Consider the following 72,089-nt stretch of genomic DNA (forward strand, 5'->3'; position numbering starts at 1 on the left):
TGCTTAAAGTTAGTGAGGGAGATAAGAGTCTCCAGATTCAGAGATGTTTGCAGTTAGTTCCATTCATTGGCAGCAGAGAACTGGAAGGAATGGCGGCCAAAGGAGGTGTTGGCTTTGGGGATGACCAGTGAGATATACCTGCTGGAGCGCATACTACGGGTGGGTGTTGCTATGGTGACCAATGAGCTAAGATAAGGCAGGGATTTGCCTAGCAGTGATTTATAGATGACCTGGAGCCAGTGGGTTTGGCGACGAATATGTAGTGAGGGCCAGCCAACAAGAGCGTACAGGTCACAGTGGTGGGTAGTATATGGGGCTTTGGTGACAAAACGGATGGCACTGTGATAGACTACATCCTTTCCTCCACAGAGTCTATCTTTCCTCCACATTAAACCAAATATATTAAACATAGGTCATAATAATCCATGACAAAGAAAATTACAAAACAAATGCCACTTTATTTAAGTTCAAGACTCAGACAATGTCGGTTTTCCTCTCCGTAAAAATAAATAATTACTTGCTTGTTATAGTCTACAGAGAACTGTTAAATCAAATGAATAATTTCACTACACACACACAGTGTGCCAAAAAGTATAAGCTCACTGTTGTCAAAACCACATTCAAACAGGAAAGAATGGTTCACCTGTTATGATTTTGAGAAGAGAGCACAGAGATGGACAATATAAGCACACATTGTCGTGTTCCCCTCCTCAGGCGTTGTTGATGCATGTCAATCTTGCAACGCATGGATAGGTATTTTACGTATCAGCTAACCACATCATATGTTATAGATCTCTGGTGCTAGACTGCACAATCGATGACATGGCACTTAAAGGAAAAATCCACTCAAACTATCTTTTAGTATTTTTTTCCTTAGTCCACTGTTGATACAGTCCCAAAATGTGTTGCATGTCAGCAGTCAAGTTTTCAAGATATTGGACTTTCAAGAAGCAAAGTGTGTCACTAGCCACATCATGATGAAGTGACATTTCTTGAAAGTCCAATATCTTGAAAACTTGACTGCTGACATGCAACACACTTTGGGACTGTATCAACAGTGGACTAATAATAATAATACAAATAGTTTTTGAGTGGAGTTTTCCTTTAACCCATGCAACATCTGAGCAAGGGAACTCAGCCATTTACACAGGGAGTCTTTGGCAAGGAATCATTTCTGAAGTTCTCCACCATTTGTGTTGTACTGAACACACGTATCAGACAATACTGAAACACTAGGAGAGAATTCAAATTGAAGCCAATATTTTTCACTGGTAACATATGGAGTCTGGACATTTTTCTCACATGGCCTAACTATTTCTAGAGTAATCATCATCCAACAGCTGCCTGAAGGCATGATCAATTTAGTTATAAAAAAAAAGAAATTACCTCAGATGCCATCATAATAATAATGATGATAATGGATTGGATTTATATAGCGCCTTTCTACCAACTGAGGTACTGAAAGCGCTTTACATAGTAAGTGGGAAACTCACCTCATCCACCACCAATGTTGACTCACTATATTAACACTTGTCCATTGGAAAATTGCTGCATTATTGAGTCAGAAACTGGCAACATTATCAGAGCTGTCGAGAAGATGTACATACATGTATGCTATGCCTCTAGTGGCGCTCTTCATTCCTTCCTACAGTGGGTCCTTCCTGCAGTGTTCACGACTCTGACTCATAGAGCTCAAGTGATAAGCGGTCTAAAGGTCCTCAATATTTCAGAACAAACTGGTTCAAAAACACAAATGTTTTAGATAATTTATAGTGACTTGCGAAAGTATTCACCCCCCTTGGCTTTTTTCCTATTTTGTTGCATTACAATCTGTAATTTAAATGGATTTCTATTTGGATTTCATGTAATGGACATACACAAAAAAGTCCAAATTGGTGAAGTGAAATGAAAAAAATAACTTGTTTCAAAGAATTCTAAAAAATAAATAACGGAAAAGTGGTGCGTGCATATGTATTCACCCCCTTTGCTACGAAGCCTCTAAATAAGATCCGGTGCAACCAATTACCTTCAGAAGTCACATAATTAGTTAAATAAAGTCCACCTGTGTGCAACCTAAGTGTCACATGATCTGTCACATGCTCTCAGTATATATGCACCTGTTCTGAAAGGCCCCAACACCACTAAGCAAGGGGCACCACCAAGCAAGCGGCACCATGAAGACCAAGGAGCTCTCCAAACAGGTCAGGGACAAAATTGTTGAGAAGTACAGTTCAGGGTTGGATTATAAACAAAATATCAGAAACTTTGAACATCCGACAGAGCACCATTAAACCCATTATTAAAAAAATTTAAGAATATGGCACCACAAGAAACCTGCCAAGAGAAAGCCGCCCACCAAAACTAATGGCCCAGGCAAGGAAGGCATTAATCAGAGAGGCAACAAAGAGACCAAAGATAACCCTGAAGGAGCTGCAAAGCTCCACAGCGGAGATTGGAGTATCTGTCCATAGGACCACTTTAAGCCATACACTCCACAGAGCTGGCCAGAAAAAAGCTATTGCTTAAAGAAAACAATAAGCAAACATGTTTGTTGTTCGCCAAAAGGCATGTGGGAGACTCCCCAAACACATGGAAGAAGGTACTCTGTTCAGATGAAAATTGAGCTTTTTGGCCATCAAGGAAAACGCTATGTCTGGCGCAAACCCAACACCTCTCATCACCCCGAGAACAACATCCCCACAGTGAAGCATGGTGGTGGCAGCATCATGCTGTGAGGATGTTTTTCATCGGCAGGGACTGGGAAACTGGTCAGAATTGAAGGAATTATGGATGGCGCTAAATACAAGGAAATTCTTGAGGGAAACCTGTTTCAGTCTTCCAGAAATTTGAGACTGGGACGGAGTATCACCTTCCAGCAGGACAATGACCCTAAGCATACTGCTAAAGCAACACTCGAGTGGTTTAAGGGGAAACATTTAAATGTCTTGGAATGGCCTTGTCAAAGCCCAGACCTCAATCCAATTGAGAATCTGTTGTATGTCTTAAAGATTGCTGTACACCAGCGGAACCCATCTAACTTGAAGGAGCTGGAGCAGTTTTGCCTTGAAGAATGGGCAAAAATCCCAGTGGCTAGATGTGCCAAGCTTATAGAGACATACCCCAAGAGACTTGTTGTAATTGCTGCAAAGGGTGGCTCTACAAAGTATTGACTTTGGGGGGGGTGAATAGTTATGCATGCTCAAGTTCTGTTTTTTTGTCTTATTTCTTGTTTGTTTCACATTTGCTTTCCTTGTGCTGCGTTTCAACTCTGCCAATTATCAACCAGTAAGTCAGTAAATTAAAATTATTGAGATCGAAAACAAAATCTAAAAAACACAATGATTTTAATTTATTAAAGACAAACTAAACCAGAAATAATAAATACATGGAAGCGTAGAAATACTTTTGAACCCAAATAAAGAAATAAAATAATAAAAACACTGTGACAAACAAGTAAAAAACAATGGCTTTTTGGCCAATGGATTGTAAAAGTATCCCAGCTACTTCTCGATTGACATGTCAGGGAACAAATCAAAAGATACAATTTGCAATTGATTTGTCTTGAACACATTTCTGAACTGATTAGAAACATTGTACAGTCCAACAACACATTGTTTGGTGTTAAGATTAGAAACGATTAGCTACAGGCCCCCAAATACTGAACAAAAATATAAAACGCAACATGCATCAATTTCTATTATTTTACTGAGTTACAGTTCATATAAGGAAATCAGTCAATCAAAATAAATAAATTAGGACTTAATCTATGGATTTCACATGACTGGGCAGGGGCGCAGCCATGGGTGGGCCTATAGTTTTTCCCCACAAAAAGGCTTTATTACAGACAGAAATACTCCTCAGTTTCATCAGCTGTCCGGGTGGCTGGCCTCAGACGATCCCACAGGTGAAGACGCCGGATGTGGAGGTCATGGGCTGGTGTGGTTACAAGTGGTCTGCGGCTGTGAGGCTGGTTGGACATACTGCCAACTACTCTAAAACATTGGAGGCAGCTTATGGTAGAGAAATTAACATTACATTATCTGGCAACAGCTGTGGTGGACATTCCTGCAGTCAGCATGCATATTGCACGCTCCCTCAAAACTTGAGACATCTGTGGCATTGTGTTATTGTGTTGTGTGACAAAACTGCACATTTTAGTGGCCTTTTATTATCCCCAGCACAAGGTGCACCTGTGTAATGATCATGCTGTTTAATCAGCTTCTTGTTATGGCACACCTGTCAGGTGGATGGATTATCTCGACACAAGAGAAATGCTCACTAACAAGGATGTAAACAAAATTGTGAATATGGAACATTTCTGGGATCTTTTATTTCAGCTCATGAAACATGGGACCAACACTTTACATGTTGCGTTTATTTTTGTTCAGTATAGGTTAAACAAATCTTCTGTTGAACTAATCACGAGGCATAGGGCTGTAATAAGAGCCATGTGCAGCCATTAACCGTTGAGGGTAACAATTTAAATAATGGACACCAATCACTTTCATCATAAGAACAATCTGAAATTAGGCAGAATTGATACATTCATATTGTGCATACTCCCCACCTTTCAAGAGAGGAACAAGTTAAGATAACTGACAAAAAGCTTCATAGGAAACAAAACAATGATTTTGTCATCCGATATGATGCTGTGTGACCATGTTAAAGGTAGATTCAGCTAAATGACGTTGCCACGAGCAGCACCACATATATTGAGATGAGCGAGATGCAACACTTCACGCTGTTCACAGCTTGGTAGCCAGGGCACCAAAATAGCGGAGAAGTTGAGCCTCGCGCTTCAGTGCTCTTAGTTGTTGCGGAAATTGACCCACTATGCTGTTTACTTTCTGCATCTATGTCATATCGCTGAGTCTACCTTTAATAGCCATATGGACTTAGTGTTATGATAACCATTGACCATTGTGTGTGCGTGTGTGCATGCATGTCAGTAAGCCTGTGAAAGTCTGTTGTACATAAAATATATGCACAAGCGTATGAGTACACACTTGTGCTCTATTGATTCCTCATGGGGACTCTGAAGATGGAAGGCCGCAGGGTTGCTGTATGTTCAAAACTAGCAGTCATCAAATCTAAAGCCCACTGGAGGGGTCAGTCTTACTTGGCACCTCTTTCAAATAAAAATATATTTAGAAATTCACAATTTCATCCATGAAATAAAAACAGAAGACATAAAATCTTCTCTACTGGCTCTACAATGGGTGGAGGACAGGAGCGGGGAGGAGAAGGGGAGGAGGAGGGTGGAGGAGGGGAGGAGGAGCGGAGAGGAGGAGGGTGGAGGAGAGTGGGGGAAAAGAGGCAGTAGCTTATAAGTGGCAGTTGACTTGACTCTTCTCCTCTTGATCAAAATGCCCTTTTAGTTGTAATTTTAAATTTTTTGTAATTTAGCAGACACTCTTATCCAGAGCAATTAGGGTTAAATTCCCTTCTCAAGGGCACAACAACAAATATTTCACCTAGTCGGCTCGGGGATTCTAACCAGTGACCTTTTGGTTATTGGCCAAACGTTCTTAACCGCTAGGCTACCTGCTGCCCATGGGCATAATGTATGCCAACATAACACCAGGGATCATACTCACATTCACATAGATACATACACATGACACATATACACATGCCCAATCTCAGTTAACCCAGAACTAAAGTCTTGTGCACTTGGTCAAATGTTCGATTAAGTTCTGGGTCCATACGTTGCGTTCATCCACCTCTGGCCTGCTGGCTCCCCTTCCTCTGCGGAAGCATAGTTCCCGCTCAGCCCAGTCAAAACTGTTCGCTGCTCTGGCACCCCAATGGTGGAACAAGCTCCCTCACGACGCCAGGACAGCAGAGTCACTCACCACCTTCCGGAGACATTTGAAACCCCACCTCTTTAAGGAATACCTGGGATAGGATAAAGTAATCCTTCTACCCCCCCCCCCAAAAAAAATTGTAAAGTGGTTATCCCACTGGCTATAGGGTGAACGCACCAATTGGTGAGTCGCTCTGGATAAGAGCGTCTGCTAAATGACGTAAATGTGCCCTTGAGCAAGGCACTTAACCCTAATTGCTCCTGTAAGTCGCTCTGGATAAGAGCGTCTGCTAAATGACTAAAATGTAAATGTAAATGTACGTGTTAAGAGAAGAGATAGAACGAGGATTGGACCCGGAAGGAAGAGCTCCACATTCTCTCTCTGCAAGTTACAGGCAAGTCTATGGGCCAAATGTCCCCTCCCCTTCCGAAATTTGAAAGATGCCAACACCTGCGAAATCGCGATTTGTCCAAAGTACCGGAACTAATGCTGCTCGTTATCTTACGCATCCTGTTGTACCATGACAGATCTATGGTAGCATTTATGTTTACTTTAGTCTGTATTAATCTACAGGGCTCACCTGTAAAATAGACATTGGTCTCAGCGTGACTTCCCTGTCAAAATAAAAGGTTAAATAATGCATTTACAGATGCTATTCCCTTGACCAGGCACTGTGTGCTGCCCTCCCTGACTGTTAAATAAAACATTTACAGATGCTATTCCCTTGACCAGTCACAACTTGTCAAAGGGGCAAAAGTTTCTCTCAGCTCTTCTAGTATGGCTCAGTTTGTACCAGGGTGGAATGGGGAAGGGGAGGGGGGGGATAATATACATCACAAATCATAAGGACATCGCAGTTTCAAGTGATGGGATCTCAGCAGGGAATGTCCCAGTGAGGTTCCACTCCTCCTAATCCTCCAGTAGGACTAGCATTGCTTCCAGTTGTCCCTTCTCAAACATTAACGGGCGAGCAGCGGTTTAGCTCTCACGTCCCTTCACCACATCCACAGGTCCCAAGTCCCAATCAGTGTAGATGAAGGGGAGACGACAGGTTAAAGGACTTTTAAGCCTTGAGACATGGATTGTGTATGTGTGCCATTCAGAGGGTGAATGGGCAAGACAAAATATATAAGTGCCTTTGAACAGGGTATGGTAGTAGGTGCCAGGCGCACCGGTTTGAGTATGTCAAGAACTGCAACGCTGCTGGGTTTTTCCATGCTCAACAGTTTTCCGAATAGTCCACCACCCAAAGGACATCTAGCCAACTTGATACAACTGTGGGAAGCATTGAATTCAACATGGGCCAGCATCCCTGGCAGTGAAAATAACTGCCGGTCTCACAGCAATTGACCGTCAATTAACATAAACACATTTAGCATCTCCTGGCTTCCACGCATAGCCTACAAGCCACTGATGCAGACCTTTGGAACATCTACATTTTAAAAAGTCTAATAAATCCATGATGTAATATAGCCTACACCATTACAAGAAATCCATTATTTATTTTAGGTAGGTCTAAAGAAACATGATATGAAGAATAGGTAGCCTATTTCAGAAGAACAGAATCTGGCTATGCCATATGGTTCTGGGCGCAGACAAGATTTGCTTAGAATTCTGTGGCATTATTTTATAGTATGAAGAATACAATTGAACATAGCTGAATAAAATACAAAGGATATTTTCTCCAAACGATTTCTGTGGGAGTGCGCACATGCGGCTATTCTGTGTCGAGCGGTTAACAAAGAAACAGGTACTCCTATATGCTTAATTTAGTTATTTATGCAACTTTAGTTGTGATACAATCATTGGGCTATATGTTTAGCTTTTTTATACATTCTAAGGCTGCATGATGCGACTCTAATTATGATTTGAAAATACACTGCTCAAAAAAATAAAGGGAACACTAAAATAACACATCCTAGATCTGAATGAATGAAATAATCATATTAAATACTTTTTTCTTTACATAGTTGAATGTGCTGACAACAAAATCACACAAAAATTATCAATGGAAATCAAATGTATCAACCCATGGAGGTCTGGATTTGGAGTCACCCTCAAAATTAAAGTGGAAAACCACACTACAGGCTGATCCAACTTTGATGTAATGTCCTTAAAACAAGACAAAATGAGGCTCAGTAGTGTGTGTGGCATCCACGTGCCTGTATGACCTCCCTACAACGCCTGGGCATGCTCCTGATGAGGTGGCGGATGGTCTCCTGAGGGATCTCCTCCCAGACCTGGACTAAAGCATCCGCCAACTCCTGGACAGTCTGTGGTGCAACGTGGCGTTGGTGGATGGAGCGAGACATGATGTCCCAGATGTGCTCAATTGGATTCAGGTCTGGGGAACGGGCGGGCCAGTCCATAGCATCAATGCCTTCCTCTTGCAGGAACTGCTGACACACTCCAGCCACATGAGGTCTAGCATTGTCTTGCATTAGGAGGAACCCAGGGCCAACCGCACCAGCATATGGTCTCACAAGGGGTCTGAGGATCTCATCTCGGTACCTAATGGCAGTCAGGCTACCTCTGGCGAGCACATGGAGGGCTGTGTGGCCCCCCAAAGAAATGCCACCCCACACCATGACTGACCCACCGCCAAACCGGTCATGCAGGAGGATGTTGCAGGCAGCAGAACGTTCTCCACGGCGTCTCCAGACTCTGTCACGTCTGTCACGTGCTCAGTGTGAACCTGCTTTCATCTGTGAAGAGCACAGGGCGCCAGTGGCAAATTTGCCAATCTTGGTGTTCTCTGGCAAATGCCAAACGTCCTGCACGACGTCGGGCTCTCATACCACCCTCATGGAGTCTGTTTCTGACCATTTGAGCAGACACATGCACATTTGTGGCCTGCTGGAGGTCATTTTGCAGGGCTCTGGCAGTGCTCCTCCTGCTCCTCCTTGCACAAAGGCGGAGGTAGCAGTCCTGCTGCTGGGTTGTTGCCCTCCTACGGCCTCCTCCACATCTCCTGATGTACTGGCCTGTCTCCTGGTAGCGCCTCCATGCTCTGGACACTACGCTGACAGACACAGCAAACCTTCTTGCCACAGCTCGCATTGATGTGCCATCCTGGATGAGCTGCACTACCTGAGCCACTTGTGTGGGTTGTAGACTCCGTCTCATGCTACCACTAGAGTGAAAGCACCGCCAGCATTCAAAAGTGACCAAAACATCAGCCAGGAAGCATAGGAACTGAGAAGTGGTCTGTGGTCACCACCTGCAAAACCAGTCCTTTATTGGGGGTGTCTTGCTAATTGCCTATAATTTCCACCTGTTGTCTATTCCATTTGCACAACAGCATGTGAAATGTATTGTCAATCAGTGTTGCTTCCTAAGTGGACAGTTTGATTTCACAGAAGTGTGATTGACTTGGAGTTACATTGTGTTGTTTAAGTGTTCCCTTAATTTTTTTGAGCAGTGTAGTTGCATGAAAGGCATGCGCTCGGCTCTGTTTCTTACGCAGGCTGCACACACTTCATCAGTCTCTCATTCACAATTTGACAACACTTGATAATATTCTCACCAGGCCTTGAATTTGCCAGCGGCATCCCCTTGTGTGGCTGCAATGCCCCCTAAAAAAATCCATGGCTTTTGTGGCCAAAGTGGCCGTTGAGCCCTTGGGCTGAATATAATAATTATAATTCCCTTCTCCCTGCTGCCAATCGCCTTGCTCCAAAGCACCTCTCACTCACATGGCTCTCTCAAATTATTTTTAGCCAATGCCCGTCACGTGATCGGGTCCTTCTCACAGGCATCTCAGCTCTGAAGTAGGCTTCAACTGAAGACAGACACATCTGCGCACTGCGCACGTCCCTCTTATCGAATTCCGAGGCGCATATTGAAGATGTTAGAAGAACTGTACACATTTACTTCGTCAGCCAACAAGATGAGTAGGCCTAACGAACAGCAAAAACACTAGCCTACGTCAATCTACTATCCCCCGTAGTACATAAGTTTACCTATTATATTGGTCAACTTGTCCTTCTGTGCGAGAAATTAATATTCCAAACATACTCTGGGACAGTTGTGGGATGCGACAGATCCCAAATTAATACAACCACACACATCAACAAACCTTTTAAAAGCAATGAGGCTGATGCAACAGAACGTTTAGCTTAAAATGTTGATAAACTACTAGGCTATTTCTTCACATTATAAGCGCAGCAATGCGCACACGGCGCGAATGTTCCAAAATGCAATCATTTAGCGGGAAAACACTGTTCTCAAACGTGACCGCAAATGCGATTATGAATCTAATGCTTTATTATAAAGGTGCATTTTTATGGTGAAAATTATCTTACCCAAACTTGAAACTCACGTGCTGCCTATGTATGCCAGTAAGGCTCTACACTGGTTGTAAAGAGGATTCATGTGCTTAATTTTAAAGAGGTTATTTGGCCACTTTAGTTGTGATTATCAAAACATATAGGCCTATGGGCTAGGCGACTATGATTTTAAAAAGTTGCAAAAAAAAGCCATGCGCTGTTTCTTGCATTACTGCACACGCTGGGCATCATTCACAAGTGACAATACATCAATCACAAGTGATGGCCTAATATTGTCATCCATCAGACTTTTCTTCATTTAAATCGTGTCTTTACATATACTTAATAATATATGTTCGAAATATGGACCATTATCATGCACCTGTCTTGGAACAGGGGCAGTGCAAAAAATAAACATGTCATCTATGCACTTAAATAGCGAATGGTGGACACCTTTCCCATGGTTCATTTTCATGCCAGCCAGGTAGGCTATACTCCTGTTTTAAAGAAAAGCAATGTGCTTAATATTAGGGAAGTTGAGAAATAAATACAGCATGCATAGCCTATAGAAAGCTGATGGGATCCTCCTACTTTTAATAGAGGCCATCAAAACTCTGTTTTCTCACGCAATTGCAGAAATGTTGCACAACATGAGCTCTCATCAAGTGTTTGATTTTCGATTTATTTGCTTTGATGTTACAGTGCCTTGCAAAAGTATTCATCCCCCTTGGCATTTTTCCTATTTTGTTGCATTACAACCTGTAATTTAAATGGATTTTTATTTGGATTTCGTGTAATGGACATACACAAAAAAGTCAAAATTGGTGAAGTGAAATTTTAAATGAAATTTAAAAAAAAACTTGTTTAAAAAAAATGAAGCCCCAAATTAAGATCTGGTGCAACCAATTAACTTCAAAAGTCACATAATTAGTTAAATAAAGTCCACCTGTGTGCAATCTAAGTGTCACATGATCTGTCACAAGATCTCAGTATATATACACCTGTTCTGAAAGGCCCCAACACCACTAAGCAAGGGGCACCACCAAGCAAGCAGCACCATGAAGACCAAGGAGCTCTCCAAACAGGTCAGGGACAAAGTTGTGGAGAAGTACAGATCAGGGTTGGGTTATAAAAAAGTGAGCTGGGCTTTACGGAAGAGTGGCCAGAAAAAAGCCATTGCTTAAATAAAAAAATAAGCAAACACGTTTGGTGTTCGCCAAAAGGCATGTGGGAGACTCCTGAAACATATGGAAGAAGGTACTCTGGTCAGATGAGACTAAAATTGAGCTTTTTGGCCATCAAGGAAAATGCTATGTCTGGCGCAAACCCAACACCTCTCATCACCCCGTAGTCCCATGTAGCTCAGTTGGTAGAGCATGGCGCTTGCAACGCCAGGTGGCAGCATCATGCTGTGGGGATGTTTTTCCATCGGCAGGGACTGGGAAACTGGTCAGAATTGAAGGAATTATGGATGGCGCTAAATGCAGGGAAATTCTTGAGGGAAACCTGTTTCAGTCTTCCAGAGATTTGAGACTGGGACGGAGGTTCACCTTCCAGCAGGTCAATGACCCTAAGCATACTGCTGAAGCAACACTCAAGTGGTTTAAGGGGAAACATTTTAATGTCTTGGAATTGCCTAGTCAAAGCCCAGACCTCAATCCAATTGAGAATCTGTGGTATGACTTAAAGATTGCTGTACACCAGCGGAACCCATCCAACTTGAAGGAGCTGGAGCAGTTTTGCCATGAAGAATGGGCAAAAATCCCAATGGCTAGATGAGCCAAGCTTATAGAGACATACCCCAAGAGACTTGCAGCTGTAATTGCTGCAAAAGGTGGCTCTACAAAGTATTGACATGGGGGGGGGGGGGGGGGGTGAATACCGTATTGGTCCGAATATAAGACGGCCTTTTTTCCCCTCGAAATAGGTCCAAAAAAGTCGGGTCGTCTTATATTCGGGGTCTAGTATTCAGAGCGCAGTTTCTCTTCTTCGGCGCTCCCTTTAAATGTCAATACACATTCGCGGGCACAGATGGCGCCAAAAATTCGTTCCGGACGGAGGGAAGAGGCGTCCTTAACAACCAGCCCGTTACCGGTGTTTAAAGATGGAAAGACAGGCTGACCATTTAGAGACAAGTGGCTCAAAAGTGGGCCAGGTCAATAAACAACAGCGGAGGAGCTATGATGCCAATTTCAAAATAATGGTTGTCAATAAGGCAGAGTCATCTAACAACTGCCAAGCTGCCAAGACATTCGGGGTCACTGAGTGTAATGTAAGAAAATGGCGAGCAGAAAAACAACGTCTAAAAGATGCTAACAGTCAGCGAAAATCCTTCCGTGGTCCTCAAAGTGGTCGTTTCATTGAGGTTGACCGGAGGGTTTTTGAATATGTCAGGGAAAAAAGAAGTGAGGGAATGCCCATTACCAGAGCTGTCATCCAGGTTAAGGCCCTGGAAATCGCCAGAGAGCTCAACATCACTGGATTTAAAGCCAGCCTCGGCTGGTGTCGTAGGATGATGCGGCGTAATGGACTGTCACTTAGACGGAGAACGAGTTTGGCCCAACGCCTGCCGTCAGACTTCGGAGAGAAGCTGCTTTCGTTTCAGCGCTTTGTTATCAACCTGAGGAAGAAGCACTCCTACCCGCTGGATCAGATCGGCAATGCTGATCAGACACCCGTTTATTTCGACATGCCAACATCGGTGACTGTCAATAGAAAGGGAGAAAAGTCTGTGTTGGTGAAATCAACGGGCAACGAGAAGAGCCGCGTCACTGTCATGTTGACATGTCTCGCTGGTGGCAGCAAACTCCCCCCGTATGTCATTCTTAAGCGTAAGACTGTGCCAAAGGACCCAATGCCAGCTGGCATTATTGTGCGCGCCCAGGAGAAGGGCTGGATGGAGTCGGGGCTTGTAGTGGACTGGCTAAAGGTTGTGTGGGGCGCACGCTACGGGGGACTGAGGAAGAGGAGGAACATGCTCGTTCTGGATGCGTTCCGCGGACATCTGACTGAGCCCGTGAAAAGTCAGGTGCGAGCAATGAACGGGGATCTTGTGATCATACCAGGGGGAATGACAAGCCAGCTACAGGTGTTGGACGTAGTTGTGAACAAGCCTTTCAAGGATAACCTGCGAAAAAAATACACAGAGTGGCTCCTGTCTGGCAACCACGCACTCACACCGACCGGGAAAATACAGAAGCCGTCAGTCCGTCTACTGTGTGAATGGATCCTGCATGCATGGGATGCTATTCCCTCACAGAGCATCATCGATGGCTTTAAAAAATGTTGCATCTCAAATGCATTGGACGGCAGCGAGGACGACGTGCTTTGGGAGGAGCCGGTGGAAGCGGAGCAGCTGGGGAGCGATGACAGCGAGAGCGAACACAGCGGGGCAGAGGACGTGTGTGAGGGATAGAGAGACATCGGAGGAGAAGTTTGGCGAATTTTTGTTAAGTTTAGTTAAATGTGTGGCCTGTATTTTCTCTGTTATTTAAAAATGTTGCTTTATTATTGCTTGATATTAATTTTGAATCATACTGTACATAGTTTGCCTTTGTGTTTAATTCACTGTGTTTTTAATATTGTTATTTTAAAATAAAATGAAGTTCTTTGTTCGGCAAATCTAGTCTGCAAATCTGTTTTTCTAAATGTTTGTGTTGAAAAACGGGGGGTCGTCTTATAATCAGGGTCGTCTTATATTCGGACCAATACGGTAGTTATTCACGCTCAAGTTCTGTTTTTTTGTCTTATTTCTTGTTTGTTTCACCCCCAAAAATATTTTGTATCTTCAAAGTGGCAGGCAAATGATACAAACCCCAAGAAAATCCATTTTAATTCCAGGTTGTAAGGTGTGGTCCTCTGTAGCTCAGCTGGTAGAGCACGGCGCTTGTAACGCCAAGGTAGTGGGTTCGATCCCCGGGACCACCCATACACAAAAATGTATGCACGCATGACTGTAAGTCGCTTTGGATAAAAGCGTCTGCTAAATGGCATATTATTATTATTATATTATTATATTATAGTAACAAAATAGGAAAAATGCCAAGGGGGGTGAATACTTTCGCAAGTGATTAGACGAACAATAGAGTGCTGAGTACCAGGCTGTTAGCAAGTTTGGTAAGCTACTAATAACCATCAGCAGCATCAGAGCTTGGAGAAGCCTAGATACCGTGACTAAATGGTCACGTGGAATTTGACTGTGGTCATGAACGCCAGTGTGGCGGTAATACGGTCACTATAACGGCCCTAGGAAGGTGTTCTTAATGTTTTGTACACTCAGTGTATATTATGATTACTCTCATTTATATTAGTCTCCTTTGTTAAGGATTTGTGAATCCTACTCTCAAAAATAAGGTAGTAAAAGAAAGGTTTAGAGTCATCCATGGAGGAAGCACTGGGGGAGGAGCTCTGCTGATAGGATCATGAGTGACGGGGCTGTGGGAGTGGGAGGGGAGTTGTCATTAGGGCCCTGCCCCACACAGTCACTTCTGAACGGGCCTGGAACAGAGCCCTGTGGGACACCACCCTGACCCTGGGGCAATGCTGCTATGCCGCCATAAGATACTGGTGATAGAAGAGGCCGAATATTGAGGTGGAGAAGAGGCAGGCAGCGATCCACCAGGTGAAGAAGGAGAGGAGGCCGCGGAAAAGGAGGGGGGTGAACACTGTCCGCAGGCCCCCGAGGGCCACCGACAGGTGGGCGACTGAAGCCCGGGCCTCCACCGCCGGCCCTGGAGCTGCAGTTGGTGCTGCCACCATGGCATGATCAGAGTTAATCTCCAGTGGGCAGGGGAGGTCTTCCTCAGGGTACACCCCCCAGGAGTGTCCACCTATAACACAGAGAGTAGGGGGGTACATTAGCAGTGTGGTGGGCTAAAGACTGCTGCTAAATCGTTCAATATACTGTGCGGACAATAATTTCTGATGATGGTACCAAACTCACCTAAGGTTTTTAGCAGCAAGGTTGTATGCAGCAACATCACCAAGGGTGCCACATACTGCAGTGCGATTACACATAGGTAGTAGAAAACCCGGGCCACCTAGAAAGCAGAAGAAAAGAGTAAAGACAAACTCCTTTAAGTGTTTTGTTTCCTAAAACACAAGGCCAAATCTACACTGGAGTTACTTACCAAGAAGGCAGTGAATGTTCCTGAGTGGCCGAGTTACAGGTTTGAGTTGATCTACTTGAAAATCTATGGCAAGACCTGAAAATGGTTGTCTAGCAATGATCAACAACCAATTTGACAGAGCTTGAAGAATTTTGAAAAGAATAAATGGGCAAATGATGCACAATCCAGGTGTGGAACGCTCTGCCAAAGGTGCTTCTACAAGGTATTGACTTAGGGGTGTGAATACGTATGTAAATTCGATATTTCTGTATTTCATTTTTTATTAAATGTGCAAAAAAAAAAGTATATATAATTGCAGGAAGTTGGCTTAAAAATGCAAAAACTGGGGCCTCCATTTTTTTTTACAGATATTCAGCCGCACAGACGGGCCGACTGCGCCCATTACCACACCACCTAAGCCCCTTTTAGATCCAGAAAACCAATGGGGTTTCAGAGTTTTTCCTCATACTCTGCCCATCTGTCAAGCCAAATGATTGGCCTGGGACGATGGGACGATAAACTGACAATTACAGACATCGACATTGCCTCCCCTGTTACCGAAGCATTTTGCTTACGTCTGTATTTTGACTGTAATAGATTGTTGTAAAACCATTATTTGGTCAACTGTAATAGCCTATGCACAAAGATGTCGGCAAATTCTCTGAAGAGCCAAAAATAAATCTAATCATTCTAACAGGTTGCACATTGAAATATCAACTCATGCATTTCCTGGATATGTTAGATGAAATAGCTTACTTTTTGACTCTCAGTTGTCTTAATACTTAGAGCTCTGCGGCTAATGTAAAGTAACTGTCCATAAAAAAAAAAATATTTTTGCTGTATTTGTTGTTATTGGGCCAAATAGTTACATTTATCATATTACTTTTTGTCCATATTGCCCAGATCTAACACTTCACCCCCAATAATGTAGCGTAATTTATCGCTGATTTATCGTTATCGAAGAAAATTGGTCAATTTATTGCGATTCAGATTTTTTCTCTCCATATTGCCCAGATCTACAAGGCGTCACTCACCATCTTCTGCAGGTCGACGGTGCTAATGCGTCCCGCCTCCTTCTTCATCTGTTCCACGCCCTTCTGGGCCAGGCTGAGGTAGGCCTGGAGGTGGTGCCTCATCATGGCCAAGCGAAGCACACACAGCAGCAGAATGGTCCATAACCGCAACGTATCGTACGTCTCCTCAGTCATCCTGCTGGGGAGAGGAAAGACAGAGAGAGTCACTGTGTGAGAGAGAAAGTGTGAGTCAGTGTGAGGGGAAATGATTGGCCAACCCAAGTCGAAAGTGTGAGAGGAAGACAGAGAAGTTGAGGGTAGGAAAGAAGAGATAAGTGGGGTGACGGAGAGGTGGAAAGAGAGGAAATGGGAAGCTGCTTTACATGATGCAACTTATTACAAATATGTCAAACTTTGGGACGGCCTGGCTCTTTGACTTTGGGTGTGGCATGTCATCACCATTCCTGTGGTTTAAAAGCATTGTCATTTCATGTTTGAAAATGAAACTTTCCAAACGAAACAACACAGAGGTGAACTTACAAAGGCACACTCTCCTTCCCCATGGTAGGGTTCAGGATGTAGTCCTTGGTTATGGGCTTCACCCACAACAATACCATAATAAGAGGGGCCAGGAAGTTGATATGAAGCAAGGTCCTGGAAGAGAGAAATAACATAAATGGGTCACATTTTTGTCAGCGAAAGCTTTGCCCTATCCAGGAGTGCCTGAGAAAAGTGAATGAGTCCTCATAGGACGTCTCTCCACTCCAATACGTGTTAACTGCACTGATCTGAAAACTCAGTGTCAGGACACAAGTGGAACAAATGTGATTGGCCATCAAGTCAGTTGATAGACAACTCTCATGTAATTTCAATCTGTAAGGTCTGCATATTATGACCTGTATCCACTTTCTAGCCATCAGTGGAGAGCTCATTTGTACCCATGGTTAGATAGAAGTCCCCTTGAGTCCGTTTGGGTGGGCAGAGAGAGACAAAGTGAATCTAGCTAAAGACAGTTATTTAGAGAGGAGTGAGGGGAATTGAACTAGAGACTGCCATACCAAAGTGGACTATTAGGGTGCGATGTGCTGCCGGCCCCCTCCCCATGTTATGACCTTGCCACCCGGTGTGTGCTGAAATAAAACCCTGCTCCAGCTGGGAAAGGGTTCATCTGACCAGGAAAACACTAATCTCCTATCTACAGCACTCTGGATGCTAGGGGACGTGTGGTGGTGCTGAGGCACTTCTGTACAAGATGGACCTGAGTAGTATATGATTATGGCATGCTATCATCCACACTAATAATCAGGCTAGTACACGACATAACACTCACACAACTACAGCAGCCAACTCATAGATGAATGGGTAAACAACAGCTGTGGAACTGTGGTCTGGTTGAGGAGGAAGGAAAACTGGAGGGAAGAGAGGAACTCACTGTGTGACTTTAGCTGTGGTCAGGTTGAGGGCGTCCAGGTGCATTTGGGCCAATCGTAGGCCGGGGAAGGTGAGAAATGCACCAATCAGAGAGCAGAGCAGGGCCAGGATCAGCTTAAAGGTGAGTTTAGATATGGGACCCCTGGTGAAAAGAACAGAGTCACAGTCATACTGGGCTAAAGTGTACCTTACATTCATATGCGTCAAAACACATACAATCCAGGAGTCATTTAGATTCATGACACCATGCAAACCATAGAAGAAGCTCTTACTTACTGGGACTCCAACCCCTGGTTCTCCAAAAAATGTGTGGCACTTTCAGAGAAATTTGCAAAACCTAGAACGAAATGAAAACATCTCTATATTTTAAATTGGTCCTACCAATACCAGAAAAACAACAATTAAAGTATATTAGTCAAAACAGATTGAATCCATTCATACAACCTAGTGTTCTTCAACACTGGTCCTGGGGAACCAGAGGGTTTGCATGCTATTCTATCCCATCACTAACACACCTTGATGAGTTGAATTGTACAGTGCTTTCGGAAAGTATTCAGACCCCTTGACTTTTTGTTACGTTACAGCCTATTCTAAAATTGATTAAATTAAATCCTCAGCAATCTACACACAATACCCCATAATGACAAAGCCTAATCAGGTTTTTAGAAATGTTAGCAAATTTTTTTAAACCAAGATAGGGTTAACCAACTTGATTGGCCTGTGGTAAATTCAATTGATTGGACATGATTTGGAAAGGCACACACCTGTCTATATAAAGGTCCCACAGTTGACAGTACATTAAGAATGGCGCCGGAGAAGATGGCTGCCGTTTTACAGCCCTCTAACCAATTGTACTATTATGTGTGTTTTTCCGCGTTATTTGTAATTTATTTTGTACATAATGTTTCTGCCATCGTCTCTTATAACCAAAAAGAGCTTCTGGATATCAGGACAGCGATTACTCACCTCGTATTGGACAAATAATTTTTCTTCAACGAGGTGGCCGCAAAGGATATCCTACAGACACCCGACAAGGCCCAAATCCCCGTCATTCGCATGAGGAAGAGACGGAGATATCGTGGACGTAGGTCGGGGTGCCTTGTAAGGATCCGACGGCGAGCGAGTAAACTGCCGCTCCCATCAATCCTATTAGCCAATCTTCAATCATTGGAAAATAAATTGGATGACCTAAGATTACGGTTATCCTACCAACGGAACATTAAAAACTGTAAAATCTTATGTTTCACAGAGTCGTGGCTGAACGACGACATGGATAACATACAGCTAGCGGGCTATACGCTACATCGGCAGGATAGAACGGCTGACTCCGGTAAGACAAGGGGTGGCGGTCTGTGTATATTTGTAAACAACAGCTGGTGCACAAAATCAAATACTAAGGAAGTCTCAAGGTTTTGCTCGCCTGAGGTAGAGTATCTTATGATAAGCTGTAGACCACACTATTTACCAAGAGAGTTTTCATCTATATTTTTCATAGCTGTCTATTTACCACCACAAACCAATGCTGGCATTAAGATTGCACTGAATGAGCTGTATAAGGCCATAAGTCAACAGGAAAACGCTCATCCAGAGGCAGCGCTCCTAGTGGCCGGGAACTTTAATGCAGGGAAACTTAAATCCGTTCTACCTAATTTCTACCAGCATGTTAAATGTGCAACCAGAGGAAAAAAAACTCTAGACCACCTTTACTCCACACACAGAGACGCACACAAAGCTCTCCCTCGCCCTCCATTTGGCAAATCTGACCATAACTCTATCCTCCTGATTCCTGCTTATAAGCAAAAACTAAAGCAGGAAGCACCAGTGATTCGGTTAATAAAAAAGTGGTCAGATGACGCAGATGCTAAGCTACAGGACTGTTTTGCTAGCACAGACTGGAACATGTTCCGGGATTCTTCAGATAGCATTAAGGAGTACACCACATCAGTCACTGGCTTCATCAATAAGTGCATCGATGATGTCGTCCCCACAGTGACCGTACGTATATACCCCAACCAGAAGCCATGGATTACAGGAAACATCCGCACTGAGCTAAAGGGTAGAGCTGCCGCTTTCAAGGAGCGGGACTCTAACCCGGAGACGCTTATAAGAAATCCCGCTATGCCCTCTGACGAACCATCAAACAGGCAAAGAGTCAATACAAGACTAAGATTGAATCGTACTACACCGGCTCTGACGCTCGACGGATGTGGCAGGGCTTGAAAACTATTAGAGACTACAAAGGGAAGCACAGCCGCGAGCTTCCCAGTGACACAAGCCTACCAGACGAGCTAAACCACTTCTATGCTCGCTTCGAGGCAAGCAACACTGAAGCATGCATGAGAGCACCAGCTGTTCCGGATGACTATGTGATCACGCTCTCCATAGCCGATGTGAGTAAGACTTTTAAGCAGGTCAACATTCACAAGGCCGCAGGGCCAGACGGATTACCAGGACGTGTACTCTGAGCATGTGCTGACCAACTGGCAAGTGTCTTCACTGACATTTTCAACATGTCCCTGACTGAGTCTGTAATACCAACATGTTTCAAGCAGACCACCATAGTCCCCGTGCCCTAGGACACTAAGATAACCTGCCTAAATGACTACCGACCCGTAGCACTGACGTCTGTAGCCATGAAGTGCTTTGAAAGGCTGGTCATGGCTCATATCAACACCATTATCCAAGAAACCCTATACCCACTCCAATTTGCATACCGCCCCAACAGATCCACAGATGATGCAATCTCTATTGCACTCCACACTGCCCTTTCCCACCTGGACAAGAGGAATACCTACGTGAGAACGCTATTCATTGACTACAGCTCAGCATTCAACACCATAGTGCCCTCAAAGCTCATCACTAAGCTAAGGATCCTGGGACTAAACACCTCCCTCTGCAACTGGATCCTGGACTTCCTGACGGGAAGCTCCCAGGTGGTAAGGGTAGGTAACAACACATCTGCCACACTGATCCTCAACACGGGGGCCCCCTCAGGGGTGCGTGCTCAGTCCCCTCCTGTACTCCCTGTTCACCCATGACTGCATGGCCAGGCACGACTCCAACACCATCATTAAGTTTGCCGACGACACAACAGTGGTAGGCCTGATCACCGACAACGATGAGACAGCCTATAGGGAGGAGGTCAGAGACCTGGCCGTGTGGTGCCAGGATAACAACCTCTCCCTCAACGTGACCAAGACAAAGGAGATGATTCTGGACTACAGGAAAAAAAAGAGGACTGAGCACGCCCCCACTCTCATCGACGGGGCTGTAGTGGAACAGGTTGAGAGCTTCAAGTTCCTTGGTGTCCACATCACCAACGAACTATCATGGTCCAAATACACCAAGACAGTCGTGAAGAGGGCATGACAAAGCCTATTCCCCCTCAGGAGACTGAAAAGATTTGGCACGGGTCCTCAGATCCTCAAAATAATTCTACCATCGAGAGCATCCTGACTGGTTGCATCACCGCCTGGTATGGCAACAGCTTGGCCTCCGACCGCAAGGCACTACAGAGGGTAGTGCGTACGGCCCAGTACATCACTGGGGCCAAGCTTCCTACCATCCAGGACCTCTATACTAGGCGGTGTCAGAGGACGGACCTCAAAATTGTCAAAGACTCCAGCCACCCTAGTCATAGACTGTTCTCTCTGCTACCGCATGGCAAGCGGTACCGGAGTGCCAAGTCTAGGTCCAAAAGACTTCTCAACAGCTTCTACCCCCAAGCCATAAGACTCCTGAACAGCTAATCATGGCTACCCGGACTATTTGCACTGCCCTTACACCCCTTCTTTTTACGCTGCTGCTACTCTGTTAATTTATGCATAGTCACTTTAACTCTACCCACATGTACATATTACTTCAACTACTTCAACTAGCCGGTGCCCCCGCACATTGACTCTGCACCGGTAACCCCCTGTATATATAGCCTCCCTACTGTTTATTTTACTTCTGCCCTTTTTTTCTCAACACTTTTTTGTTGTTGTTTTATTTTACTTTTTTATTAAAAATAAATGCACTGTTGGTTAAGGGCTGTAAGTAAGCATTTCACTGTAATGTCTGCACCTGTTGTATTCGGCGCATGTGGCCAATAACATTTGATTTGATGTCAGAGCAAAAACCAAGCCATGAGGTCGAAGGAATTGTCTGTAGAGCTCAGAGACAGGATTATGTCGTGGGACAGACCTGAGGGAATGGTACCAAGGTCCTCAAGAACACAGTGGCCTCCATCATTCTTAAATGGAAGACGTTTGGAACCACCAAGACTCTTCCTAGAGCTGGCCTCCCGGCCAAACTGAGCAATTGGGGGAGAAGGGAGGTGACCAAGAACCTGATGGTCACTCTGACATAGCTCTAGAGTTCCTCTGTGGAGATGGGAGAACCTTCCAGAAGGACAACCATCTCTGCAGCACTCCACCAATCAGGCCTTTATGGTAGTGGCCAGAAGGAAGCCACTCATCAGGAAAAAGCACGACAGCCCGCTTGGAGTTTGCCAAAAGGTACCTAAAGACTCTCAGACCATGAGCAATAAGATTCTCTGGTCTGATGAAACCAAGATTGAACTCTTTGGCACCATCCCTACGGTGAAGCATGGTGGTGGCAGCATCATGCTGTGGGGATGTTTTTCAGCGGCAGGTATTGAGAGACTAGTCAGAATCGAGGCAAAGATGAATGGAGCAAAGTGCAGAGAGATCCTTGATGAAAACCTGCTCCAGAGTGCTCAGGACCTCAGACTGGGGTGAAGGTTCACCTTCCAACAGGACAACGACCCTAAGCACACAGCCAAGACAACACAGGAGTGGCTTCGGGACAAGTCTCTGAATGTCCTTGAGTGGCCCAGCCAGACCCGGACTTGAAACCGATCAAACATCTCTGGAAAGACCTGAAAATAGCTGTGCAGCAACACTCCCCATCCAACCTGACAGAGCTTGAGAGGATCTGCAGAGAAGAATGGGAGAAACTCCCCAAATACAGGTCTGCCAAGCTTGTAGTGTCATACGCAAGAAGACTTGAGGCTGTAATCGCTGCCAAAGGTGCTTCAACAAAGTACTGAGTAAAGGGTCTGAATACTTATGTAAATGTGATATCTCAGTTTTTGCTTCATCATTATGGGGTATTGTGTGTAGATTGATGAGGATAAAAAACTATTTAATCTATTTTAGAATAAGGCTGTAACCTAACAAAATGTGGAAAAAGTCAAGGGGACTGAATACTTTCCGAAGGCACTGTATGTGTTAGTACTGGGATGGAACAACAGCCAGACCAGCCTGTGAGTCCTAAGGGTTATATTCATATGGAAGCAAACGGGCCGAAACGGGGAGGGACTAACTGAACTTGTCCAATAACAAACGCTTGTTTCGGTTAAAAACATTTTGCTACGTTTTGCACTAATGAATAGGTTCCAGGCGCAGGACTGAAGACGTGCTATCTAGCCGTACTGACAGATGGTTCATGGCCCACTCACCTGTCTCCAGGCCAAACTCCAGGTAGTTCTCGGTGACGATGAGGATGGCCATGGCTTTGACGAAGAAGAAGAAAGCGAAGGTGATGCAGAGCGAGCGCTCGCCGCCCTCCTCCAGCTTGAAGTAGAAGGCCGTCAGGGAGAACAGAGTCTTACTGTGGGGCACGGGAGTTAAGAAACACGCCAGCAGAAACACATAACTCATGAAACATAGCCTACTAATCATATTGCTGAGTGCCAAGGCTGTGCAGAGATGTTTCTGGAGTAATGGTGGTGGCTCAATAACATAATAGACCAGACGTATCAGAAGCACTACTGCATTGTGACCCACAACACACACGCACACACACGCACACACACGCGCACACACACACAGTCTAGCTCATACATTAGCATGGGGTTCAATGGCCCAGGCTTCCTCAGACCTAGAATGGTATTTCTAACGGGCTAAGTAAGGACTCATATGAGCTGGCCTCGGTCTCCATGGAGAGGGAGATCAGCCTTTATTTCACAAACCAATGTCTCAGACCATTCTGAATGGGGGAATCCAATGGACTTTTTCTGGGGGTCACAACCGGGATACTAAAGGGCTGCATTTTAAAAAGGTACCTGACAACTTAGAGCTAGCCTCTCAAAAGAGCAATGCAGCCCCATTGACAGAGCTGTCAGTGAGGCTGCTGCTAACGTAACCCTAAACACTACCTGGGAAGCAGCCACAGAAAGTAAGCTGCAAATATTGCAGCAGCATTTCTGTAAGAGCAGCTTTTGCCCGCTTCCAGTTATACCATCACTGATTGTGTTTATAAGTCTAGGCTAACCAACATGTTGCTCGACAGGATGTCTACTTGATGTGCATTAGTTTGGGTGTTCAACATCATCAACGTTTACAGAAATCCCTTTCTGTTTGGTGCAATCACAGAGCTCAGGAACAATCAGGAGTTCTAATACTGAGCCACTGCAACCTGGGTGTTTTTCGGAACTTTCACCAAAAATATTATCTGCTAAATCCATTCAAATTTAGCCGTTTTAAGATTCCATTCCATGGCTGAGTTGCGCTTACTCGAGGTTAACACAGCAGGTGCCTGGCTGCAGCCTCTGGCTCTTTACCACGCCGAGAGGTTCACTGGAGATGGGAATCTGAAATCAAGTGTGCCATTAACACACAGACCATCGCATCCCCATCATCATCTTCATCATCCATCCAGCCGTGCTCCTCCTCCTCCTCCTCCAAGTCTCCTCTTTTCCCAGGCAAATCAGTCTGGTGGGCTGTGAAAATTGGGCATCCAATCTTCCTCAGCAGGCAGGCAGGAAATGACATGCCTTCCGACCGCACTCAGCCAGTTCCGACAGGGAGTGTGGCAAAGGACTGTGGTGAAGGATAACGCGTATGATTTGGTGACGCGTCAGTGGAAAGAAAGTAACAGGTAGCAGGGAGACAGGTGGTGGCAGGCAGTGGTTGGTGCTGTGTCTGTCAGTTTATGGCCACTGCCTGCCTGCTCTCCTGATGCTCCCTGACTACTGAAATGGAGCCTGGAAACAATCAAGGCTCTCTCTCAGGTTTTTTTCAGTTAACCAGCAACAGGTAGGGAACAGAAGGGATGATTCTCAGTGTGTGTGGTACACTACTGAAATCTAACTATTTTACTAGGTCTTTAAACCAAAACTGTTTGCTTTGGCTTGGCAGTGCTACTAGGTAAGATCAAATTGAACCCTCAACATCCTCTAGACAAATGTCAAATGGATTTGATATAAAAAGAGTGATTGAAAGAGAGAAGGATGTTTTGAACGATGTACTGACTGAAGGATACATGACGAAGGCAAGGACAAGCAGGCACCACACCACACTGATGTTCATCTCTCCTGAGGGCTGGGCCACTGTGTAGTACAGCTCTGTGATCAGATACACCACTGTGGATGCCACCGTGAAGTCCACCAGCCACTGGAACTCTGGGAAGTAGTGCAACGCTGCAGGGACCAGGAGCAGGAGCAGGGTGAAGAGGAGGAAGAGGATTAGTTTGTTAGTTGGTTGATTTATGACAGTAGTTCTCAATTGGGATGTTGATATTTGGGGAAAATCTAGATGTGCACAAATACTGAATTATGAAGATTTGTTGAGGTTTAAGTGACAAAACAAAGGTCATAAACATAAGATGATAATTTAATAGTGTTTGTAGATATGGCCTCATACCTAACGTGTCCACTTCTGTGATGCACTTGGTCTCCAGCTGCAGGTCTATGTCCTTGGGAATGGTCAGAGGCTTGTTCTCTATGTTGCTATTGTTCCTCCTGGGACAAAATACATAGTGCCATATCAATACCAGACAGACATGGGAGAGAAACATGTTGTTTTTCGTGGTCATTGTTCCACCTCTAATCAAGGGCACAGCAAAGACTGCTAAATACAAATCTACTGCTATCATGTCCATTTACTGGCTGCCCTAAAGAACAATACATTATACCCTGGACTAAATCAAACTTGATCTGTGTACAAGGTAGTGATGGGGGTTTGAAATAATTCCACTATTTGAATAGTATCATGAATTGTTGTTGGATATCCAGATATTCGAAATACATGTATTTAACCTGAGCACTGCTGCATGAGGGATAGGCTGGCATTCTATTGCTGCTGCTGCGGAAGTTATATGGGGTGGTGTGTCAGACTTGACATAACATAGTAAACGTCAATCCGGGACACCCAAATTAGTATGATATGTTACGTTTTTGGACACTCAAATTAGTATGATATATTACGTTTGGTATGGATCCATAAGACAGATGGTTACCTAAGGTAAAAACGAAAGTAGGGTGGTTGGTTGGGGTGGATGGGTGGGCGTATAAAGGTTGCGAGTTCGAATGTCATCACTGACAACTTTAGCATTTTAACTAATTAGCAACGTTTCAACTACTTACTACTTTTTAGCTACTTTGCAACTACTTAGCATGTTAGCTAACCCTTCCTCTAACCCAAACCTTCCTCCTTTAGCTAACCCTTCCCCTAACCCTTTTAGCTAACCCTTCCCCTAACCCTTCAGCCTAACTCCTAAACTTAACCCTAACCTAGCTAACGTTAGCCACCTGCCTAGAATTCGTAACATATGATACGGTTTGCATATTTGTAACACATTGTACGTTTTGTAAATTCCTAACATATAATACGAATTGTAATTTGTAACATATTATACAAAATGGGTGATGGAAAAATGTATACATACCATAGAATACTAAATTATGTATCTCCGTTTTACTTACAGAATAATACGAAATGCTCTGAGACCAGGTTGCAGCACGCAGCATCATCTGGATATGTGTGCAACAAAAGTTCAACATTCACCTTCTGCTACCATTTCTGCATGTGTTCGATAAATCCAACGTATGCACCACACAGAACGGAAATGCAGCATGTACCAAAACGCAATGAAGCTGTCGGTGTGATCGAGGCATTAGCGACTTTGTTGCTAGATTTAGTGAGTTTTCAGACCTCTCAAATGACTTTTATTAGTAAAAGAGTATAGTGACGAATGTTGCTACTTTTTAAGGCTGCCCCAGCGACTTTTGGTTGATTTAGAAACGTCCTGTTTGTGTGCGTGTGTCCGCTCGGCTGAGCTCAGCTGTGCTGCTCTGCAGTCTGCTCCCTCTCTACAGGGCTGCTGCTGCGTGTGTGCACCCGTCACTTGCGCCCCTTCCCTGCCTCTTTACCTCTAATCTCTCGGTACTCTCCCCACTGCTTATATTTATAATAATATAATAATATGCCATTTAGCAGACGCTTTTATCCAAAGCGACTTACAGTCATGCGTGCATACATTTTTTTTTGTGTGTATGGGTGGTCCCGGGGATTGAACCCACTACCTTGGCGTTACAAGTGCCGTGCTCTACCAGCTGAGCTACAGAGGACCACAATATTTAATTTCTCATTGTATGAGACTGAGGAACAGCATAAGCATAACATTTTAAAATAACTTTTAATGGCATACGCAAATTAACTTCATGATATCATCTAGGCCCTATTGACTTCCAGCGACAAATGGATCAACCAACAGATACTTTTCTTGAAAAATAGTTGGCAACACTGAGCAAACAGAGGCAGAGAGACGCCAAGGCAACTCGGCTACAGCCAAGACTAGCTAACTTGTAACAGCCACGTTATTTATCATCCCATAACGTTAACAGTGCCTGTCTTGAATGGAGTAGCCTAGAGAAGCTAGCTAGTTAGCTAGCTAAACTAGCCAGCTATAGCTTGCTAGGCTAATTGAGGTCACATGCTACGCTTTCTGCCCAACCCCATTCAAATAAAACAATAGCCTACCTGTTGGTTGCTTGTTGTAGCCTACTCCTAATTTCACAAACTTTAATTCAGTAATTTATTCAATTTTGCATTGCATTAGTGAACTCTCACTCCACTTGCTACACATTGAGCCTCTTGGCCACTTTGATTGGCTAACATAAACAACAAACTACACATGTGAAGGCTATTGGTCAGCTACCGGTCTTTTTATGGGGCTCACGTGCATGTCATAAAAACTACATTGAGAAGTTTGTTTTATTAAATTAATAATGAGAAATGTCATGGTATATCCTTGTATGTAACAATGTCTCATGGATATTTTTTTTTTAATTTAGAAAAAGCCTTTTCAGCGTTAAAAATAGGCCTATATAATTGTAATACTCGCAAAAACGAATACTCACAAGAATTAAAATACTAATGTCCATTCGGATTTTCAAATAACTATGGCCATCCCTGGTACAAGGTCATTTGGGCATCTGCTAGCATCAAACTGGCTAGCGTCATGGAGGGAGTCTTCCTTAACCTAGTCTCTATTGTCAACCTAACCAAGGGGTACAGAGCGCTGATGCTAGCTCTTTTGTAGTGCGGATTACGGCCCTTGTAACTCATAAATCCAATATTTTGTCATAGGGCTACAGGGGGTGACATGCAGGATAGGCTGCAAGAGCAGCACACAGCAGGGATTGGCCCAGCTGTTCCTGGGACCAGCAGACCTTTCTAGTGGGCCTTGTTTGTTCAGCTCTGTGTGTGCTGGATTCAGAAGACAATACCTCGGCAAGACAGTGGAGCCAAACATGCCCTGGTCACATTTCAACTCTGCGGCACCTGACTGGAGAAAAGGGCTTCACAACAAAAGGAATGGAGATGTGTGGCACAAGCAGGCAAAAGGACAGTGATCCGTCTTTTGAAGCATAAGCAAACGTGTGGCGTTGAACTATGACCTGCCTCGTGGAAGCCTAAGAAATGGACTAGGACTACCTCATGGCTCCCAGCGTGAATCTAGATAGCATCAACTTCATACACTTCAATTCTCAAATGTTCGAGAACATTTCACATTGCCACACCTTGCTTTCTGTGTGGCTAAAGGAAGTAACACAGAATGGAGATATGGAATATGATATTTTTTTTATTTTTATTTTTTATTTCACCTTTATTTAACCAGGTAAACCAGTTGAGAACAAGTTCTCATTTACAACTGCGACCTGGCCAAGATAAAGCAAAGCAGTGCGATAAAAACAACAACACAGAGTTACATATGGGGTAAAACAAAACAAAGTCAAAAATACAACAGAAATACATATATATACACAGTGTGTGCAAATGTAGCAAGTTATGGAGGTAAGGCAATAAATAGGCTATAGTGCAAAATAATTACAATTAGTATTAACACTGGAATGATAGATGTGCAAGAGATGATGTGCAAATAGAGATACTGGGGTACAAATGAGCAAAATAAATAACAATATAGGGATGAGGTAGTTGGGCGGGCTAATTTCAGATGGGCTGTGTACAGGTGCAGTGATCGGTAAGGTGCTCTGACAACTGATGCTTAAAGTTAGTGAGGGAGATACGTGTCTCCAGCTTCAGAGATTTTTGCAATTTGTTCCAGTCATTGGCAGCAGAGAACTGGAAGGAATTGCGGCCAAAGGAGGTGTTGGCTTTGGGGATGACCAGTGAGATATACCTGCTGGAGCGCAGACTACGGGTGGGTGTTGCTATGGTGACCAATGAGCTAAGATAAGGCGGGGATTTACCTAGCAGTGATTTATAGATGGCCTGGAGCCAGTGGGTTTGGCGACGAATATGTAGTGAGGACCAGCCAACAAGAGCGTACAGGTCACAGTGGTGGGTATTATATGGGGCTTTGGAGACAAAACGGATGGCACTGTGATAGGCTACATCCAATTTGCTGAGTAGAGTGTTGGAGGCTATTTTGTAAATGACATCGCCGAAGTCAAGGATCGGTAGGATAGTCCGTTTTACGAGGGCATGTTTGGCAGCATGAGTGAAGGAGGCTTTGTTGCGAAATAGGAAACCGATTCTAGACTTAACTTTGGATTGGAGATTCTTAATGTGAGTCTGGAAGGAGAGTTTACAGTCTAACCAGACACCTAGATATTTGTAGTTGTCCACATACTCTAGGTCAGACCCGTCGAGAGTAGTGATTCTAGTCGGGTGGGCGGGTGCAAGCAGCGTTCGGTTGAAGAGCATGCATTTAGTTTTACTAGTGTTTAAGAGCAGTTGGAGGCTACTGAAGGAGTGTTGTATGGCATTGAAGCTCGTTTTGAGGTTTGTTAACACAGTGTCCAATGAAGGGCCAGATGTATACAAAATGGTGTCGTCTGCGTAGAGGTGGATCTGAGAGTCACCAGCAGCAAGAGCGACGTCATTGATATACACAGAGAAAAGAGTCGGCCCAAGAATTGAACCCTGTGGCACCCCCATAGAGACTGCCATAGGTCCAGACAACAGGCCCTCCGATTTGACACATTGAACTCTATCTGAAAAGTAGTTGGTGAACCAGGCGAGGCAGTCATTTGAGAAACCAAGGCTATTTAGTCTGCCAATAAGAATGCGGTGGTTGACAGAGTCGAAAGCCTTGGCCAGGTCAATGAAAACGGCTGCACAGTACTGTCTATTATCGATAGCGGTTATAATATCGTTTAGGACCTTGAGCGTGGCTGAAGTGCACCCATGACCAGCTCGGAAACCGGATTGCATAGCGGAGAAGGTACGGTGGGATTCGCAATGGTCGGTGATCTGTTTGTTGACTTGGCTTTCAAAAACTTTTGAAAGGCAGGGCAGGATGGATATGGGTCTGTAACAGTTTGTATCTAGAGTGTCACCCCCTTTGAAGAGGGGGATGACCGCGGCAGCTTTCCAATCTCTGGGGATCTCAGACGTTACGAAAGAGAGGTTGAACAGGCTAGTAATAGGGGTTGCTACAATTTCGGCGGCTAGTTTTAGAAAGAAAGGGTCCAGATTGTCTAGCCCAGATGATTTGTAGGGGTCCAGATTTTGCAGCTCTTTCAGAACATCAGCTGTCTGGATTTGTGTGAAGGAGAAGCGGGGGGGGCATGGGCAAGTTGCAGCGGAGGGTGCAGAGCTGGTGGCCAGGGTAATGGTAGCCAGGTGGAAAGCATGGCCAGCCGTAGCAAAATGCTTGTTGAAATTCTCGATTATTGTAGATTTATCGGTGGTGATAGTGTTTCCTAGCCTCAGTGCAGTGGGCAGCTGGGAGGAAGTGCTCTTATTTTCCATGGACTTTACAGTGTCCCAAAACTTTTTGGAGTTAGTGCTACAGGATGCAAATTTCTGTTTGAAAAAGTTAGCCTTTGCTTTCCTAACTGCTTGTGTATATTGGTTCCTAACTTCCCTGAAAAGTTGCATATCGCGGGGGCTATTTGATGCTAATGCAGTACGCCACAGGATGTTTTTGTGCTGGTCAAGGGCAGTCAAGTCTGAGGAGAACCAGGGGCTATATCTGTTCTTAGTTATGTATTTTTTGAATGGGGCATGTTTATTTAAGATTGAGAGGAAATTACTTTTAAAGAACAACCAGGCATCCTCTACTGACGGAATGAGATCTATATCCATCCAGGATACCTGGGCCAGGTCAATTAGGAAGGCCTGCTCGCTGAAGTGTTTTTGGGAGCGTTTGACAGTGATGAGGGGTGGTCGTTTGACCGCGGACCCGTTACGGACGCAGGCAATAAGGCAGTGATCGCTGAGATCCTGGTTGAAGACAGCGGAGGTGTATTTAGAGGGTAAGTTAGTCAGGATGATATCTATGAGGGTACCCATGTTTACGGATTTAGGGTTGTACCTGGTAGGTTCGTTGATAATTTGTGTGAGATTGAGGGCATCTAGTTTAGATTGTAGGATGGCCGGGGTGTTAAGCATATCCCAATTTAGGTCACCAAGCAGTACGAACTCTGAGGATAGATGGGGGGCAATCAATTCACATATGGTGTCCAGGGCACAGCTGGGGGCTGAGGGGGGTCTGTAGCAAGCGGCAACAGTGAGAGATTTATTTCTGGAAAGGTGGATTTTTAGAAGTAGAAGCTCAAACTGTTTGGGCACAGACCTGGATAGTATGATAGAGCTCTGCAGGCTATCTCTACAGTAGATTGCAACTCCACCCCCTTTGGCAGTTCTATCTAGACGGAAAATGTTATAGTTGGGGATGGAAATTTCAGAATTTTTGGTGGCCTTCCTAAGCCAGGATTCAGACACTGCTAGAACATCAGGGTTGGCGGAGTGTGCTAACGCAGTGAATAACTCAAACTTAGGAAGGAGGCTTCTGATATTTACGTGCAGAAAACCAAGACTTTTACGGTTACAGAAGTCAACAAATGATAGCTCCTGGGGAGTAGGAGTGATACTGGGGGCTGCAGGGCCTGGGTTAGCCTCTACATCACCAGAGGAACAGAGGAGGACTAGAATAAGGATACGACTAAAGGCTTTAAGAACTGGTCTTCTAGTGCGTTGGGTACATAGAATAAAGGGGGCAGTTCTCCGGGCGTTGTAGGAAAGATTCAGGGCATTATGTACAGAAAAGGATATGGAAGGATATGAGTACAGTTCAGGTAACCCTAAGCGTTGGGTAACAATGAAAGAGATAGCGTCACTGGAGGCACCGATTGAGCCGATTGAGCCGGTCTCGGCGTGTATGGGGGGTGGAACAAAGGAACTATTTGAGGCAGTTTGAGAGGGACTAGGGGTTCTACAGTGAAATTGTATAATAAGAACTAACCCAAACAGCAATAGGCAAGGCATAATTGACATGGGAGAGAGGCATAAAGCAGTCACAGGTCTTATTAGAGAGAGCTAAGACAACAACTGGAAATAGCGATAACGTTTGGGCTAAGGCTAAACAGAATAAACTGGACAGGGTACCGTGTAAAGGAACAGTCCAGCAGGCATCAGCTGTGCAGCTGAGTGATCATAAGGTCCAGTGAACAGCAATATGTGAGTCCGAGAGCAGTTCAAATTGGTGCTTCAGCACAGCTAGCAGGGAGCACAGTTGTAGTTTGCGTGTGCTAGCGGGCCGGGGCTGGCAGATGGATCTTCGTGGTCGTCGCAACGGGAAGCCTGTTGAAACCACATCAGAATATTTCGTCGGCAGACCAGTCGTGTTGGATCGGCGGGGCTCAGTGTCAACACTAGGAGGTCCCGTCCGGTTGACAGAGAGGTAGATAGCCGGGAGATGGGCCTGAGGCTAGCTCAAGGCTAACTGGTGCTTGCTATAGGGCAATGGTAACCAGCCAACAACAGGTTGCAGCTAGCTAGCTGGTTGCGATGATCCGGCGCTAGGGTCCAGTGATTCCGGCAGAAAGTCCAATAAGTTCTGGGTCGATAGCACGCTGGGTCGATAGCACGCTGTGCAGACTGGCCGACGAATTGTCCAGGCTAGAGCTAGAGCTGGCTGGTGGATAGTGTAGGCCACGGACAGTGGTGAAGACGCTAACGGTGACTAATAACAGGTAGCCATTCAGTTGCAGCTACACTATATTTTCAGCTTACGGTTCTTGATGAAAGTTATAAAGAAATAGTAGAATCCTTTCCATGTTGGGTGAGGCGGGTTGCAGGAAAGTATATTTAGTTAAAGAATGAAAAGTAAAAATTGAGAAATATATACAAAATAGACAAAAAAAACAAGAAACGGGATATTTACACAGGGACAATGAATAAAAGCGACCGCACTGCTACGCCATCTTGGAACTTCCACTTCCAACTTCCATTTTACCACTGACGGCCATACAGATTATGTACTAAAGACATTACATGGCAGGCCTACCTTCAGAACTCGTCATAGCATCGTCATGACCCCTGACATGTGGGGATACACCTTGTTTTGTTGGGAGTCTGAAAAAACTGCTGTTCATACACTACTGAGTTGATTGTTGACTTCAGGAAGCAGAGGAGGCAACATGCCCCGATCCACCTCTGTAGTAGAGAGTCACAAGTTTTAAAGTTCCTCTGTGTCCATGCTATAGATAACCATAGACTTCCAGTCAACACTAGTTGGCATTGGCTCGCAAAACTACCTCTAACTTCCTTCATGCTGGACACCGAGACTAGGGCTGTCCCCAACAAAAATTTGTATTTTTCCATATATAGACACTTTCTATGTGTTTAAATCAAATCAACTATATGCACTGAGCTTGTCTGATGCTTTAAGCCAGGGGTGTCAAACTCATTTTAGCTCAGGGGCCACATGGAGGAAAATCTATTCCCAAGTGGGCCGGACCGGAAAAATCATGGTATATATAACTTAAAAACAACAACTTCAGATTGTTTTCTTTGTTTTAATACGATCAACATACAACATAAAGCTGGAGCCTGAGGACAGTGTGTCCAAACTAGTACAAGCACAACATCACTATTAATCATAAAACACGTTAAGTTTATTTGAAAATTCTAAAGAAAAAGAACACACAAACACACAATGCCTCAGTGATTAACAGAACTGTTTCACAGATCACATAACTATATCAGGGTGTCATTTCTCAGGCAGAAATGTAGATAAAAATAATGAAATCCTGTTCCCCAAACAAGTGCAAGAACCACAGAGTCAAGAATAGGTTAAATATACAAATCAAATCAAATCAATTAAAAACAATAGCACATCAACATAAAAACACATAAACATAAAGCTGGAGCCTGAGGACAGTGTCCAAAAGCACAACATCACTATTAATCATAAAACACCTCAAGTTATTTGAAAGTTCTGAGGACAAAGAACACCCACACTAAATGGTTTTGAAGCCACTGCGATTTCATTAGCAATGAGGTAGCTAGCTTTCACTGCAGCGTCACGGATGTCTCGGCTGTGAGTAAACACAGACTGCTGTTTCTTCAGACCCGCCAACAGTTCATTCACCTTCTCTCATCTCCGCTGTCCTTGAAAGTTGTCATATTTGTCGGCATGAAGACTCACATAGTGGCGACAAAGGTTATATTCTTTCAGCACTGCAACATGCTCTGAACACACCAAACATACAGCTTTCCCATTAAATTCCGTGAATAAATAGGATGACCATTTTTCTTGGAACACTCTGCACTCTGCGTCCACTTTTCTCTTTTTTGACAGAGACATATTGGGGCAATGAGGGTGCCAAAGCACATAATGTTAAAAGTAGAAGCCGTAATAAATATTGCGGGCAAAACAAAGTAGCTCATTGGCTGCACGTGCTTGACCTACTTGCTCTGCCCCGGTATAAACAGTTTGCTTGCTTAACACAATTGCTATTGCGCTTTCCAGTGGACGCAATTGGAACAGCAGTTTATTTTATTGAAAAATTGCAGCGCATTTTTATACTTTACAAAAAAAAAAGTTTCCTTTTTTATTTTTTATTTTTTTCTAAATCATCTCGCGGGCCGGATTAAACCCGTTTGCGGGCCTGATCCGGCCCGCGGGCCGGACGTTTGACACCCCTGCTTTAAGCGAACTGTTTGATGAAATAATTAAGACACACAAATGACTAGAGGGAGTACGACGCAATTGATTTGATTGTGCTGTGCCTGGCTCAGACTTGCTGCGCTGTGTTAGAAAAAACAGTGAGTGACTGTGACTAGCACCCATTGTCTCTCTCTCCTCCCTCCTGCAGCGACCACCACAGAACATCAACAGTGTGTATCGCGCTGTCTGTGTTGCAGAAGCGGCAACATAAGTACAGCCATTTCTGACTGAAAAGTTATGTTACCGAAATCCCTAATTTGTATAGGAAAAACATTCCCTATTCCCTAAACAATTGCTCTCTTTACGTGACACATTAATGCATCACATGAACGTGACCAATAGGGCCTGACCTATAGCATATCATAATCACATCAATAAATTGGTTATAACAAACTCTGAACACCTTAACACATGTGACAGCAAAATGGATGCAGAGGACGTGACAAATAAACTCGAAATGGGGAATGTTTACTGGTTGCTCAGGAGGTAAAGGGGAAGTCCGATGTGATGGAATACATTTGACTAGTTGTGGAAAATACTGGAGATCAAGAAAAATAAGGTAAGGAGCAAGCGCTGCGTGCATATTATGTGTGCCAAGCAGGTGCTGTTAGATTACAATATAATTTTTCTGACCGTTTGGAACAATGTAAACAACACTAAATAAATGATAAGCATTCCAGAGCGTCTGCTTTAATGTTTTTCTTTGTAAAGCCTTTATGACAACAAAGACAAAAAATAGTCGCATTCATTCAAGAAATTGAATTTCCTAAATGGAACGGTTTAGGCCAATTTATTGTTAACACTAATTATTCAATGGTCCCTTATTTTATTTTAAAACTAAAATGCTCGATTGCATTTCAAATCATGAATGACTCCAATGCTGTGTGACGACATGAACAAATAAATGATAGCCAGTCAAAAGTTCGGACACACCTACTCATTCCAGGGTTTTTCTTTATTTTTACTATTTGTAGAATAATAGTGAAGACATCAAAAGTATGAAATAACACATTTGTAATGATGTAGTAACCAAAAACGTGTTTAACAAATCAAAATAATGTTTTATAATTGAAATTCTTCAAAGTAGCCACCCTTTGCACTCATGCACATTTAACAGTTAGGCTATTGATTATAGACCTAATTAAGTTGGGGTTTCCTCTCTCCTCACTTTTCTTAGACAATTAAGGCAAGGGCTGTTTTCTCGTCTCCTAACTCCGCTGCTGCCTCCGCCGCATTGTTCTCAACGCCAATATGCTGGTTAACTTTGCTATTATGCACATAGCAACATGGTCTAGGAAAAGGCTCCAATTCAACAGCGCACTGATGTGTTTCAGAACCACAGACAGCGACCACTATCCAAAGCGGGAGAAAGCGCGTTTGCTATAAAATATTATTTGCACCATTGTTCTTACATAATATTACCATATACAATTTCAGTAGCAAATGTCTTAGACTGATGGACTGTGCCATCCCCACGGCCTCCACAATGGATCAGTCCACTCAGACAGGCATGAATCAGACAGGCGTCGTGTACACCATGATTATTATTGTTTTGCTCCTGCTGGACTAAAGCAGTCTCGGTCGACCAACAGCTTATTGACCAAACAATCAACCAGTCGACTAAATGGGGTCAGCCCTAACAGAGACATAAAAATGGTATCCACGAGTTCATTGGACTGGGGAAGTAGATAAAGGGCCTCATTACCAAAATCCTGAAGTATCCCTTTAACTCACTACCACAAGATAGTCAGAGCTCATTGTAATTAGCAAAGGCTAGCTTTACTCACGTGCAAAAAAAACAAATACTCTAGTCCACGCACTTCAAACAGGCCTTAAACAAGCCTCCTAAACACTGCCGCTTCATCTCTCTGTTGACGCGCCTGTGTTCTCCACCCTTCTCAAACATCTGCCTCTCCTCTTTTAATTCCTGCCTGATCAAAGACACACCACTCGCTCCCCTATGTGCCACTGCCGTCCCCACCCACCACCCTCCTCAGCCTGCCTCCTTACCGGTCCTTCTTGCTCTTTGTTTTTTGTTGTTTTCCAGCAAGGCTCCTCAACTCATCTTCCGTAGGGTGCTGGTACCACCGAAGACTGGGGAAGGAGAGAGGAGACAGAGGAAGGAAGGAGACAAGTGAGTAATCTAGGTTAGTTTTAGAACTACACCATTGGTGACATATCCCTCACCATACTCAAAAAAGGAAAATGGCTTCAAAAAGTAGGCATATATGATTTTATGCTTTATAGGACAATAGTTTGTGGTTCCAGGCCTACATGATTTAACATGAGTAGGACCATCAATCAGCAAATGAGCTGGATTTTGAGATAATTTACCTAACAAATAGGACAAAGACATCCCTCAAAACATTTTAACGTATTCAAGTCAACTAATACACTCCTGACACCAGAGGCTAGTTATTGTGTTCCTTGAGGACTGGACTTAAAACAAGAGCTAATTTAAGAGCAGCCTTTTGAAGACTAAGATTTCACGCAACCTCTAACTTTGTTTAGAAACCCACTTGTCACAAGCTGTGAGAGGCTTAGGCATTAGGGAGGGAGGGGTGGAGGACTTGGATTTAATATTGTGGACTGTGGATAGGTCTCCGTACATCCGTCCATCCATTCATACGTTAGTCACACGCGATATCTCAAACAGCACTGTCCTGATTGTCATGAAACTTGATGAATGATGCATCTTGCCATATAGATCCGGCATTTACAAATATACACTGATTGGCCCAAGGCGCAAGCTATAGTAATTAACTGAAATGTGTGTCACACCAGAGAGGAAGAGGCGAAGATAGAGAGGGATAACTATGTGTTATCCAGCAGGTAGCATTTTTTAGTTTTGTCACTCACCAAGCGAGGAATTTTTGTATGGAGGTCAATGAGAGTGTGTCGAATTTGGCTAACAAAACATTGAATGGCTTATTTGCTACGTGTGGCTTACTTGATCGAATATAAGTTTCGTAGTGCTTAGGTTGTTACGAGTGTACTGATAAGTAGACATCACATCCTGGCAACTTTTAGAAAAAAATACTTTATATCACAGTTGTGCCTGTTGTTCACACACATATCTGCCCCCTCATTGGCTAGAATGCCTCCTCCCGACTGCCTACTAGTCTGAGTACCAGTCTCTTAAGCTAACATTCCAGTCCTTGCCACTCCTCATCACTGCCAGAGACTGGCCTTTCGGAAATCTCAACGTTTAATATGCACTGGATTTGTTGGAAATAACATTAATATTTGGTTGTTGGAAATAACATTAATATGTTCAATGACAACATGTGGAGACTTGAAAATTGAATTGGAATTTTTAACAAAGTCAAAAACAAATACTTAGCTGTTAGCTAGGCAAGTTGTATTTTGAGGCTCAAAATCAAAACTAAGACATTTTGTGGTTGGAATTGCAGGATGTATTTACTTCAAGAATTTAGACTTGAGCCATCAACTTTTGACAGACTGGACAAACAAACAAAAAAATTGTTGCTTAGCAACCGTATACCAACGTATTCTGTGGAGAAAGAAGTGATAAAGTTCCAATATTTGCATAATTATTGTGATTGGAGGATAGTTGTGAGGGTGATAGAATCAGGATCAAAGCCTATGTTCTCCTCGAGCACATTAATGATAGAATGTTCATATTTGAAGATGGCAAGAATGGACAGTCTCTTTGGCACATCACATGGAGTACAGGGAGAGGATTAGCTAAAGAGACTGCTACAAAGGCTAACTGCCTTCCATTTTTGAAGACATTTATTTTAATTGTTAGAGAGGCAACTTGAGTATCTGGTCAATATAATGGATAATTTGTGGTCACACACGATTACTGAAATGTTTTAGTCATACAGGATACCTCAACTGGCCCAAGGGGGGCGTTGCATAATTTGTGAGGCACGACATGTTTTCTGTTGCCTTGTTTATTATGGGAAACTTAATTGCGGATCTCTGGAGCGACACTATGGGCATCCAGCTTGGGACAAAGCCCCCTGAAAAAAAAACAAGCACTGATGAATTATTAAGTGTGTTCTGAGGAGCTGTTTACTCAAAAACACATCTGGCACTACAGTGAGGGAGGGAAAAAAGTATTTGATCCCCTGCTGATTTTGTACGTTTGCCCACTGACAAAGACATGATCAGTCTATAATTGTAATGGTAGGTTTACAGTGAAAGACAGAATAACAACAAAAAAATCCAGAGAAACTAATGTCAAAAATGTTATAAATTGATTTGCATTTTAATGAGGGAAATAAGTATTTGACCCCTCTGCAAAACATGACTTAGTACTTGGTGGCAAAACCCTTGTTGGCAATCACAGAGGTCAGACGTTTCTTGTAGTTGGCCACCAGGTTTGCACACATCTCAGGAGGGATTTTGTTCCACTCCTTTTTGCAGATATTCTCCAAGTCATTAAGGTTTTGAGGCTGACGTTTGGCAACTCGAACCTTCAGCTCCCTCCACATATTTTCTATGGGATTAAGGTCTGGAGACTGGCTAGGCCACTCCAGGACCTCAATGTGCTTCTTCTTGAGCCACTCCTTTATTGCCTTGGCCGTGTGTTTTGTGTCATTGTCATGCTGGAATACCCATCCACGACCCAATTTCAATGCCCTGGCTGAGGAAAGAAGGTTCTCACCCAAGATTTGACGGTCCATCATCCCTTTGATGCGGTGAAGTTGTCCTGTCCACTTAGCAGAAAAACACCCCCAAAGCATAATGTTTCCACCTCCATGTTTGACGGTGGGGATGGTGTTCTTGGGGTCATAGGCAGCATTCCTCCTCCTCCAAACACGGCGAGTTGAGTTGATGGCAAAGAGCTCGATTTTGGTCTTATCTGACCACAACACTTTCACCCAGTTCTCCTGTGAATCATTCAGATGTTCATTGGCAAACTTCAGACGGGCCTGTATATGTGCTTTCTTGAGCAGGGGGACCTTGCGGGCGCTGCAGGATTTCAGTCCTTCACAGCGTAGTGTGTTACCAATTGTTTTCTTGGTGACTATGGTCCCAGCTGCCTTGAGATCATTGACAAGATCCTCCCGTGTAGTTCTGGGCTGATTCCTCACCGTTCTCATGATCATTGCAACTCCACGAGGTGAGATATTGCATGGAGCCCCAGGCCAAGGGAGATTGACAGTTATTTTGTGTTTCTTCCATTTGCGAATAATCGCACCAACTGTTATCACCTTCTCACCAAGCTGCTTGGCGATGGTCTTGTAGCCCATTCCAGCCTTGTGTAGGTCTACAATCTTGTCCCTGACATCCTTGGAGAGCTCTTTGGTCTTGGCCATGGTGGAGAGTTTGGAATCTGATTGATTGATTGATTGCTTCTGTGGACAAGTGTATTTTATAGAGGTAACAAACTGAGATTAGGAGCACTCCCTTTAAGAGTGTGCTCCTAATCTCAGCTCGTTACCTGTATAAAAGACACCTGGGAGCCAGAAATCTTTCTGATTGAGAGGGGGTCAAATACTTATTTCCCTCATTAAAATGCAAATCAATTTATAACAGTTTTGACATGCGTTTTTCTGGATTTTGTTGTTGTTATTCTGTCTCTCACTGTTAATATAAACCTCCCATTTAAATTATAGACTGATAATTTCTTTGTCAGTGGGCAAACGTACAAAATCAGCAGGGGATCAAATACTTTTTTTCCACACTGTAATTAGAGGAAACGAGGCGGGCGCTTTATTTTTATTCCCCGTCCTCTCGGGTCGTCCCAATAGCTGATGACGCCCTTTGGTCTAAGCAATACTACTAATTATGTTTTTTTTTTGTTTTTTTTTGTGTTTTCAGAAAATGTGCTTTCAGCAGACAACTTGAAAACAGAAAGACTGTTTACAAGTTGAGCAAACAATCGGTTTCACATTGTTAGGCATCCTTTGAAATGAATTGTTCTGAAGGGTACACCAGTGAGGAGATTAAATCATGGCACCGTCAGAAACCAATAAAGCACCGATAGAAACAGAAGGTACAGACTTCTACATTACCTTCCGCTGCAGAGCAGCCATCTTGCGAAGGAATAATGAGGTATGATCTTCTGAATGACACTAGCCATTACCATGGTAACCACCAGCTGCACACCGATCACACCCTAAGGGAGGGAAAACAAATCAAGTTATATTCAAATATGTGCAAAACATTAGGAACAACTGCTTTTTCCATGACAAACTGACCAGGTGAAAGCTATGATCCCTTATTGATGTCACTTGTTAAATCCACTTCAAATCAGTGTAGACGAAGGGGAGGAGACAAGTTGAAGAATGATTTTTAAGTCTTGAGACAGTTGAGACATGGATTGTGTGCCATTCAGAAGGTGAATGGGCAAAACAAACTATTTAAGTGCCTTTGAGCGGGGTATGGTAGTAGGTGCCAGGCACACCAGTTTGAGTGTGTCAAGAACTGCAACGCTGCTGGGTTTTTCACTCTCAAGTTTCCTGTGTGTATCAGGAATGGTCCACCACCCAAAGGACATCCAGCCAATATGACAACAGTGGGAAGCATTGGAGTCAACATGTGCCAGCATTCCTGTTGAAAGCTTTCAACACCTTGTAGAGTCATTGCCCTGACGAATTGAGGCTGTTCTGAGGGCAAAAGGGGGTGCAACTCAATATTAGGAAGCTGTTCCTAATGTTTGGTATATTCAGTGTATAGTACACATATACAGTCTTCCAGATGTAGAGGAGTCATTAAATCATGGTGTTTCATCCTCTGTGAAAAGTTAAATGTACACTACCGGTCAAAAGTTTAAGAACACCTACTCAATCAAGGGTTTTTCTTTATTGTTGTAGAATAATAGTGAAGACATCAAAACTATGAAATAACATATATGGAATCATGTAGTGACCAAAAAAGTGTTGAACAAATCAAAATATATGTTATATTTGAGATTCCTCAAATAGCCACCCTTTGCCTTGATGACAGCTTTGCATACTCTTCGAATTCTCTCAACTAGCTTCACCTGGAATACTTTTCCAACAGTCTTGAAGGAGTTCACACATATGCTGAGTACTTGTTGGCTGCTTTTCCTTCACTCTGCGGTCCGACTCATCCCAAACCATCTCAATTTGGCTAAGCCCAAACCAGATGGAATGGCGTATCGCTGCAGAATGCTGTGGTAGCCATGCTTGTTAAGTGTGCCTTGAATTCTAAATAAAATCACAGACAGTGTCACCAGCAAAGCACCCCCACACCATAACCACTCCATGTTTACGGTGGGAAATACACATGCGGAGATCATCTGTTCACCCACACCGCGTCTCACAAAGACACAGTGGTTGGAACCAAAAATCTCCAATTTGGACTCCAGACCAAAGGACACATTTCCATTTCCATTTTACATTTTAGTCATTTAGCAGACGCTCTTATCCAGAGCGACTTACAGTTAGTGCATACATTATTTGATCGAACCCACAACCCTGGCGTTGCAAACGCCATGCTCTACCAACTGAGTTACATCCCCTGCCGGCCATTCCCTCCCCTACCCTGGACGACGCTGGGCCAATTGTGCGCGCCGCCCCATGGGTCTCCCGGTCGCGGCCGGCTACGACAGAGCCTGGATTCGAACCAGGATCTCTGGTGGCAGAGCTAGCACTGCGATGCAGTGCCTTAGACCACTGCGCCACTCGGTAGTTTATTTCCACCGGTCTAATGTCCATTGCTCGTGTTTCTTGGCCCAAGCAAGTCTCTTCTTATTATTGGTGTCCTTTAGAAGTGGTTTCTTTGCAGCAATTCGACCATGAAGGCCTGATTCACACAGTCTCCTCTGAACAGTTGATGTTGAGATGTGTCTGTTACTTGAACTCTTTGAAGCATTTATTTGGGCTGCAATTTCTGAGGCTGATAACTCTAATGAATTCATCCTCTGCAGCAGAGGTAACTCTGGGTCTTCCATTCCTGTGGCGGTCCTCATGAGAGCCAGTTTTATCATAGCGCTTGATGATTTTTGCGACTGCACTTGAAGAAACATTCAAAGTTCTTGAAATGTTCCGTATTGACTGGCCTTCATGTCTTAAAGTAATGATGGACTGTTGTTTCTCTTTGCTTATTTGAGCTGTTCTTGCTATAATATGGACTTTGTCTTTTACCAAATAGGGCTATCTTCTGTATACCCCCCTACCTTGTCACAACACAACTGATTGGCTCAAACGCATTAAGAACGAAAGAAATTCCACAAATTAACTTTTAAGAAGGCACACCTGTTAATTGAAATGCATTCCAGGTGACTACCTCATGAAGCTGGTTGAGAGAATGCCAAGAATGTACATAGCTGTCATCAAGGCAAAGGGTGGCTATTTGAAGAATCTCAAATATAAAATATATTTTGATTTGTTTAACACTTTTTTGGTTACTACATGATTCCATATGTGTTATTTCATAGTGTTGATGTCTTCACTATTACTCTACAATGTAGAAAATAGTAAAAATAAAGAAAAACCCTGGAATGAGTAGGTGTTCTAAAACTTTTGACCAGTAGTGTATGTAACACAGAAATATATCACTCAAACTTTCAGTGATCAAGTGACAGCTAAATTGAGAATAACTGCAGATTTGAGAGCGGCAAAATACAGTAGTATTGGAATGTATTCCACTGTTTCCAAATGATTCACCTAAAGGGCGTTATGGGTTTCTGCAGAAAAAGCAGTCGTCTCTAGCAGCATACCAACATAACGGGATGGATGGTGTAGTCAAACTACTGGGCCATAAGACGTGGACAATCCTTATGCGACATGCTTAGCTAGCTACTGATATAGCACCAACCCAGACCACACCTTAACACTCCAGCCAGAGAGTATCTGGCATGCAGCTCAGAAAGACTGTGTGGGGTGGGAGGATTCTGAAGTGTCGACCTCTTTTCAGTCATGAACGGAACGTGTCTGGGAATGCAGTGGGTGGCAAGGTTGGGGCGTTCAAATTTTCCATCTCAAATTGCAGACCAGCCTCCATTTAGAAGTCTCTCAGAAGCGATGCAAACGAAGGGGACCTAACAACAGTACTGGCAAGACAGGATGGTGTCAAACCAAGAGAAACACACAGATAGGCTAGTCGATAGCACCATGTTGTAAATACCTTACGAAATGAGAGGGCTGAGAGGTGCTGTCAGTCATCAACTCTTTAACAATATTCAGAGTCCCTGCTCTTAACAGTGACTAATGTTCACAGCCATTTAGACCATGAGTATGGGATCCAACCTGTGGCCTTCTCTTCTGATGAGCGCATAATTCATTTGGCTTAGTATGCATGTTCTCTTCCAGTATGGATGATTTGGGCTTAATTATAGCCTAGCCAAAGCTATACAGGGTGGAAGTTGTGGGCTTAAGTAGGCCTACATGGAATAATACCCTCTTTGCAGTGCTCCATTAACAAACCGTGTGGTATTACTGGGCCCAGGATACATCGGCCTTAGATGAGTTCCCACAATTTGGAGATAGTGTTGTGGCTGTTCATTTTAAGAACACAATAGCATATTATTCTTCTGTAACATGCAATAATGTCTGATTAAAACAGTGTTCACTGCAAAGCAAAGAATAGGAACACGTCTTGTTGACGTTTTGATTAGATTATATCAATTTGGGAAGGGCAGGCCGACTTCTACAGTGACCTTCAACTGAGTTGACACAGGGCCAGGGAAAGAGTACTAGCTAGGTTACTTGTTCATCTCAATGTCAATTCACCTTCCTGGTCCTCCTGACCAAAACAGAACACATGACAGTAAATGTAAGCTTATTTTCCTAAAAATCCACAGATATTGTAGTTCATGATGTTGCGCTTTCTGCTATGTATTGTGGAGGAGAGTTGTTGGACATTTCAAAAGGCTTTGGGAATTGGGCTTTGAGAGTATTCACTTCATCTACTGCCAGGACAGAGAAGAGCTTGTACTGGGCTGAGTGGGAGGGCTAAGAGACCACCAGTATGTTGCAGAACAGAGAACTTGGGTTGGGGTGTAGGGTTTGAGCATAGCCTGAAGGTAGGGAAGGGCAGTTCTTCTTGCTGCTCCGTAGGCAAGCAACATGCTCTTGAAGTGGATGCGAGCTTCAACTGGAAGTCAGTGGAGTGTGCGAAGGCGCGGGGTGACATGGGAGAACTTGGGAAGGTTGAAAACCAGGCGGGCTGCAGCGTTCTGGATAAGTTGCAGGGGTTTGATGGCACAAGCGGGGAGCAGGCAGGCCTTCCCGGGAGGAAGAGCAGCTCTATCTTGTCAAGGTTGAGCTTGAGTTGGTGGGCCGACATCCAAGCTGAGATATCTGCCAGGCACGCAGAGATGAGTGTCGCCACCTGATGTGTTTTATACCGTTCCATTAATTCCCTTCCATCCATTATAATGAGCCCGTCCTCCAATAGCGCCCCCAACCAGCCTCCTCTGATTTATACATTGTACAATACAGAAGAGCACATTCCCCCGAAGTCCAAAAATTAATCAATTCATACTATAGTTCAAAGGAGCAGGCTAAGCAGCAGGGATGTGCTGTTACGGTGACCATATTACCGCCACATTTGCGGTCACGAGTCATGACCATAGTCAAATTCCATTTAGTCCCAGTAACTAGGCTACTCCAAAACTGCGCTCTGATGCTGCTGATGGTCATTAGTAGTCTACCAAACCTGCTAACTGCCAGTCTCTAATGGCCTAGTACTCAGTGATCCATTGTCCATCTAATCACTCTGACATCAATGCAAATGCAATCGAAAATCAAATCAAACACTTCATGAGAGCCAGTGAGCTGATGTTGCGCAACATTTCTAAGGCTAAGCAATTGCGTGAGAACATTTTTCAAACAGGCAAAGTGTCAATACAGGACTAAGATTGAATCGTACTACACCGGCTCCGATGCTCGTTGGATGTGGCAGGGCTCGCAAACTATTACAGACTACAAAGGGAAGCACAGCCGCGAGCTGCCAAGTGACACGAGCCTACCAGATGAGCTAAATTACTTCTATGCTCGCTTCGATGCAAGCAACACTGAAGCATGCATGAGAGCATCAGCTGTTACGGACAACTGTGTGATCACGCTCTCCGTAACCGATGTGAGTAAGATCTTTAAACAGGTCAACATTCACAAGGCCGCAGGGCCAGACGGATTACCAGGACGTGTACTCCGAGCATGCGCTGACCAACTTGCAAGTGTCTTCACTCACATTTTCAACCTGTCCCTGACTGAGTCTGTAATACCAACATGTTTCAAGCAGACCACCATAGTCCCTGTGCCCAAGAACACTAAGGTAACCTGCTTAAATGACTACAGACCCGTAGCACTCACATCTGTAGCCATGAAGTGCTTTGAAAGGCTGGTCATGGCTCACATCAACACCATTATCCCATAAACCATAGACCCACTCCAATTTGCATTCCGCCCCAACAGATCCACAGATGATGCAATCTCTATTGCACTCCACACTGCCCTTTCTCACCTGGACAAAAGGAACACCTACGTGAGAATGCTATTCATTGACTACAGCTCAGCGTTCAACACCATAGTGCCCTCAAAGCTCATCACTAAGCTAAGGACCCTGTGACTAAACACCTCCCTCTGCAACTGGATCCTGGACTTCCTGACGGACCGCCCCCAGGAGGTAAGAGTAGGTAACAACACATCTGCCACACTGATCCTCAACATGGGGGCCCCTCAGGGGCCAGGCACGACTCCAACACCATCATTAAGTTCGCAGACGACACAACAGGGGTAGGATCACCGACAACGATGAGACAGCCTATAGGGAGGAGGTCAGAGACCTGGCCATGTGGTGCCAGGATAACAACCTCTCCCTCAACCTGATCAAGACAAAGGAGATGATTGTGGACTACAGGAAAAGGACCGAGCACGCCCCCATTCTCATCGACGGGGCTGTAGTGGAGCAGGTTGAGAGCTTCAAGTTCCTTGGTGTCCACATCACCACCAAACTCTCATGGTCCAAACACACCAAGACAGTCGTGAAGAGGGCACGACAAAGCCTATTCCCCCTCAGGAGACTGAAAAGATTTGGCATGAGTCCTCAGATCCTCAAAGCATTCTACAGCTGCACCATTGAGAGCATCCTGACTGGTTGCATCACTGAATGGTATGGCAACTGCTCTGCCTCCGACCGCAAGGCACTATAGAGGGTAGAGAAGACTCCAGACACACTAGTCGTAGACTGTTCTCTCTGCTACCGCACGGCAAGCAGTACCGGAGCGCCAAGTCTAGGTCCAAAAGGCTTCTTAACAGCTTCTACCCCCAAGCCATAAGACTCCTGAACAGCTAATCAAAAGGCTACCCGGACTATTTGCATTGTTTCCCCCCACCCCACCCACTGTCTCTTTTATGCTGCTGGCACTCTCTGTTTATTATCCATGCATAGTCACTTTAACTCTACCGTCACTTTAACTTTAACTCTACCGTTCAAAAGTTTGGGGTCACTTAGAAATGTCCTTGTTTTCATAAGAAAAGCAATTTTTTTGTCCATTAAAATAACATCAAATTGATCAGAAATACAGTGTAGACATTGTTAATGTTGTAAATGGCTATTGTAGCTGGAAACGGCTGATTTTTAATGGAATATCTACATAGGCATACATAGGCCCATTATCAGCAACCATCAGTCCTGTGTTCCAATGGCACGTTGTGTTTGCTAATCCAAGTTTATCATTTTAAAAGGCTAATTGATCATTAGAAAACCCTTTTGCAATTATGTTAGCACAGCTGAAAACTGTTGTGCTGATTAAAGAAGCAATAAAACTGGCCTTCTTGAGACTAGTTGAGTATCTGGAGCATCAGCAATCTTGGGTTCGAGTACAGGCTCAAAAAATGGCCAGAAACAAAGACCTTTCTTCTGAAACTCGTCAGTCTATTCTTGTTCTGAGAAATGAAGGCTATTCCATGCGAGAAATTGCCAAGAAACTGAAGATCTCGTACAACGCTGTGTACTACTCCCTTCACAGAACAGCGCAAACTGGCTCTAACCAGAATAGAAAGAGGAGTGGGACTCCGGTGCACAACTGAGCAAGAGGACAAATACATTAGAGTGTCTAGTTTGAGAAACAGACGCCTCACAGGTCCTCAACTGGCAGCTTCATTAAATAGTACCAGCAAAACACCAGTCTCAACGTCAACAGTGAAGAGGCGACTCCGGGATGCTGACCTTCTAGGCAGAGTTGCAAAGAAAAAGCCATATCTCAGACTGGCCAATAAAAAGAAAAGATTAAGATGGGCAAAAGAACACAGACACTGGACAGAGGAAGATTGGAAAAAAAGTGTTATGGACAGACGAATAGAAGTTTGAGGTGTTCGGATCACAAAGAAGAACATTTGTGAGATGCAGACCAAATGAAAAGATGCTGGAGGAGTGGTTCATGCCATCTGTCCCCTGTAGCTCAGTTGGTAGAGCATGGCGCTTGCAACGCCAGGGTTGTGGGTTCGTTTCCCATGGGGGGCCAGTATGAAAATGTATGCACTCACTAACTGTAAGTCGCTCTGGATAAGAGCGTCTGCTAAATGACTAAAATGTAAATGTAAATCTGTCAAGCATGGTGGAGGCAATGTGATGATCTGGGGGTGCTTTGGTGGTGGTAAAGTGGGAGATTTGTACAGGGTAAAATGGATCTAGAAGAAGGAAGGCTATCACTCCATTTTGCAACGCCATGCCATACCCTGTGGACAGCGCTTGATTGGAGCCAATTTCTTTCTACAACAGGAAAATGACCCAAAGCTCAGCTCCAAACTATGCAAGAACTATTTAGGGAAGAAGCAGTCAGCTGGTATTCTGTCTATAATGGAGTGGCCAGCACAGTCACTGGATCTTAACCCTATTGAGCTGTTGTGGGAGCAGCTTCACCGTATGGTACGTAAGAAGTGCCCATCAAGCCAATCCAACTTGTGGGAGGTGCATCAGGATGCATGGGGTGAATTCTCTTCAGATTACCTCAACAAATTGACAGCTAGAATGCCAAAGGTCTGCAAGGCTGTAATTTCTGCAAATGGAGGATTCTTTGACAAAAGCAAAGTTTGAAGGACACAATTATTATTCCTATTAAAAATCATTACTTCTAACCTTGTCAATGACTACATTTCCTATGCATTTTGCTATATTTCCCATTCAAACTAATTTCATATATGTTTTCATGGAAAACAAGGACATTTCTAAGTGACCCAAACTTTTGAATGGTATTGTACATATTTCCTCAATTACCTCGACTAACCTGTGCCCCCGCACATTGACTGTACTGGTACCCCCTGTATATAGTCTCGCTACTGTTATTTTACTGCTGCTCTTTAATATATATATTTTTTTACTTATCTATTTTTTACTTAACACTTATTTTTCTTAAAACAGCATTGTTGGTTAAGGGATTGTAAGTAAGCATTTCACTGTAAGGTCTACACCTGTTGATTTCGGCGCATGTGACAAACACAATTTGATTTGATTTTGATGGCCTCTATTAAAAAGGGGATCCTATCAGCTTTCTATTAAGATAAGCCTGCTATTTTTATTCCTCAACTTTCCTAATATTAACCACATTGCTTTGCAACAGGAGTATAGCCTACTGGCTGGTATGAAAATGAACCGTGAGAAAAGCGTCCTCCATTCGCTATTTAAGTGCATAGATTACATGTTCCGACAGGTGCATGATAATGGTCCATTCTAAATCAAAACTAATTACACACACATACAGTTGAAGTCGGAAGTTTACATACACATTAGCCAAATACATTTAAACTCAGTTTTTCATAATTCCTGACATTTAATCCTAGTAAAAATGCCCTGTCTTAGGTCAGTTAGGATCACCACTTCATTTTAAGAATGTGAAATGACAGAATAATAGTAGAGAGAATTATTTATTTCAGCTTTTATTTCTTTCATCATATTGCCAGTGGGTCAGAAGTTTACATACACTCAATTAGTATTTGGTAGCATTGCCTTTAAATTGTTTAACTTGGGTCAAACGTTTCGGGTAGCCTTCCACAAGCTTCCCACAATAAGTTGGGTTAATTTTGGCCCATTCCTCCTGACAGAGCTGGTGTAACTAAGTCAGGTTTGTAGGCCTCCTTGCTCGCACACGCTTTTTCAGTTCTGCCCACAAATGTTCTATAGGATTGAGGTCAGGGCTTTGTGATGGCCACTCCAATACCTTGACTTTGTTGTCCTTAAGCCATTTTGCCACAACTTTGGAAGTATGCTTGGGGTCATTGTCCATTTGGAAGACCCATTTTGCGACCAAGCTTTAACTTCCTGACTGATGTCTTGATGTTGCTTCAATATATCCACATAATTTTCCTTCCTCATGATGCCATCTATTTTGTGAAGTGCACCAGTCCCTCCTGCAGCATGATGCTGCCACCCCCGTGCTTCACGGTTGGGATGGTGTTCTTCGGCTTGCAATCAACACCTTTTTCCTCCAAACATAATAATGGTCATTATGGCCAAACAGTTATATTTTTGTTTCATCAGACCAGAGGACATTTCTCCAAAAAGTACGATCTGTGCAGTTGCAAACCGTAGTCTGGCTTTTTTATGGTGGTTTTGGAGCAGTGGCTTCTTCCTTGCTGAGCGGCCTTTCATGTTATGTCGATATAGGACTCAATTTACTGTGGATATAGATACTTTTGTACCTGTTTCCTCCAGCATCTTCACAAGGTCCTTTGCTGTTGTTCTGGGATTGATTTGCACTTTTCACACCAAAGTACGTTCATCTCTAGGAGACAGAATGCGTCTCCGTCCTGAGTGGTATGATGGCTGTGTGGTCCCATGGTGTTTATACTTGCGTACTATTGTTTGTACAGATTAACGTGGCGTTTCAGGCGTTTGGAAATTGCTCCCAAGGATGAACCAGACTTGTGGAGGTCTACAATTTTTTCTCTGAGGTCTTGGCTGATTTCTTTTGATTTTCTCATGTCAAGCAAAGAGGCACCTAGTTTGAAGGTAGGCCTTGAAATACATACACAGGTACACCTCCAATTGACTCAAATGATGTCAATTAACCTATCAGAAGCTTCTAAAGCCATGACATCATTTTCTGGAACTTTCCAAGCAGTTTAAAGGCACAGTCAACTTAGTGTATGCAAACTTCTGACCCACTGGAATTGTGATACAGTGAATTATAAGTGAAATAATCTCTCTGTAAACAATTGTTGGAAAAATTAATTGTTTCATGCACAAAGTATATGTCTTAACCGACTTGCCAAAACTATAGTTTGTTAACAAGAAATGTGTGGATTGGTTGAAAAACAAGTTTTAATGACTCCAACTTAAGTGTATGTAAACTTCCGACTTCAACTGTATTATTTAGTATATGTAAAGACAAGGGTGACACAATTATCACTTGTCAATTATGTATTATCACTTTTGAATGACACCCAGCATGTGTAGTAAGGCAAGAAAGAGCACATGGCTTTTCTTTGCGACTTTTTCAAATCATAGTCGCACACATCATGTAGCCTAGCCCATAGGCCGATACGTTTTGATAAGGTATGTATCACAACTAAAGTGGCCAAATAACTCAAAACATAGCTTATAGGCCTAGGACCCCTGGAACATGGTTAGAGAGCACATAGCCTACAGAGAGAGCCTAGTGAAAGGTGTTCTTATAAGCCCAGTAATTGCGCAATCGCATGTGAAAAAATTGTTTTGACTGCCCACTATTTAAAAGAGAATCCCAGCTTTCTCATGCTGCTATATTTACTCAACTCTTAAAAATGTAGCACATTAATTTGCTTTACTACCTGGCATACATAGGCGGCCCATGACTTTCAAATTTGGTGAAGCAAATTTTCACCATAAAAATTCACCTTTACAATAAAGCATTCCATGTATCATCACATTTGCAGACTTACGTAAGATAGCCAACTATTTGTAATGTGATGGGTAGATTGGATAGTCATAATTTAGGCTAATAATATAACCAACTCACTGTTCGCAAAAAAATACCATTCAATGCATGGCTGAGCGCGTGTAGAGTAGGCCTAGGCTATATCAGATACGTTTCTTCTTTCTTTGCATGGGAAAAATGTGGCCTTTTATGAACACATTTCAAGCAATTCTACTACACTTTATATGACTGGAGACAGCAGAATCTTTTTTATAAACAACAAATTACAGGGTAGCCTACTCTGCTGACACTGACAAACAGATCAATAAAAACGGTGTTGTCCATATAATAGGCCTACGAGAAGGGGAGACACAAATATAATATGACGTCCACCTAAACTGGAGGAGGAATTGTAAAAAAACATACTTTTAAATAGCATTGACCCAACAATGATAAATAGTGAATATGCGCAGTGCGCACTCACCTGGGATATTGCCGATGCTCTCAGCTGGTGGCAATAAGATAGGCTATACTGTTATTCGCTCAATTAAGTTGAGAATTTTTTTAACTAAAAAAGACAGTCATTATCTTCTCTTTACAGCAATAACCATTTGCTTTCCAAACTATGTTTTTCTGCGATTGTATTTTCAAATATTGCGATATGCCTGGCTTGGCCTCTGTACTTTTCGCAGACAGTCGCAACGCAACAATAATCTGCCCATATTGCGCGCGCTGCTTTCCTTCCGACTGTAGGCAATACGATTTAAAACAATCCACAACTTATTTTTTTTAAAGAAGGTAATGATCTTCTGTGGCCAAATCATGCTTTAGTAGCCTATTTTGAATTATTGTATTTATTTCTGTATAGACAGGAGTAGGCTAATTAGGCTATATAAATTCGGCACCTAACCTCAATTTGCAATTCAAGTGCAGGCTACGGATGAGTAATTTTTTTTGTGGTTCATTCTAAATAAAAAATAATGTTTAAAAAATGTAATATGTAAAACCCAGATTAAATTAAGAATAGTCTGATGGATGAGAATATTATCAAGTGCTTGTCAAATTGTGAATGAGAGACTGATGAAGTGTGTGCAGCCTGCACAAGAAACAGAGCGCATGCCTTTCATGCAACTATTTTCAAATCATCATTAGAGTCGCATCATGCAGCCTTAGAATGTATAAAAAATCTAAACATATAGCCTAACATTTGTATCACAACTAAAGTGGCATAAATAACTCAATTAAGCATCTATGAGGACATTTTTCTATGTTAACTGCTCAACACAGAATAGCTGCATGTGCGCACTCCGTCTGAAATCTTTTGGAGAAAATGTCCTTTCTATTTATTCAGCTATGTTCAATTGTATTCTTTATACTATAAAATGATGCCACGGAATTCTAAACAAATCTTGTCTGCTAAATGAACTAGTGTAGCCCACAGCCATATGGCACAGCCAGATCAGGGCCTAACATAAGGACAACTCAGAGTATGCTATTCTGTTTTTCTGAAATAGGCTACCTATTCTTCATATCATGTTTCTTTAGACCTACCTAAAATAAATTATGGATTTATTGTGATGGTGTAGGCTATATTAAATGGATTTCTTAGACTTTTTAAAATGTAGATGTTCCAACGGTCTCCATCAGTGGATTGTAGGCTACGCATGGAAGCCAGGAGATGCTAAACGTGTTTATGTTAATTAAAAAGGTAAATTATGATATACAACTGCAGTAACAAAGACGTGAGACCATTTTATTGGCACATTTGAGGCACTTGCACAAAATGCCCTCAGTGCATTACAAAAATGATTGTCCGACTCTCAGCACCTATGATGCTCAGCTGAGAACAAGCAGCAGTCAACAGTAGAAAGCTGACAGTGATAGCCAGCTTTAGCACAGGGGGGTCAATTTCAAAACGTACAGCTCAATATTCCCTTAAACAGGCTGGTTAGAATCATTCGTATCGTGCTGTTCCTTTATCCCCTCACTGTAGGGTAGTCCAACATTTACCCTAATAAGTGGGCTTAGTCATATCAGCACGTGTGTTTGTGAAAATAGGCCTTCGAATAGCACACTTCAGAGTTTTTTGTTGGGCATATTACATAGCAATAACTCTCCCATATGATTACAATTATCACCTCCAAACGCAGAGCCAGACACCAAAAGCCACCAAGACCCATCCTCTCTCTCCGTTCACCTAGCTGTCTGGCTCTGATTACATCAAAAAGCCTTGGAGAACCCTTTTCCATCAGCTGGGGAGACTGCTACCCCAATAGAGGAAATTAGGTCATAAAAGTGCGGGAGAAGAAATGTGAGTGAAAGGGTGACTGTTTTACTGTGTTTACTGTGCATTTGTATTGGCTAATTTTAACTCACTTTCCCCTCCAAGAGTACTCTACTGCAGAATCTGCTGATGTAGCACCTTTTTGAGGCTCAGTGAGTATCAACAACAACGCATGTTAGAGAGAATAAGTTATCTAGTTCACTGGTCTCCTGATTCAGACCTGACCACTGAGGAATGGAGGCATTTGGTAAACAGAGTGACTACCACTGGATTTGAGAGAGTGGAGGGAGAGGTGGGTAGAGAATGCAGAAGAAGAGAAGATGGAGGGAATAGAGAGGGGAGATGTGTGTGTGTGTGTGTGTGGTTGAGAGATCCCAGGTAGGCACCACATAGTGCAGAGTGAACTCAAAGCCAAAGTCAATACCTCCACAGGGGGGACAGGGACCCATTTATGTGTCAATTTAGGCCTATTCTTCATCTGATATTTTGAGAAATAAGACCAACACCTCAGAGTTCAATCCCCTAACTGAAGGCCTCCCATCTTACCCCTGAAACCAACAAGAGCCCAGAGAGGGAAGCCCTGGGTGCCCCCTGCTCTCTGGTTAAGCTGGCAGTTGGTGGGAAGATTCAAGGTTCTCCTCGCAGAAAATGTTTCTCACTACTAGCAATATGGATTCACAGAGACAACATACAACATCATCAAAAGCAGTCAAAGAATGATGTGTAGGCCTACAGTGCATTCGGAAAGTATTCAGACCCCTCGACTTTTTCCACATTTTGTTACTTTACAGACTTATTCTAAAATTGATTAAATTGTTGCTTTTTTCACGATACCCCATAATGATGAAGCAAAAACAGATTTTTAGAAACTTTTGCTAATTTATAACAAATATAAAACGGGAAAAAACTAATTTACATAAATATTCAGACCCTTTACTCAGTACGTCGTTGAAGCACCTTTGGCAGCGATTACAGCCTCGAGTCTTCTTGGGTATGACACTACAAGCTTGGCACACCTATATTTGGGGAGTTTCTCCCATTCATCTCTGCAGATCCTCTCAAACTCTGTCAGGTTGGATGGGGAGTGTCACTGCACAGCTATTTTCAGGTCCCTCCAGAGATGTTCGATCGGGTTCAAGTCTGTGCTCTGGCTGGGCCACTCAAGGACATTCAGAGACTTGTCCCGAAGCAACTCCTGAGTTGCCTTGGCTGTGTGCTTAGGGTCGTTGTCCTGTTGGAAGGTGAATCTTCGCCCCAGTCTGAGGTCCTGAGCGCTCTGGAGCTGGCTTTCATCAAGGATCTCTCTGTACTTTGCTCCGTTCATCTTTCCCTTGATCCTGACTAGTCTCCCAGTCCCTGCCGCTGAAAAACATCCCCACAGCATGCCACCACGCTTCACCGTAGGGATTGTGCCAGGTTTCCTCCAGACGTGACGCTTTGCATTCAGGCTAAAGAGTTCAATTTTGGTTTCATCAGACCAGAGAAACTTGTTTCTCATGGTCTGAGAGTCCTTTAGGTGCCTTTTGGCAAACTCCAAGTGGGCTGTCATGTGCCTTTTACTGAGGAGTGGCTTCCATCTGGTCACTCTACCATAAAAGCCTGATTGGTGGAGTGCTGCAGAGATGGCTGTCCTTCTGGAAGGTTCTCCCATCTCCACAGAGGAACTCTAGAGCTATGTCAGAGTGACCATCGGGTTCTTGGTCACCTCCTTGACCAAGGCCCTTCTTCCCTAATTGCTCAGTTTGGCCGCACGGCCAGCTCTAGGAAGAGTCTTGGTGGTTCTAAACTTCTTCCATTTAAGAATGATGGAAGCCACAGTGTTCTTGGGGACCTTCAATGCTGCAGAAATGTTTTGGCACCCTTCCCCAGATCTGTGCCTCGACACAATCCTGTCTCGGACCACTACGGACAATTCCTTCGACCTCATGGCTTGGTTTTTGCTCTGACATGCACTGTCAACTGTGGGACCTTATATAGACAGGTGTGTGCCTTTCCAAATCATGTCTAATCAATTGAATTGACCACAGGTGGACTCCAATCAAGTTGTAGAAACATCTCAAGGATGATCAATGTAAACAGGATGCACCTGAGCTCAATTTCGAGTCTCATAGCAAAGGGTCTGAATACTTATGTAAAACTTGTTTTCGCTTTGTCATTATGGGGTACTGTGTGTAGATTGATGAGGAGATGTTCTTATTTAATCCATTTTAGAATAATACTGTAACGTAACAAAATGTGGAAAAAGGGAAGGAGTCTGAATATTTTCCGAAGGCACTATGTCACTTTTGAACAACACAATCATGGTGTGCTACATGTGCATAGATTGATTATTATTAGACTATTATCCATATTATTTACTATTGTGCAGCCATAGTGCATCCCTTTAAAACAGCTTACTACAGTGAACTTACCCCTGAAACGAGGGCCGAGTGCATGAGAGCAGCAAGCTCACATAAGGCAAATCAGTGACTTTCTGAGTCTGTCCCACTGACCATCACAGATGACAATTTAGCCAGGGTTGTGGGTTCGTTTCCCACGGGGGACCAGTATGAAAATGTATGCACTCACTAACTGTATATCGCTCTGGATAAGAGCGTCTGCTAAATTACTAAAATGTAAAAAAAAGACACGAATTGCATTAGAAATGGTATCTCCATGACGATCTCTGTGTTATAAACCTTTTATAACTGGCATATCAACCACCAACTTTAGTGAGTGAGTGCATCCTTAGTGACACTGACCTGGTGTCCTATAGCTCACACCTGTGCTTCCATTACACATTTTATTATTTATTTTATTTAACCTTTATTTAACCAGGTAAGCAAGTTGAGAACAAGTTCTCATTTACAACTGCGACCTGGCCAAGATAAAGCCAAGCAGTGCGATAAAAACAACACAGAGCTACATATGGAATAAACAAAACGTACAGTCAATAACACAATTGAAAATCTATATACAGTGTGTGCAAATGTAGTAAGTTATGGAGGTGAGGCAATAAATAGGCCATAGTGCAAAATAATTACAATTTAGTATTAACACTGGAGTGATAGATGTGCAGACGATGATGTGCAAATAGAGATAATGGGGTGCAAATTAGCAAAATAAATAACAATGTAAATAACAATATGGGGATGAGGTAGTTGGGTGGCCTAATTTCAGATGGGCTGTGTACAGGTACAGTGATCGGTAAGCTGCTCTGACAACTGATAATTAAAGTTAGTGAGGGAGATAAGTGTCTCCAGCTTCAGAGATTTTTGCAGTTCTTTCCAGTCATTTGCAGCAGAGAACTGGAAGGCCAAAGGAGGTGTTGGCTTTGGGGATGACCAGTGAGATATACCTGCTGAAACGCATACTACGGGTGGGTGTTGCTATGGTGACCAATGAGCTAAAATAAGGCGGGGATTTGCCTAGAAATGATTTATAGATGACCTGGAGCCAGTGGGCTTGGCCATGGGGCGGCGCACAATTGGCCCAGCGTCGTCCAGGGTAGGGGAGGGAATGGCCGGCAGGGATGTAGCTCAGTTGGTAGAGCATGGCGTTTGCAACGCCAGAGTTGTGGGTTTGATTCCCACGGGGGGGCAGTATGAAAAAAATAAAATAATAATGTATGCACTCACTAACTGTAAGTCGCTCTGGATAAGAGCGTCTGCTAAATGACTAAAATGTAAATGTGAATTAGTAGTGAGGGCCAGCCAACGAGAGCGTACAGGTCACAATGGTGGGTAGTATATGGTGCTTTGGTGACAAAACGGATGGCACTGTGATAGACTACATCCAATTTGCTGAGTAGAGTGTTGGAAGCTATTTTGTAAATGACATCGCCTAAGTCAAGGATCGGTAGGATAGTCAGTTTTACGAGGGCATGTTTAGCAGCATGAGTGAAGGAGACTTTGTGTATGGCTCATCAAAAAGCAGTATCACAGTATACACACGTCGCTCCGAATAGGTAGAAAATAACCCGAAAACATACCACCTCACGGAGGTCATTGAGGTCGAAACGAGTGTTCTAGATGTGAGAAACACCTTTCCCTACTGGAACGTTCTCATGAGCGATAAACAAAGTGAAGGTAGCAAACTAGCACGGTTAAATTTGCTGGGCATCACGAGCGCCAAATTAGCAATCTATGCAGTTGTCAGAATAAGATTGATAAAAACATTGGTTAGTAATATTAGCTAATTTGCATTCACTGCACAGGTGTCTGAGATTTACTACCTGCCAGTAGCTAGCTACAGTAACTAGCTAGTTAACGTTAGCTACTAACTAGCAAGGGGGATACCAAGCTAACGTTTGCTAACTTAGTTAGCACAGGAACCGAATGCATGACTTGGAACTGCAAATTTAGCTAATATTACAACTTGTTGTGAAACACTACAGTATATATTAGCATGTTCTAGCTATATCAAGATGCGAACCATTGCTGCAGTGCAGCTGTATTAGCTCTGATATCAAGCTAACGGCTAGCTACTGTAGCCATAGGATACTCACCATGTTGATGCAGTGGTGCTGAAAAGGACTCAACGCCGACAACTGTCACATAAAGCTCCCCGAGTCGAAAATCGAGCGTCGCGGAGCACATAAGCCTTTTCTGAAGTTAGTAATATTTAAGAGTAATGAATTTGTAAATCAAACTGCTGCCCGTTTGCTGCAATTATATTTAAATGATCCATTCATTTAATCTCGGTTCGAGTGTTTTCAACGGTCGTCATTAATTAACACAGTACAAAGTCATAAACCCCGACTATTTCGACAGTTTATCTTCTTAAGATGTGATCTTAACCCTAACCACACTGCTAACTTTATGCCTAACACTAACCTTCAATTAAGACCAAAAAGCAAATTGTTGTTTTCATGAATTTTTACGATATAGCCAATTTTGACTTTGTGGCTGGGGTAACTAGTGGAAACAGTTTTCAACTGGAGTAGATCATGCTAATAGGCGTCAATGGATATGCCAGTTTACAGTATTACCTATGTGGGCGTTACTTTCCTTGAAACAAAAGACTTGCGCTTTGTATTTAATCCTTGAAAACCGTATTCAAGAACAGTGATATATATTTGGCATACTTTCTATTGTAATTTCTTGATTTTATTAAGGCATTATATACAACACAATAAATGTAACTAAGGACCCCTAAAACGGAAGACTTGAAGTTACACGTGACTTTTATTTTCGAGATGGGCTCAGTGTTGCCAATTTAGCAACTTTGTCGCTAGATTTAGCGATTTTTTAGACTACTCCAGCGAATTTTATTGGTAAAAGAGTATAGCGACAATTTTTAATTTCAAGGCTGCCCCAGTGACTTTTGGTTGACCTAGCGACTTCCCTGTTTGTGTGTGTGTGCAGCCTTCACTTGCACGCCTCGGTCCTCTCCCCACTGCTGCAGCATCAGCAAATTAAGTGCATTTATTAAATCGGTTCCTTGTTTTTAAATGACACCACAGCTTTCCAGGGCTTAAATATTATTAACAATGATAAAATAAATAATATATATATATATATATTTATTTTATTTATTTATTTTTATTTCACCTTTATTTAACCAGGTAAACCAGTTGAGAACAAGTTCTCATTTACAACTGCGACCTGGCCAAGATAAAGCAAAGCAGTGCGATAAAAACAACAACACAGAGTTACATATGGGGTAAAACAAAACAAAGTCAAAAATACAACAGAAATACATGTATATACAGTGTGTGCAAATGTAGCAAGTTATGGAGGTAAGGCAATAAATAGGCTATAGTGCAAAATAATTACAATTAGTATTAACACTGGAATGATAGATGTGCAAGAGATTATGTGCAAATAGAGATACTGGGGTACAAATGAGCAAAATAAATAACAATATAGGGATGAGGTAGTTGGGCGGGCTAATTTCAGATGGGCTGTGTACAGGTGCAGTGATCGGTAAGGTGCTCTGACAACTGATGCTTAAAGTTAGTGAGGGAGATAAGTGTCTCCAGCTTCAGAGATTTTTGCAATTTGTTCCAGTCATTGGCAGCAGAGAACTGGAAGGAAGAGTTATCTACCTTACTCTGTTTTGTCTGTGCTGTTTCATTATTTAATCGGTTCCGTTTTGCTCTCCTTCAAACATGCTATTTAGTTTTGCTTTGGGGAATGTATCTTTTATCATGGAGTTAAGATGGGAAACTGGGATGCTAGCAAAGGCGGGAGAAGATTTGTTTTGGGACAGGGATACGGAAAGGTGGATTTCAGGGCGGGAAGGAGGAAAAGCAGAGGTTGAATTTGAATCTGGTGGGGATGGCGATAGAGGGAGAGATGGTGTGTCGAAGAAGAATGAGGTTAAGTACAAACAGAGTGAGCCGTGTGCCAGACCGAGTTCTGGAGGTGAAATGGAATTTAATAATGGACATTTAAGTGGGGTGGAAGGTGTGGTGAGGAGCTTGGAGCCTGAGCCTTGCATCAATAGACATGGTTATGATAAAGATGAGTTTGGTCCAGTGGGAATGATATTTTTGGAGAAAGTGGATCCTTTTGTCTTATCCATACGTGGTATCAGGTTGGGTGGAAAAGATGTTGGGTGCTGTTGAGTCGGTGAGGGTAACACGAAGTTGACTTGTGATGTTAGTTTGTATTTCCTCTGCCCAGAGGGAGTGGGCACTCTGTGCATCGCAACTTGGGGCAAGATCTGTATCTTGCTCTTAGGAACAGTGCACCATTGAGGGGAGTGATTTCTGGGGTAGCATTAAGTGTGGAGGTGGAGCAATTGAAGTTGAAGATTCCTGGTGTTTGTGACGCCTGTAGGGAGCGTGGTGAAACAGAGGTCACACAGTCTATTCTTTTGAGCATTGAATCAGTCTACCCGACAAAGTCATGTTAGGATATTTAAGTTACACTGTTAGAGTTTTTGTGCTAAACCCACTGCGGTGTTACAGGTGCCACGTTTATGGTCATGTCACAGCAGTGTGTAGGAGGGAGATTACAAGATGTGGGGAGTGTGCAGGAGGACATGGGACAGAGGAATGTGTAGTTCCGGGGGGAAAAGTTGTGTGTGTCAACTGTTGGGGTGCCCATGTTGCTGGGGATCGGAGGTCTCTGGTGCAAGAGAGGAAGGATGAGGTGACGAGGGTCAGAGTAGTGCAGATGGTGTCATATGCTGAGGTAGTGAAGAAAGTAGGGGAGGATGGATCGAAGGTGAGGGATTCTGAAAGGATCCCTGTGAGTAGTAGATCTATGCCAGCACAGAGGGATAGGCCAACAGGTGATATACAGTTGAAGTCGGAAGTTTACATACAACTTAGCCAAATACATTTAAACTCAGTTTTTCACAATTCCTGACATTTAATCCTAGTAAAAATTCCCTGTATTAGGTCAGTTAGGATCACCACTTTATTTTAAGAATGTGAAATGTCAGAATAATAGTAGAGAGAATGATTTATTTAAGCTTTTATTTCTTTCATCACATTCCCAGTGGGTCAGAAGTTTACATACACTCAATTAGTATTTGGTAGCATTGCCTTTAAATTGTTTAACTTGTGTCAAACGATTCGGGTAGCCTTCCACAAGCCTCCCACAATAATTTGGGTGAATTTTGGCTCATTCCTCCTGACAGAGATGGTGTAACTGAGTCAGGTTTGTAGGCCTCCTTGCTCGCACACACTTTTTCAGTTCTGCCCACAAATGTTCTTTAGGATTGAGGTCAGGGCTTTGTGATGGCCAACCCAATACCTTGACTTTGTTGTCCTTAAGCCATTTTGCCACAACTTTGGAAGTATGCTTGGGGTCATTGTCCATTTGGAAGACCCATTTGCGACCAAGCTTTAACTTCCTTACTGATGTCTTGAGATGTTGCTTCAATATATCCACATAATTTTCCTTCTTCATGATGCCATCTATTTTGTGAAGTGCACCAGTCCCTCCTGCAGCAAAGCACCCCCAACAGCATGATGCTGCCACCCCCATGTTTCACAGTTGGGATGGTGTTCTTCGGCTTGCAAGCAACCACTACCATTATGGCCACTATTTTTGTTTCATCAGACTAAAAAGTACGATCTTTGTCCCCATGTGCAGTTGCAAACCGTAGTCTGGCTTTTTTATGGCGGTTTTGGAGCAGTGGCTTCTTCCTTGCTGAGCGGCCTTTCAGGTTATGTCGATATAGGACTCGTTTTACTGTGGATATAGATACTTTTGTACCTGTTTCCTCCAGCATCTTCACAAGGTCCTTTGCTGTTGTTCTGGGATTGATTTGCACTTTTCGCACCAAAGTACGTTCATCTGTAGGAGACAGAACGTGTCTCCTTCCTGAGCGGTATGACGGCTGTGTGATCCCATGGTGTTTATACTTGTGTGCTATTGTTTGTACAGATGAACGTGGTACCTTCAGGCGTTTGGAAATTGCTCCCAAGGATGAACCAAGCAAAGAGGCACTGAGTTTGAAGGTAGGCCTTGAAATACATCCACAGGTACACCTCAAATTGACTCAAATGATGTCAATTAGCCTATCAGAAGCTTCTAAAGCCATGACATCATTTTCTGGAACTTTCCAAGCAGTTTAAAGGCACAGTCAACTTAGTGTATATAAACTTCTGACCCACTGGAATTGTGATACAGTGAATTATAAGTAAAATAATCTGTCTGTAAACAATTGTTGGAAAAATTACTTGTGTCATGCACAAAGTAGATGTCCTAACCGACTTGCCAAAACTATAGTTTATTAACAATAAATTTGTGGAGTGGATGAAAAACAAGTTTTAATGACTCCAACCTAAGTGTATGTAAACTTCCGACTTCAACTGTATGCTTCAGTAAGGTTGGCTTGTTAGCGTTCATAGCAATGGTTATGAAATGTACCGCAGAGATGGAACTTAAGTCACAGAAAATAGATGTTGTAGTGGCAGCTGCAGAGAAGTACTTGGGTGTACGATACTTTTTTCCCCTTTTCCCCTTTTCCCATTTTGTATAATGGATTTACACTATAGTTCAGTTGGGGGCAGTAATGCAACATATTTCAGTGGAGACTCCTCAGAGGAGGAAGGGGAGGACCATCCTCCTCAGTGAATTTCATAAAAATCACAATTTTAAAACATTAAAAAAGTTATAATTTTTAGATAAAACAATACTAAATAAATCACGTCACCAAATAATTGATTAAACACTATTTTGCTAAGGTTTACAGTAGGCTCAACCGCACTCTGTAGGGTAGCACCAGGGTGTGGCCAGAGGACAGCTAGCTTCCGTCCTCCTCTGAGTACATTGACTTCAATACAAAACCAAGGAGGCTCATGGTTCTCACCCCCTTCCATAGACTTACACAGTAATCATGACAACTTCCGGAGGACGTCCTCCAACCTATCAGAGCTCTTGCAGCATGAACTAACATGTTGTCCACCCAAACAAAGGATCAGAGAATGAATCTAATACTGAAAGCATAAGCTACAGCTAGCTAGCCCAGCAGTGCATAACATGTGGTGAGTCGTTGACTCAAAGAGAGAGAAAGAAAATAGTTAAACAGTTTTCAACAAATTGAAGGAGAAGCAAGAGAGAAATAGAGAGAGATATTAACATTTTTTTTTAGCTTACTGAAACACCCTGCTCAAACAGAGGGATGCTATGTTAGCTAGCTGGCTATGACTATCCAACACAACACTGGAACTTTTCCAAGTCAAGGTAAGCTTTTGTTTTTACTAATTTATTGCCACCGGGGCCCGCCGGTGTAACTGCTTACTGAAACGTTACTGCATGATTCTAGTGGGTTTACTAACGCGTTAGTTCTATTAGCTAGTTCTATTAGCTATGCTGACTATGACGTTACTTTAGCTAATATACTTTCGCCTGGTCACATACAGCTGATGTGTTGTGCATTGAAGTCCACAAAGGGAAGGGAAGAGGTGAAGGGAGGAGAGCACATAACGTAAATGCGAGAAGGAATACAACATGGCTGCTATGAAACTGAACTGTGCTAGTCACTTTGATTCTGAATGTCCTCAGAAATGGTTGCCAGGGGTGTATTCATTCTGGCGATGCTGTTGAAAAACATTTCTTAAACAGAAGCAAACAGAAGAAAATGGGGATAAACTAACCTGAATTTGTCCAATAGAAACTCTCGTTTGCAACTGTTGGACTAATGATTACTCCCACAATCAGCTAGATGCAGGCAAGAGTGTGCAAGGCGGTATTGAATGTCACCGTCTGTCCATGTGTCACTGTCTGTCACATAAAATGTGTCTCTCGACCTGTGTGTACCTACGTTGTAAACTTTCATTCATAGGCTAGGTTGTAGCAACCTCAGGATGGGTAAATGGGAAAATGTGAGTATCATGTGGTAGCCTAAACCTATTGTTGTTACATTTAACTGGGTGAATGGAATATGAGTGACAGTCATTCAATATGCTGTAATAGAAATAAGGCCATGCCACTGTATTGGATGCCATCCGCCGTTAAACCCCACCGAAGAAGAAGAAGTAGAAGCTCTTTTCCCCAGTCTGTCAACAGTTACGAAACCCAGCAGGATTGATGTGTTATAACTACAGTTGTAGAATGTGCAGTGTGAACATTGTTTTGTATATGCGAAGTACGGATGTAAAATTGTCAGTGGGTTGTACTGTAGCCTATGGCCTAATGTGGCTTGATGCACTATAAATGCAACATTTGAATCAATGGTTGAAAAGAAAACCAGAGTATTCATAATGATTCTGTAGTAAGTGTGCACCTGATATTGGGGGTTCTTACTGTACCACCTCATAAGTTAGCCTATTAATTCTGATATTTTAGTTGAGCTAATATGAAGTCATAGCCATTGTAAACACTAGATCTAAGTCACTCTAAGACAAGTGGTGCCCATAGTATAATTAAAATAAGAATAGTACATTCGTGGTCCTCTGTAGCTCAGCTGGTAGAGCACGGCGCTTGTAACGCCAAGGTAGTGGGTTCGATCCCCGGGACCACCCATACACAAAAAAAATTATGTACGCATGACTGTAAGTCGCTTTGGATAAAAGCGTCTGCTAAATGGCATATTATTATTATATTATATAGGATCTCTATGGTGGTGCCACAGTACACATGACAAAAAACATGACTTATTCAATTAATTTATTCATCTTCAGCTACTTGAGCTGTTTAACAGACTGCTAAACTCGCCCCCTTGCACATTGTCCTTCTCCCACAGCCACCCAAGCAGGCGGCAGAGCCCAATTGTGTGATCCGGGTCACGGCAACATTGTAACAATGTAGCTACTTTCCATGTCTGCCCTGAACTGGGCATGAACCAGGTACTCTCTGCACACTCACTCACCACCCAAAGCCAACCAAGCTATGACTTTGATTCTGAATGTCCTCAGAAATGGTTGCCATAACAAGTCATTGTTACCACGAGGCTATTCTTAAACAGTGTTTTTAGCAACCACATTGCCACTGATATACACTACCGGTCAAAAGTTTTAGAACACCTACTCATTCAAGGGTTTTTCTTTATTTTTACTATTTTCTACATTGTAGAATAATAGTGAAGACATCAAAACTATGAAATAACACATATGGAGGATAAGTTCATTAGAGTTACCAGCCTCAGAAATTGCAGCCCAAATAAATGCTTCACAAAGTTCAAGTAACAGACACATCTCAACATCAACTGTTCAGAGGAGACTGTGTGAATCAGGCCTTCATGGTCGAAATGCTGCAAAGAAAACACTACTAAAGGACACCAATAAGAAGAAGATACTTGCTTGCGCCAAGAAACACGAGCAATGGACATTAGACCGGTGGAAATGTGTCCTTTGGTCTGGAGTCCAAATTGAAGATTTTTGGTTCCAACCACCGTGTCTTTGTGAGACACGGTGTGGGTGAATGGATCATCTCTGCATGTTTATTTCCCACCGTAAGGCATGGAGGAGGAGGTGTTATGGTGTGGGGGTGCTTTGCTGAAGACACTGTCTGTGATTTATTTAGAATTGAGGACCAGGAACCACCGGCCTGAGGAGAGACACATGAAAAGTGGGTGAGGGGGAAGGAGCAGCCGGTACGATACCTCATTTATCCACCGGAGGACCTTAAACGGCCCCACAAACCGCAGTTTCTTGCAGGGCAGGCGGAGAGTGAGATTTTTAGTGGACAGCCATACACGATCACCAGGCTGGAATACGGGGGCCTCACTGCGGTGGCAGTCGGCTTGGTCCTTCTGCCGACGAATGACCCTCTGGAGATGGACATGGGCGGCATCCCAGACCTGTCCGGCCCTGCGGAACCACTCATCGACAGCAGGCGCATTGGTCTGGCTGGGTGTCCAAGGGGCCAGGGCCGGCTGGTAGGGAGTGAGCCCCGTGGAGGAGTGAACGAGGGAGTTCTGGTCATATTCTGCCCAGGGAAGAAACCTTGCCCACTCACCCTGCCGGTCCTGACAGTGGCAACAAAAAAACCTGCCCAGCTCCTGGTTCATGCGCTCCACCTGCCCATTCGACTGAGGCCTATACCCGGAAGTGAGGCTGGCCGTGGCCCCGATCTTCTCCAGGAAAGCCTTCCACACTCGGGAGGTGAATTGGGGGCCACGGTCCGAGACGATGTCCTCCGGAAGTCCATAATGCCGGAAGACCTGTTGGAACAGGACCTCAGCGACCTGGAGAGCAGAAGGAAGACCAGTTAGTGGCAAAAAACGGCATGATTTGGAGAACCGATCTACGACCACTAGGACTATGGTGAAGCCGTCAGAACGTGGGAGGTCGGTGACAAAGTCTATGGACAGGTGTGACCAAGGTCGCTGAGGCACTGGGAGAGGAACTAGTTTGCCTGCCGGGGCATTCCGAGGTGTCTTCGTTTGGGCACATATGGAACAGGAGTTGATATAGCGGGAGACATCAGTAGCCAAGGTGGGCCACCAGTATTTTTGTGACAGAGAATGTAGGGTGTGTGTAATACTGGAGTGCCCTGCGGTAAGGGTGGTGTGCGCCCAGATCAGCAGGCGGTCATGGACCCTGGTGGGTACATACATGCGCCCCAGAGGGGAGGTATGACAGAATAAACTGAAAGCGAGTAAGAAATTGGGCCCAGCTGGCTTGACGAGAGTTCATCTGTTTCGCTGCCCGTATGTGCCCCAAATTCTGGTGGTCAGTGAGAATCCAGAATGGATGGACTGCGCCCTCCAGCCAGTGTCTCCATTCCTCCAGAGCGAGGACCACCGCCAACAGCTCCCTGTCTCCAACTCCATAGTTCCTTTCTGCGGGGGTAAGCTTTTTTGAGAAAAAGGCACAAGGATACATTTTCTCTGGCTTACCTTGCCGCTGGGAGAGGACCCCACCCACACCCTCCTCAGATGCGTCCACCTCCAGGATGAAAGGACGAGCTGGATCTGGGTGTTTTAGACGGGGCGATGTGGTGAACCTCTCCTTCAGCCTCTTGAAGGCAGCGTCAGCCTCAGGGTTCCAGGCCAGCTTCTGAGGCTCACCCTTGAGGAGAGGTGAGCAGGGTGGCTATGGAGCTGAAGGACCTGATGAAACACCAATATAAATTTGCGAAGCCCAGGAAGCTCTGTAGGCCCTTGATGGTGGTGGGCACTGGCCATGACCTGACGGCGTCTGTCTTCGCTCTTTCCATGAACACCCCCTGAGGACTGATCCTGTATCCCAGGAAGGAGATGGCCTGTTGGTGGAATTCGCATTTCTCCCCCTTCACCAACAGGTTGTGTTCCCGGAGGCGGAGTAGGGCCGCGTGGACGTCCCTGACGTGCTCCTCGAACGTAGCCTAGTAGATCAGGATATCGTCAATGTACACCACCACCTGTCTACTCAGCATGTCTCAGGAACACGTCATTGACGAAGGACTGGAACGCGGAAGGTGCATTGGCGAGGCCATAGGGCATGATGCAGTATTCATAGTGGCCTGAGGTAGTGCTGAATGCAGTCTTCCACTCGTCTCCTTCCCGGATTCGGATCAGGTTGTAGGCACTCCTCAGGTCAAACTTTTTAAAGTACCGGGCCCCTGACAGCTACTCGTTGGCCGACGGAACCAGAGGGAAGGGGTACCGGTACTTAGTGGTGATTGCGTTCAGCCCCTGGTAGTCAGTGCACGGCCTCAGTCCTCTGTCTTTTTTGGCCACGAAAAAGAAGCTGGCAGAGGCAGGAGAGGTAGAGCGTCTGACGAACCTCTGTTTCAGGGTCTCCGTCACATACTTCTCCATGGCCTCAGTCTCCGCTATGGAGAGGGAGAAAATGTGACTCTTCGTGGGGTGTTGTCCCTCCAGTAGGTCAATGGCGCAGTCCCAGGGCCTGTGAGGAGGGAGACACTTAGCCTTGGAGGCAGAGAAGACATCGGAGAGATCTGCGTACTCACGTGGAATGTTGGGCTGGAGGGCGGACTCCGGACTCTCCACTGACGTGGAACAACAAACCACCGGCAGGCAGGTCCTCTGGCATGAGGGAGACCAGGCTGTGATCCTCTTGGTGATCCAATTGATGGTGGGGTTGTGTAGTCTGAGCCAGGGCAATCCCAAAACGATACGGTGAAGGGGTGATTTGACGATGTGGAAGGACAGCTCCTCGTGGTGCTCTGGTAGTGTGGGTATGGTGATGGGGAGAGTGACGTGCGTAATGGTGCCTGATCCAAGTGGTTTGTTGTCCAGCGAGGTGATGTGTAGCGGAGAAGGCAGTGGCACGGTGGGCAACCCCCATTCAGAGACCAATGGTTTGGTGACAGGTGATGGCGGAACACTCACGGAGCGGCGACGGCAGTCATACCGCCTAGATAGAGAGAGAAGATCTGTGGTCCGTGGTGGTTTTAGGGGGTGCTGCCCACCTCCATGGGTGAGGACTCGGAGGCAGGGCGGCTTCCATAGCTCAGATGGGGTGAGCGTCGAGGCTCCTGGTGGTGTTGGGAACGCCCTCGGTCTCTCAACATGTCGTCAAGACGAATGGACGTGGCGATGAGGGTATCGAGGTACATCTCATCATCCTGACATGCGAGTTCCATCGTGATGTCCTCCCATAATCCTCTCCTGAAGGCAGTGCGCAGAGCACGCTCCTTCCAGCCGGAAGACGCCGCCACCGTGCGAAAGCTCAGGGCGTACTCGAACGCGGCCTCCTCTCCCTGTTGTAGCCGGAGGAAGCGCTCACCCCCGTCCTTTCCCTCCGTGGGATGATCGAACACCACCCTGAACCAAGCGAGGAAGGTGGAGTAGGGAAGCGCTGCGGCCTCACCTCCTTCCCAGACTGCCGTGGCCCAATCCAGCAGCTTTCCCTTCAGTAGCGAAATCACCAGCGCTATCCTGGCTTGGTCCGATGGAGATGACCCCACGCTGACGCGCCAGATACAGTGAGACCTGTAACTGGAAGCCTCTACATTTCGTCGTTTTCCCGTCATAGCGCTCCGGCATGGCGAGGGGTCCCTCAGACGTTGGTGATAGCACGGGAGGAGGGGGACTGGGTGCATTCGCCGCTCCCTGAGGTGGAACCGGAGCGATGGTCAGTTTATGCAGCGTTTGGAGCACTTCCTGCATGGCGGCGTTCAGCTGGGAAATCTGCTGCTGGTGCTGGTCGAGGCGCTGGGAAACTCCAGGAGGATTACCTGCTGCATCCATCTTTGTGATAGGTGTGTGATTCTGTGACGAGTACTGAGGATACGAAGAGGCAGGACGCAGACGCAGGAATTAACAATGTAAAAAAGGTTTACTTAACACTGAGGAAGAACACAACAAAGAGCAAGTACACGACAAGACACTAACAATCACACACAACACTGAACAGTCCAGGGCTATATAGGGGTGGTGATGAGATGATGGTGTGCTGGAGGTGATTAGGGTGTGTTGGGTTTACATTCCGGTGTTGCGCTCAGACCGGTTGCTCAGTAGACAGGCAAATCAGAGCGTCGGAGGGGAGCAACGGGAGGAGACGTGACATTCAGATGGTTGAAATTTTAGACAAAATATCCACAGGAAAGTATTGTTTGCTTGACTTTTTAGAGCGCCAGTACTGAAGTTATTTATATATTTTTAAATGTTATTCATTTAGCAGACGGTCTTATCCAGAGCGACTTACAGTTAGTGAGGGCATACATTTTCATACTGGCCCCCCGTGGGAATCGAATCCACAACCCTGGCGTTGCAAACGCCATGCTCTACCAACTGAGCTACACAGGACCTATATCCCCTGGCACATGCACAAAACCCTGTAAACACCTGCTGACTGCTTGCTGCTTGCTCATGACCGAAGGCACGTGCCGGAAATACATACACGCAATGCATGCATACTAACTGAAGTCAGCAGGTGTTTAAATGGTTTTGCGCATGTGCCAGGGGATATAAATGTCAGCCGGTAGAGTAAGTTCAAATGTAATTTTATTCAACATTCTGGCTTGTAAAGAACATTTACAAAATGTTTCAGGCTGTATATACCAACTAATTGTGAGACTCATGGGCGGCGCACAATTGGCCCAGCGTCGTCCAGGGTAGGGGAGGGAATGGCCGGCAGGGATGTAGCTCAGTTGATAGAGCATGGCGTTTGCAATGCCAGGGTTGTGGGTTTGATTTCCACTGGGGGCCAGTATAAAAAATATATATATATATATATATATGTATTCACTAATTGTAAGTCGCTCTGGATAAGAGCGTCTGCTAAATGACTAAAATGTAAATGTAATGTAAATGTATTACTGCCTGATTAATCAGACTAGGCGGTACGGTACGTTAGCCTAAACAATCAGGCATCCTGTCGCTAAAATATGGATTGATACGCTGTGGCCTACAGTCATTGCGTATTTAGTTATCGACAAGTCTACATTTGTTTCTAAACTTCGCAATCTAAAAGCAATCAAAATATCTGCAGTGATTCATTGCAGGCCGCCTCTGCAGTCTCAACATGACTTGTCATGCTTACCATTGATATCAAAGGGTGGGGGATGGGGAGGAGGTGTTGGGAGTGTGAATGTATATCTGTATGGCTGTGTGCAGCCAGCTTTAGGGCGCACGTGTGTATGTATTTGCACATGCGTCCATTCGCCAGTCCAAGCCCTCCTCTCTCATTGCAGGGATCCCTACCCACATGATGCGTCACTCCAGCGGGATACAGATGTGCGTGCTCACACACAAACAGCAGGAGTGCGTTTCTTATCCAGAGCGACTTACAGCTAGCGAGTGCATACATTATTTTTATATTTTTCAAACTGCCCCCCCGTGGGAATCGAACCCACAACCCTGGCGTTGCAAACACCATGCTCTACCAACTGAGCTACATCCCTGCCGGCCATTCCCTCCCCTACCCTGGGCCAATTGTGCGCTGCCCCATGGGACTCCCGGTCGCGGCCAGCTACAACAGAGCCTGGATTTGAACCAGGATCTCTAGTGGCACAGCTAGCACTGCGATGCAGTGCCTTAGACCACTGCACCACGCTCATCTCCCCGTGAGGTCTTCAGGCCTGAAGTGAGCTCACAGAGAAAGCAATTCATTGTGGAAATATTGTGATATGCATTCACCACAAGTGCTGTGTACATATTTCATATATACAGTAGGGCATGGTTATTGAAAATGTAATACTTTTATGACAGTACAGATGTAGGATCTTAATTCGATCGCTCTTTTGTTGCTGAGAATCTTCCTGCACCGCAGGAAATGCAGATGAACTTTGTGATTGACATAAATTCACAGAAAACCCACATTAACACAGTATTGCACTTTTCATGTAGCCTACTTTTGGCCAGCTAATAACCTAACCGCCGATCAAGCAACATTATGGAATAAACGTTAAAATCCTGTTGCTTAAGGATTCTTTTCCTGTGACAATATAGGTCAAATTAAGATCCCACATCTGTATATACTGTGACTTGGTGACTCCATACGTTTCAAAAACATTTTACATTCGCAATGAAAAGCCATGTATTGTATTGCGTCCGTGTTGTAAGTCCCCATATCATTGTTAGAACATGGACCGTATTCTCTCTGGAACATTGGAGTTCTGTTCTGGAACACAGCCCAAATCTCAACTGTAGTTTTAGTTTTAGATAATGCATATTAGTCAGTATCCAGTGTGTGCTGTTGAGTTTCACCCACATTCCTGATTCTAATCCATGTGTCATCTCATCAGTGTCTCCTGCTCTGTTGAGTTCCCACTCATGAACCCTGCAAGATAAATAAAGATGATAGAAATATTACAGTAGAACCTCTGCATATTCAATCCAACACACACATTGCACAATGTCACATTTCATTTTTAATGGCAGGGCTTTTTTTGGTATTTGAAAGCCGGTGAGT

General features: G+C 44.0%; 1 protein-coding gene across 1 annotated transcript; it reads right to left on the minus strand.

Annotated features, from left to right (window-relative positions):
• Nucleotides 1–13,794: 13,794 nt before the first annotated feature.
• Nucleotides 13,795–58,775, minus strand: LOC311141194 (transmembrane protein 161B-like). The gene is made up of 12 exons (XM_084176454.1): nucleotides 58,389–58,775; nucleotides 40,829–40,932; nucleotides 36,849–36,932; nucleotides 25,277–25,374; nucleotides 24,897–25,053; nucleotides 23,092–23,243; nucleotides 17,904–17,964; nucleotides 17,629–17,769; nucleotides 16,737–16,850; nucleotides 16,218–16,392; nucleotides 15,018–15,114; nucleotides 13,795–14,904 (listed from the first exon to the last, which is right to left on the minus strand). The coding sequence occupies exons 1-12, from the start codon at nucleotides 58,389–58,391 to the stop codon at nucleotides 14,621–14,623; spliced, it is 1,470 nt and encodes a 489-aa protein (XP_084032580.1). The 5' UTR covers nucleotides 58,392–58,775; the 3' UTR covers nucleotides 13,795–14,620.
• Nucleotides 58,776–72,089: the final 13,314 nt, after the last annotated feature.

The sequence above is a fragment of the Coregonus lavaretus genome (genome assembly GCF_964263955.1).
Source record: "Coregonus lavaretus genome assembly, chromosome: 14".
NCBI classification, from domain to species: Eukaryota; Metazoa; Chordata; class Actinopteri; order Salmoniformes; family Salmonidae; genus Coregonus; species Coregonus lavaretus.

Coding starts and splice junctions, on each gene's coding strand:
- LOC311141194 (XM_084176454.1), bottom strand. Junction 25,375..36,848: donor ACAAAGAGCAAGAAGGACCG/GTAAGGAGGCAG, acceptor ATTTTGTCCCAG/GAGGAACAATAGCAACATAG. Junction 17,965..23,091: donor GGAGTTTGGCCTGGAGACAG/GTGAGTGGGCCA, acceptor ATTTCGTTCTAG/GTTTTGCAAATTTCTCTGAA.